The sequence below is a fragment of the Salvelinus namaycush genome, chromosome 35, assembly GCF_016432855.1.
Source record: "Salvelinus namaycush isolate Seneca chromosome 35, SaNama_1.0, whole genome shotgun sequence".
Taxonomy (NCBI): domain Eukaryota; kingdom Metazoa; phylum Chordata; class Actinopteri; order Salmoniformes; family Salmonidae; genus Salvelinus; species Salvelinus namaycush.
This window is the reverse complement of record NC_052341.1, coordinates 29,441,479-29,513,567: the sequence shown is the minus strand read 5'-3', so window position 1 is coordinate 29,513,567 and position 72,089 is coordinate 29,441,479. Positions and strand designations below refer to the sequence as shown.

The 72,089-nt window shown below is 43.2% G+C and overlaps 1 protein-coding gene across 4 annotated transcripts; it reads left to right on the top strand.

The window, feature by feature from the left end:
• Positions 1-12,537: 12,537 nt before the first annotated feature.
• Positions 12,538-59,876, top strand: LOC120029501 (wings apart-like protein homolog). Of its 4 annotated transcripts, XM_038974751.1 has the most exons (21): positions 12,538-12,839; positions 13,682-13,835; positions 13,977-14,166; positions 30,940-31,657; positions 31,760-32,121; positions 34,193-34,326; positions 37,905-37,997; positions 40,792-40,959; positions 43,481-43,617; positions 44,162-44,273; positions 44,502-44,735; positions 46,050-46,161; positions 48,049-48,146; positions 50,570-50,646; positions 53,116-53,294; positions 54,242-54,357; positions 54,886-55,050; positions 55,225-55,444; positions 55,661-55,749; positions 57,252-57,347; positions 57,584-57,649. In XM_038974751.1, exons 2-21 carry the CDS (start codon positions 13,704-13,706, stop codon positions 57,647-57,649), a joined length of 3,498 nt encoding a protein of 1,165 aa, XP_038830679.1. In that variant the 5' UTR covers positions 12,538-12,839; positions 13,682-13,703. The 4 variants fall into 4 exon arrangements, with proteins under 4 accessions (XP_038830679.1, XP_038830677.1, XP_038830678.1 ...); XM_038974749.1 differs by having other exon boundaries at positions 13,682-14,166; positions 57,584-59,876; XM_038974750.1 differs by having other exon boundaries at positions 13,682-14,166; positions 31,760-32,097.
• Positions 59,877-72,089: the final 12,213 nt, after the last annotated feature.

Below are 72,089 nucleotides of genomic sequence, written 5' to 3'. Positions count from 1 at the left end.
CTTAGTCACCAGGTAAAGCTCCAGCCATCGTTCACATGCTCTCTGAAGACTGGTTTCGTTACACTGAACCACACAGAAAAATAAGCAAACACACACTCACACAGATGTGCACAAAAACATATATCAACATGCACACAAACAAAATGTCACAGAAACAACAACAGACAAACATGGATGGACACACAATTCAGACAGCAGTGTACACGGTGAAGAAAAGTAGCAGGAGCTCTTCAGGTATTCCACAACAACCACAAGTGCTCTTGAAGGAGAATCGTATTTGAAAAGCAAAAATGATGACCACAAATGGGTCCTATGCCACTCAGCACCTGTTTATGGTTATAATCTTTCCTTTTTTGCTTTTCAAGCAATGGATATGTGTTGGAGGAGATTTGGCTCCCCCTACTGTATATTTCTGAGAAGCAACTTTTTTACCCACCCACACACAAAGCAGGCGCTATCTACCCCAGCTTACCCTGCAGGTACCCGGCGAAAGTCACAAGCAGTGGAAGAGCTTATCTCCTTTATCATCTCCGTTAGGCACCTGTTAATCACACACGTATTGTCTGTCACCTCTGTTATAGACCATAATACATTTCTGCTCTATTTACGATACAGGCCAGGGTTTTTAAGTGGCCGGGTGCAGTGGTGCCTGGAAAAGTGGGTATACTATAATTTTGCACAAAAAAAATAACATTCAATGAGTAACAGTGACACTCTGAATGACCTGAAATTATAAATCCCATATTGGTCTTTCACAGTCAGGCCAACCCAAGCTGCACTGTGCAAGTAGACTAATAGTAGGCCTACTATTGGAACAGGTAAACGAGGCTGTCAACCGAGTCAGAAATTCCCAGGTTTCAGCTTTTTCTGGGTTTTGCTCTCAAAGTCACACTTTGTTAATAGAACAACAAAACTGGATATTGTAAATCCATAACAATGCTTAAACCACATCAGGAGACCACTTTAAAGTTCTGGGAAAATCAAATATATATATATATTTATATACACTCACGTTCAAAAGTTTGGGGTCACTTAGAAATGTCCTTGTTTTTGAAAGAAAAGCATATTTTTTGGTCCATTAAAATAACATCAAACTGATCAAAAATACAGTGTAGACATTGTTAATGTTGTAAATGACTATTGAAGCTGGAAACGGCAGATGGAATATCTATGGATATTTTATGGAATATCTACATAGGCGTACAGAGGTCCATTATCAGCAACCCTCACTCCTGCGTTCCAATGGCACGTTGTGTTAGCTAATCCAAGTTCATCATTTTAAAAGGCTAATTGATCATTAGAAAACCCTTTTGCAATTATGTTAGCACAGCTGAAAACTGTTGTGCTGATTAAAGAAGTAATAAAACTGGCCTTCTTTAAACTAGTTGAGTATCTGGAGCATCAGCATTTGTGGGTTCGATTAAAGGCGCAAACTGGCCAGAAACAAAGTACTTTCTTCTGATACTCGTCAGTCTATTCTTGTTCTGAGAAGGCTATTCCATGCGAGAAATTGCCAAGAAACTGAAGATCTCATACAACACTGTTTACTACTCCCTTCACAGAACAGCGCAAACTGTCTCTAACCAGAATAGAAAGAGGAGTGGGAGGCCCCGGTGCACAACTGAGCAAGAGGACAAGTACATTAGAGTGTCTAGTTTGAGAAACAGATGTCTCACAAGTCCTCAACTGGCAGCTTCATTAAATAGTACCCGCAAAACACCAGTCTCAACATCAACAGTGAAGAGGTGACTCTGGGATGCTGGCCTTCTAGGCAGAGTTCCTCTGGCCAGTGTCTATCTTCTTTTGTCCATCTTAATCTTTTATTTTTATTGACCAGTCTGAGATATGGCTTTTTCTTTGCAACTCTTCCTAGAAGGCCATCATCCCGGAGTCGCCTCTTCACTGCTGACGTTGAGACTGAGTACGCCTATGTAGATATTCCATAAAAAATCTGCCGTTTCCAGCTACAATAGTCATTTACAATATTAACAATGTCTACACTGTATTTTTGATCAGTTTGATGTTATTTTAATGGACCAAAAAATTGCTTCTCTTTCAAAAACAAGGACATTTCTAAGTGACCCCAAACTTTTGAACAGAATGTGTATATATATATTTGTGTGTGTAGTTACCCTTTAATTCAAGCGCACAAAGCACTGTTGTTTAGTTAGAGGTGTTTCTGTAGCATATGAGGTGAAGCAAAACAAAATGGCCACTGGATTGATGCAAATAATAATGATATAATTCTGCCAAGTAGGCATAGGCTACTTCGTATCTAGTTCAAATGTTATTGAGAAGGGTATCTACCAGAGTACGGTTAGGCCTATCATTAGCATCTCAATATTTTTCCTGTTCCTTAATCGTTTGAAACCTGGGCTTTTTACGTAATATTACAGTGGCGACCTGTCGTTCAGGGCCACCCGTTTAGCTAAAAAAGTCAGATGAGAGCAGATACAAATTCATTGCTTAAACTAATTATGACAAATGTTAAGAAAATGTTGAGCAATGTAATAAAGTCATGACTTTTCAAATAAGTTACATTGGCTGACAATTTTTTAGCTACGTTATCATTATGAACTGCATAGCATTACTACAGTATGTACCAGTAGTTACCTAACGTTAGTTGGCTACTACTACATCAAACTTGCCAGGCAGTATATTAACTACTGTATCTTATATCTAACTAACTACCCATCGTTTATTGACTTGATTATTCAGATCATTCTTAGCTAAATGGTATAGTTGTTGTGCGTTTCAATGGACATTGTTAATTCTGGCTATCTACTCCGATTTCCGAGCACTCTCGTCTGAGTGTGCCAGAGCGCAGAATAACTGATGAATTTCAGAACAGTCAACACCTGTTGAATATGGGTGGTGTCAGTAAATGTTGGCCAAAAAAAGCATAGTTAAATTGTTGCCAGCAGCACAATTACAGTCACCAACTCTCGGGATAACATGAAAACAGCCTAACCTGCTCTGTTAGGGCGAGTAAAATGGTCAGAGTGAGGTGTTCTCTCATTTGTGTCTGGAAGTAGCTAGCCAAAGTTAGCCAGTTAGCTTGACTGCTGTTGAACGCTCGGATCAACCCTACTCCTCAGCCAAGCTTAAAAGGATAAACATTCTTGCTGTCAATCCAGCATGACTTCTGCCGCGTTCAAAACAACTGGAAACTCTGAACTGGTAAATCTCATACATCAGTGAGTTCAAGACAACTGGGGGAAAAAAAACTCAGAAGCTCCGACTGGGAAAATACATTTTAAACAGTCATTCAACTCGGAATTCCAAGTCGGGAACAACGGCCTCTTTCTAGAGCTCCGACATGAAGATCACTGACGTCATGATTCAACCTTGTTTTTTCAGAGTTCCCAGCTGTCTTGAAAGCAGCATAAATCCAGAGAATGCCAGACTTTGATGACAAAGTTTGATTACAAAATTTGCCCACAAGGACCGCCGTGCCACCTTCCTGTTCAAATGAGCACAGCACAACAAGGTGATTCCAAAAAATGTATTGTATGCTGCTGCATAAATTGTAATATACCAGGGAGATATGTATACTGTTTAAGAAAGTAATACTAAGTGCATGTTGTGTAGTAAGCTGTTAGTAGCCCATGTGCCTTACCCTAATAATTTGGTCCCTTTCCCCCTTATAATTTATCCTACTGTTCTGACTTGGTGGTGCACATGTAGCCTATAACCTGTTTTGGAGAAATGCAATCATTGACTATTGTAAGAGCTTTCATTGTCTGCTTATATGCCCCCTTTATTTACTCTAAAGTTCTGACTTGGTGTACAGGGACAACACTGTAAGAACTCCCGTGTTCTGAATTATATGGCTGTACATTTCAAAAGTGCTGAACAAATAGTTATATTGACTATGTCCGTCTTAGCTGGCTCATTAATGTCTTAACCAAAATTGTGGATTATCCGTTCGTCATCCCCTTATGCCATAGTTTGTGCATCTCAATTACCAGTAGAAGCCACATTTGTTCAAGCAAGTCAGCCATATCAGCTATGTTTTTTAAAAAGGCAGTAAATGAGGCTGAATTAACTGTTTCGCTGCCAGACAAGGCTCCGCTGATAACCAGGTGTAGCGGTGGTAAGGATTCACTCCATGGTGCTGAAAAGAAAGCTCTGCTGTTGGGACAGTTTTATGTAGGCCGTAGACAGTTTGTGGGCATCCTTGTCACCGTTATAGTGCAATGTATTGTTTACTCAATGCTAACTGAAGAAACAAGTGGGTATAAGGCGTATACCCTCCGCTACACCACTGACTGGGTGGGACTCTTGTATGGGCGTTTATGAATTCGGCTTGAAATATCTTACAGTACATTCCAGGACAAGCTGAGGAAACATGGGCAAGTTTGACATGGATTGATCCAACTGAGGTCAGTCCCACAAGAGATGGGGTGTATTCTGGAGGCATCATAGTATAAGTTACAAAATGAGTTATCCAATCTGACATCACTTTATACAAGCAGGGGAAAAGTTAATCCCTGTACCTCTTTGACCTTGTTATTGTTGAAAATAGGATGTATTGGTTTTGGCTGAGTGATTGCCTGTGTTTACAAGCCACAGCATTGTTTACAGTGTGGAGTTCCTCCCAACAGTGTTGCTGGACAGTCTAGTATAGTGAAGTTCAAACATGGAACTTGGTGACCCACAGGGGTGCACATATTTGTTCTAACCCAGTGCTAGCTTGTCAGATTCAACTCTCATCAAGCACTTGATTTGTTGAATCAGGTGATTCAGTGCTACAAATATGCACTCCTATGGGTTTCCCAGGAATAGTGTGTTGTGGTAGTCTGGCTCCTCTGGAAGAGGTGTGGCAGGGCCATGGCAGAAAGCACCCCCTCTCCCCAGTGTTCAGGAAATGCCTCTGGGTTATAGGTCCCGACGGCCAAGGAGAGGGCTGGGGGAAACCACAAGCTTAACAGTCTGACCATTCAATTCATTCATCGGTTATCAGTATACTGTTTGAGCGATTATGGGTACATGAACTGAAATTTAACCAAATATACGGGTTGTCAATTGGAGTTAGGATTTAATTTAACCCTCCTGCTGTGTTCCGGTTGAAGTTCTCTCTGAAAAATGTAGTTAATTTAATCTGTCATAAGGTTCCATGACTTTGTCCACATAGGGGATCTGAACACACAAAATATATTTTGATGATTTTCATAAAATTTTGGGTGTTGTATTTAACTTTTGTACACTTGTGGTGTTCCCGGTCAAAAATGACCGGTCATTAGAAATGAATGGGTGAGACTACAATCAGTGTATCAAATTGAGTTCAGACACATGCCCATTCATCAGATGGACACACTTCCTCTCCCAGACCCCCATATGCATGTGTGTTTGAGCACACACCTCACTCCCCTTCTTGGCTTCCGTGGCAACCCCCACAGGAACCTTTCCCCAATAGAATCTGTCCCCCACGGGAACCACACCTGTTGGCATTCTCAAACAATCGCAACAACGTTTCAATAATATATAGAACTTTTCTCGAAGCTCTGGTATATAAAGCTTTTTTGAGGCCTTGCTCACAATCCATTCTGTGGCAGTACAATGACCAAATGATATACTGTATGTGAGGCTCTTGTTTGATCATGACACTGGTGAGGAGAGAGTCCTTGTTAAACTTTGACACAAAGTAGTCTGTGATAAATTAGCACAATGTCTCATCTGAGTATTTGTTATAGTCAAAATAATCAAAATCATTATACTGTACATTATGCTTTTTTTACTCAAAAATTTGTTGCATGAACTCAGGTCAATGAGGCCTACAGGCCATAAATAGCAAATAGAAGTTCAAAACTTGTAATGTTCTCAAGAACTTAAGTTGATAAAAAGATCTAACACAACATTAGGTGATAATATATGTATTATTATGGATTTATAATCAGCTATAATGGGGCGGTCATTTTGGACTGGGAACACAGAAGGAATTAAAAATGAAACGAACACAACAGGAGTGTTGATGTCCCCAACGAAAAATGTATGTTATGGGTGCTGGTGGCATCTTTCACAGAGAGTTGGAGGACCAGGGGGCCTGTGTGTTTCCCCCCCCCCCCATTCTGTTTGTCCCTGTTCGAGTTGCTGCTGCCTGGTCGACTGTGTGATTTGTCACTCCCACTCTTACCACTGTCTGGTCCATGCAAGAACAAACACATGCTACAATTATGGCAGAAGTAATCAGATGACATAGATATGCACACAAACACATACACCTAAAATACAAATATTGAGATAAGGCAGTGATGAAAAATAACCCTTTATATATTTAACAAGACAACACTTATTGGTTGGATTTACTGAATGAGAAAATGAAACCAATATGCCGAGGGAGAACAAAGCCAATAACCTAATCACCTCTGTCCTTGCAGAAGGGACTGACAAAAATTGTCTATCCTCATATAAAATGAATTCCGGATTGTCACTATAACATACATTTCCTCAAAATGTTATCAGAGGATAAGTATTTGGCACTAACTCCTGTGACTAGGGCCATGTCTGTCTCCCACACCAGATAGGCCCAATGATAGGATGCAGAGACATTAGGACTCTAATACTGTTATCTCCAACACTCCAGCGCAGATAGTTTTTCTCGATTGCTTGATTTGTCCAAACAGAATCAACTTTTTTCAAAACAAGTAACACGCAGCCCTGAACTGAAACACGTTGGTCAAAATGACACATTTCATTTGCAAAATGCATTAAGACTCTCAAAACATTCAAAACATGACACAAAATCAACTACCTCCATCAAAATATACAACTTGTTATCTAATGAAAAGTTATTTCAATCAATCGGTACACAATGGCCCAATAAATACTAGCTACAGCTATCAATATACCCTAGCAATGTCTGTGCCATTTGTTGATACTATAATTATAGTGTGCACCATAAAGGGCAAGTAAACATATCACAGCATGGGCTGTATTATTTTTACCTAAAATTATTTGACCAAAGATGACCAATGCAGAAAGAATGCCCCTCAAGAGCATGAATATCTGTCAACAAAAGGCTTTATTTGACCTTTGTAACTGAGAGCTGAACTATTGACAATCTTCCTCTATGGGCCCCTCTCTCCCTCTCCTTTCCCTCTGCCTCTTACTTGGTCCATTCTTGTAAACAGCAATCTCAGAGGTGACCTCTTTTATGCATGAATACGGACTGATTGAACAATTGTGCAAAGAAGTTTAGCACACGTGCGGAAGAGGTTCACATTCATGGGAGTAATTTGTATCAGCTGTGACAATTTTTTTTCTTCCGTTTTTTTTGTGATTTACTCAACTGAATTTGGCATCTTTTGTAGAGCGTTGTGTTTACTGTTTTGCAAAAATGTGCATTGTGTGTGAAACCAATGAGAAATGACTTACAGTTGTGCTCATTGGGTTATGATGGAGATCAAATGGCAAAGTCAGTAAGAGATGGAGAGATACTGTACTCAGATAAACTCTGCAGATATGCTGTACTCGGATAAACTCTGGTAGATGGGGGGGGACATTTAAGCGCCACACCTGCACTGTCCTGAAGGCTCCTTGCCCTCTTCTGCCTGGCTGACATGTAGAGGTCACTCAGGGTGCCTGACTCGGTGAGATGAGGGCAGTGCAGCTCCCACTGGCTCCCCAGGCACTCCAACACCACGTCTGACAACCCATTGACCATAAAAAGACAGACAACACACTGAGCCAGGCGAGTTGTTGTTGTTGTTGTCTACGCTTTCTGACAGCTCCCACTGCTACGGTATCATGACCTTTCATGGCACATTTTTCCACTGGGGGTCGTCAACCTTTCAGTGAGGCAGCACCCTCCAAGCATTTCGTTGCCGTACTTTCAACATTGAAAATATTTCACTTCATTAAAAGGAGCAAAAGGTGAGCATAATAAATGAAAACCACATTCGTGGAGAGGAGACGGGGAGAGAGAGAGAGCCAGAGAGAGTAGAAAAGAGAAAGAGAGAACAGACGGATGGACGGACAAATAAAAACCTGGTTGGTTGTTATGGACAACCCTGCGCGACAGGAGGTGGAACAGGTCCTCTGGAGTAGCCTTGCTGGGATGACCTGGCACACTACACATACAAAGAAAGAAACATCGTAAGCGTACACATGCTAATTGAAAACTCAAAACTGTAGACACTTATTTCATGTAAACACTGTGTGTGAACTCTTGTCTTGCTTGTCTGTGACTTGAAAAAACAAACAAACAAACAAACAAACAAACAAGGTGAGCACTTCAGAACACAACCATCGTAAATCACCCCTCCCGTCCAGCCCAAATGCTCCAAGCGTGACCATCTCATTAACTCTACAGGTGGCTCTGCCCCCTTTATGGTGGCCATTGTACTCCACACAAAAGCAGACCAAATGAAAGGTAATCATGTTCCAATGTGGCAAGCAGCCTGCTCCATACTGGTTGCATGCAGCTGGCAGCAGGCCCGTGGTGGGAGATGTGTCCCAAATGTCTGATCAACTGTCCTCCCTCTGTCTCTGCTTCTCTATGGTTGTCAGTGTGTGCCCCTGTGGGCCTGGCAGCGTACCAGCGTCTGGGGCTGCTGGGCAGGCTGGTGCCCGCTGGGAGGGTAAGCTGTGGTAGGGGGGACTCATCATGCGTGCAGGACTGTGAAGAGTCAGCTGGAAAACAGACAGAAGGAGGAGGAGGTGTGGTGAGGAGGGTGGTGATACACAGTGTGGTTTGGACTCAACAGTAACATTGTTACTGTGACAGTAACAATGGCAAACTTTCATTTTAAGTTCAGAGGTGAAATTATGATAATGTAAAAGCCCCCAAATGACCAGTGTTGAAAAACTTCTCATTTCAACTTGATCTGGTATTCTGTATCCCAATGGAACCTTTGCAAAGTATTCATAATAGTTGCATTTCTCTGTAACTGTTTCCCCTGTGACTATTCTCTGCTCTCACAGATTCGCACAGCGTATCTGGAAGTGGTCAAAGGCCCAATTGTCTCTGGGATGGCACTGCCAGTCTCGTTGGAAAAAGACAGGTGCCAATCTCCACACAACTTTGCCAGTTTCTCAACACCAGGTTGGCGTGGTTGGCACTGATCGTGTCTAGCATCCCTCCTGGTACGCACGGCTCTTGGCTGGGGTACACTGACTTTGGCCCTCCGGACACAGCATGCTACGTACAGATTTCTGCTGGCTAAGAACTCTGTGGTAACATAGGAGGAGTACCTAGAAGAACCCTGGGCCCTCTGCCAACCTGAACTAATCTCCATACTGTACCCTTCAAAACCATCTCAGGATAAAAAATGCCAACACTTCTGCCACACAGTAGACATAGGTGACCGCCACAGACACACACACACACACACACACATCTGTCCTTATGGTCGTGATGGATATGTCGATGTCCACTCTCACGGCTCTCTCAGCTTATCGCGTGCCCCAGCAGGTCACTGCCAAGCGGGTGACCACAGTTGCCAGCGGTTGGTGTGGCCTGCTCGTCTCGGTTGGTGTGGCCTGCTCGTCTCTGTTGACAACCCGTATGTGACCAGGCAGACGGTTGGACACACATAACCAGTCAAAATCGATTAGATAGATAGAAGAAGATGGGGGAAAAAATGAGGTTATGATAGAAATGTTAGGCCGCACATCCATGCTCCTCTCATCCCTATTCACTCCCAGTCCTACAACTAACTACCCCTGTAGTCCTACTTAGGAGTCAAATAAAAACAAAAGACAAAAGTAACTATCAGCACTGGTAAGGATAACGGTGCTTACAACATGTCTCTTACTGTTCCCTCCAGGGACAGACCGCCTCGGAATGCCTTGAGAGGAACCTTCAACACTGACCTTATGAACAACATGATCAGGAATGTGTATTCCGTAACGTTAATAACAGCTAATCACAGAGTCATGTATTTTATCCCCCCTGACTTACATGGACTGAAAGCCATACGTTACACCCTTATGAGAGAAATGGTTTCCGAAGATTTTTCCCACGGAGTTGCGCGAGCTGCATCCACACCCACCCATTGGCAATATATGTGTCGTCGTCGTCGCCCTAAGGATTCCCCTTCACACCAGCGACAGAAAAAAAGGACTGTTTGGAAAGTGTGACTTGGATGACAAAAAACCCCCGGCAAACTCTCTCCGATATGGACAGAGAATCAAGATGTTCTACTAGCGACAGGTGATTATTACGCACGCAAGGATCGGTGCTCTGTTCCATTCCTTGATCATTGAAATGTAATTGATCTGTGCAACCATATTATTATCATAGGGATCATGTCTCGGACTACACATTAGTCACCGTGTCAAAAAGCCTTTCCAGTAGATGGCAGTGAACTTATTTGACTCTCAACTTCATGTCACAAACTATTTGGGCCCAACAACTTCAGTCAGGACAGAAATTAAGTGAGGGATATTATCTCCAAGTAATTCACAACTGGGTATCAATTAATTTGAAAAGAACAGAATTACCACCTATCTAGCTGAAACTTGATCAGGTCAAACAGAAGTGCACACATACCCAAATATATTCACATTTCAAACAACACGAAAAGTGGGTGTGGATAGGCCTACAATACAACGTAGTTACTGTATACAAAATGTACTTCACACATCAAAGATGTAAGAAATAATATAGTGTGCAGGCTACATGTATGAATCACAGAATAGTCAGCCTACAAATCTATCTGGTGAATGGGCACCTACAACAGTAAATATTTATGTTTAAAACGTACTCGGCCGCCCACATGACCATAAACAAACATTTAAAAAAATGACTGACTCTTTTTTCAGAGGAATGATACTCTGACAAGGTAGCTGGGGACGTATGTTCTGGTGGGATGCATAATTTAATGGAACTGGTCCATCAAACTATGCCTCTCCATAAAACCATCACTTATTTGATTGTAGGCCTATAGACTTCTCCAGGACAGGTGGACACATTTTCATGTTATGTCTTTCATGTTATTTCATGTCTTTCATGTCATTTCATGTCTTTCATGTTAGAATGCACTTTATTTGGGGCTAATTTTGGCTATTGATAGGGTCTTCAAGTGTTTTTTCTCTCCTTGTCACTGTAGGCTAATTGTTACTTTGGGATCTAGGCCAGCACCTAGTCAAAAGTGCCATATAAATGTAATTTGATTGATTGATTATTTATTTCAGTACCAAATTTCACTACAGTTACCATACTCATTTCATTCCACTAGCTTCGATGACACCCCCAAAGAGGACACCTCTCACCAACAGTCCAATGGTCCTTGCTATCCAGAATCGTTGGGACATCCCTACCCCATTGAAGTTCAAATTTAAAATGGTTAAGGTAAGGGTTAAAGGTCCAATGCTGTATCAAATCAGTATCAAATCATTTCTGGGTAACAATTAAGTAACTTAATGTGATTGTTTGCAATTAAAATTGTCAAAAATAGCTTCTTAGCAAAGAGCAATTTCTAAAGCAACAATTTTGCTTGGACAGTCTGGGAATAACCTAATGTAGTAGTCAAAAAATACATGTCTGAAACTAGATCCCCTACATACTGGTCTTGACGTTCTCTTCTGCGCTATTCAACCAATCCAGTAAATGTGGAGGAGGAGCTAAGATGGAGTGCTGTCTTTTTCCAAAAGCAGAAGTTGTGTCACAGGCTCTCTTTCCATTTCTCCTGAAAACCAGAACATCCAGTTGTTGGGAACTCCTCTGTGATGTCACCAGGCAGGCCAAAACTACATCCCACCAAAACAGGCTGACATTTAAGGCGGTATTTTCAAACAGCTCTTATAAAGGGCATTATCATTTTCACAGTAGCCTATTATTCCAAACTCATTGTGTGGAAATATAAAACACAGAAAAATCTACTTTTTGACTGCACTGGGCCTTTAAGGTTCAAGTTAGGTAAGGGTTAGGGTAGGAGTTAGGGTTTAGGGTAGGGGCGTCCCAATGATCCCGGAGAGCACTTTCCATAGTCCAATGAAATAAAAAGTTGTTCAGGTGTTCTCGGCTTTCAAACCAATCACAAGGAAGAATAGTGCTTCGCAGCGATAGTTCTCCGTCACATTCAAAGATCTCTCTTCCTGATTGGACCACACTGTACTTGCGGTGATGTGACAGTGAGGGGGTTCGATTAATCTCGTCCGGGCGCGCGTGCTGGCGTGTTTTGCACCGGCTGAAAGTTGATTCATTCGATTTGGAAATGGGCTGCCTCCCGGCCGTGATCCAGGTACCCCGCTCTGTACGACGGGCTCAAAACAAAAGTGACGTAATTAAGGACGTGTAGTAATTAGTAGGATTCTGTTTTCCCATGCAAAAGTGATTTGCTTAGACAAAAACGCGTTGTCTGCTTTCCCAATAAAAAATTGTTTGAAAATGCAAACATTTATTTTATGGAAAGATGCACCATGCTGGCTTGTTGACAACATGACGGAGTGGCGCAGATTACTGTTTGATTTAAGAGGGCGCTACTATTTCCCAGTTTTAGCCCGAACACGTAACGGGCCATTGACCGGTTCAAGCCGAGACAGGGTAAAATAACTCCCTCAATGCCGTTGGAAGCAAAAAGACGAGGGAGGGGGAACTCGAATGGAAGGCGTCGGTGCAACACAGAGGAGACAATCGAGTTTGATAGAGCTTTAAAAAATGACTATATCAGACGTAAAACCAACATTATCAAAATAACATTGTTACCCAGGATACACGGGGCTTTTTACAGTATTTGACTGTCCTATATCTGTCATAACTACAGGCAGTTGAGCCTTGTTTATATTGTTTTGCAAGCGAGCTTTGAACAGGGTCGGGAGGCCCAATCTGGTGCAGGAAGCGACCGCCTTCTTCCGAGTGTGTTGTTGAGTGGTTCGGTCTATTCGCGCACCAAGTAAGTGAGGCAGTTGTATATTCAACGCAATTGTGAAATATACACAGATTTTCAAACTACTTAACCTTAAAATCAATGTGAGCATTGGATGTCATCTATCATGTTGCGTCTGTTAGCTTGAGCCAGCTAGCTAACGTAAGCTAGCTAGCTACTAGCCAAGTAGTTAACGTAAGCTAGCTAGTTACTGTAACTGGCTGCATTATTTTAGAATTTTCGCGAGAATTGTTTACGTTATGTTGCTAGTTAGGTAGCCAGCCTCGACTGTGTCACCTGAAGCTAGCGGCTAGTTAGTTAGTGAACATTAGCTATCTAGCTAATTGATCTAGGTAGCTAACATCGTAACTAGCTAGCCATATGGGTCTGTTTTGGTTGTTGAACACTGAAATACTAGCTAGTAGTATGTAGCTACTATATTATCCCAGCTAACGTTAGTAAACTTCGTTTATGTCCTGCTGCTAACGTTAGACACACTATTGTTTCTTTAATACCGTTAGTTGATTGATTTAGTTGACTAGCTACCTAATGTAAGCTACCTAACCCAGAATAAGCCACTTTGTCTATGTTAATGGGGATGTATTGTACCTAACTGCACATTGCGTTAGCCACTTCCAGAGCAGTCGGAGCCTCAGTTTGCTGAACCTGAAAATGAAGGATCACGCGGTAGAAAAAATTGTGGTGAAATGACAGCTTCCAAATAATATTTGGGTAGAGATGAACTAAAACCCCATTTGTCCAGATTTATTACATAAAAACATTACAGTAAAAGTGAACTTAATTGTTTTGATGAGAAATTGCATATGATGACTGCAAATAATGCATTTCATATTTTGTACCCATCACAGAGAATATGAAACAGGTGTCACGATGACGTCCAGATTTGGTAAAACCTACAGCCGTAAGGGAGGCGACGGCTCATCATCCAAGTTTGACGAGGTCCTGTCCAACAAGAGAGCGACGCTCAGCACCAAATGGGGCGAGACGACATACAAGGCCAAGGTGAGTTCCAAGCGCCCCGGCCATAAGACTGAGGTGGCAGAGCAGCCCAAGAGGCCCAAGCTCTCCAACGAGAGCTCCGAGGACCCCTTTGGGTTTGACAGCGATGAGGAGTCAAAGACGGTCACCTCTCGCGTCCCACAGGCAAAAGCCTCCCCAGTCAAGCCGGCATCCACAGAACTGCCCCTGGCAGGGAGGCCAGGCTTGTCCCTGGAGTCCAGCAGCAGAACCAGCCTTGCTCCCAGTAGAGCAACCTCTAGTCTGGGGATTGACAGAACCCAACTGAGGGTCACCGAGGACACAGCCAGGTTCTTCAACACCACCCCCACAACAGGTAGGAGGACACTCATGTTGCAAAGTAGGACTAATAATACATTGTAGAATGTTAGATGGGACCAGAAGACTTTGGCTTCCAGAGGGTGTAGGGTCAAACACATCTAAATATTGTGCATGCATGGAATTTTCCTCTGCCTTGCAATTTGGCAGTTTTTATTTGTTAGAGATTCTCTGGTACTTTTGTAGACGTTTAGCCAGTACTGAAAGTAGTGTTTACGAGCCAAAAGTGGTCCCTGAAAATTGCGTATAAAGTCTCATATGTGCCCCAAGTCATTGCTGTCTCTCCCTCTGACGTGTGCATCTTGCTAGTTGTCACTCAAATGACAAGGGGCTGATGCTCATTAGCAAGAACCTCAAATTGCTAGGGGCTGGCCCACGAGGGGGAAAATGGAGCAGCACAGCTTCCAGAATAAGCTTCTTTCAAACAAGGGCTAATTGCAGCTAATTGAGAAGACAGTAATTCTGCTCATAGGTTATGCATGTATGAACTACACATTGACACACCGAGCTCAAATACTTAGTTGTCGCCAAAGTTCTGGAGCATGTCTTTAAGATGAAATATTGTGTGCCAAGTCAGCCATCCTTAGTTACAATTATTGAAACAGATTGATTTCCTGTAATTCATTACAAGCGAATGAATACAAGGTAATTATAGGTACTAAATATTTTGATTGTCCTTAGATTTAGTGATCCAATCCTGGGCAGTAAAGAAGACATTTCCTCTAGTGAGGTTACAAAAGAATATGCATAGTTATTCATTTAGGATGCAATTGTGTCTCTTCATTTCAGACCATATGTCATCCACCCATCTGATTTAGTCATCAGATTGGTAGCTGACCTCATGATTCAGACGAGTGGCCATTTTGAATGCAACACCCTGCCTTGTGACAATTTACCACTTTGCAAACACTGTTAGCTTTTGACTTTGGAAAAGTTTCCCAACTCTTGGAACAGACAAACCTCTAATCTGTCTCTGTCTTTGGAGCAGGCTTCAACAGGCTCCCTTTGGACTGGAATATTGGGGACAAACTGTCAGCCTGGCAGCCTCTCGTGGATTACTTCCAAAGCGTGTTCACTGGGGAGATGCAAACCCATCAGAATGTGCAGTCTTTATGTTGACGCGCTTCACTAATATAAAACCAGTCCACCTGACAGGGGTAGCCTCGTTTTTAGGAGGCCGGCTTCTCTGTGGCAGGTGGTTATGATTGTATTCAGCATTGCTAAAGGCGCCCGCATATTAGGTTGTTTGCCCCTAGCAAAACTCGGCTAGGCGACGCAAAAGTCTGTCTCGCATACTCCCTAAAGACCTTTCGCTCGAGAAACAAAAAGGGGCAATATTGCCGTTTGTCCCTCTTGAGCAACCGTAGCAACAACATAGCCAGAAACCCTTCCTCAAAATGAATCCAAGATAAATCAAGAAATCTGTAATTTTTATGTTTTTGCTGAGGTCTTAGTCGTGCAATTTTACATCTACCTAAGATGTTTGGTACAGTATTTCTCAAGTGGAAAAATGTCTCTCGTTGAATGGCAACAACCGCTTCACTGAAGAATCCCGTACATAGTTCCCACTCCTACTAGGTGTCGTAGTACTGTTGACCAATCACAGACGTAGGGGTGCAGACTTCGCCTACCAAACTTTGAAATAAAACCTGCTGAACACCAACGGACGACAACTTCAAATTTCGTCGTAATATATGCGCCAACTGTTTCGACTTGGAAGCATGGAACAGGCTTAAGTAGACACGCTGAATGTAATTTACTGCATCAAGGCAGCAACTTGTTGCTCTAGTTACTGGCCCGTTTCAAAGCAATGCTGCTTGCTGGTGTGTGCCTTGTCCACCACAAAACAGTATTGCATAATTTAAAATCCCTGCATATTGCTGTATGCCCTACAGTTAACTCCCAAAATAATTGAAACACTTGAGTAAACAAGGGATACAATGTATATTGAAAGCGGGTGCTTCCACACAGGTGGGTGATTCTCATGAAACCAGTTTTTAAAATGTCTGTGTCAGATTGAGTTGCAAAACCATGATGCATTTGCAAAAATCAACTGTCATCATTCAGGACTGAGATGTAGGTTTTGGAAGTGTCTAATTTTAAATACATTTTACACCTGACTTTGTACATTTTCACCCCAAATTCTCATTACCGAAATGTGTAAAAATTCTTTAGCAAAACAACTTTTGAATAAAACACAATGTTACTGTAGTTTGTCCATAAATCCTAGAAATGGTATACTAGTTGAAGTTTACATTTAAACTAATATTAATGACATAGTGTTTGTGGACACTTTCTCACGTTCCTGTGAAAACACCAGGCAGTTAAAAAAAAAAAAGTTTTATTCACCCATGATGCATCGTCTAGATCAAGTATTCCAAAACTGGGGTATGCGCAATGCCGTCAGGGGTACGCCAAATAAATAAAAATGTGATTCACATTTTTAAAAATTTAATAAAACGAAATAGTATTTTTTCAAACATTCCATTTATATTTTCCAACGGGGCTATACATTTGGGTGAGGTCCCCCTCCCCCCCCCCGAGTTGCCTCGTTTCACTGCCAAAAATCAAATTAAACCGCCTAGTGTTCAGCGAAATAACAACACAATGTCAATTACAGGTAGCCTAGTCAAATAATTAACATCCAATCACGTTAACCGTTACTCTCTCACGGGAATTCCACTAATGGCCCGTAAGTAGGCAAACGTAGCTGCTGCTGATTCCGTTAGCTTGAAAATGGATAAATGGTTTAAAAAAGTAAGGCCAGCATCCATAGAGACATACCAGTGCTACTGGTAGTACTGCTACTACCAGCAGTAGTGCACCTGTCGGCGACAAGTTCTGCTTCCACGAGTACATCCAATGCTAGCATCAGTAATTCTACATCTGTTGTTAGCCCAGCTAGCATGGACACTGACAGTTGTGAATCTGATGCAGCCCAAAGAGCTACTGCCCCCTTACCTGGGAAAGCACAGAACAACAGACAGGGACGTTGGACCATCGAAGAGGGGCAAATATGATGAACTACATTGATATGGGGTTCACTTATTAGGAGTAGTGCCTTTCCTCAGCCACGGTGTGTTTATATGTGCAAAAGTACTATCTCACAACTCGCCAAAACCTTCACTCTTGCGCAGACATTTTAGAAACAAAACATGCGAGAATTAAGAAGACTTTTGAGTAGTAAGACATGTATAAAAGCAACAGATACTATTTAATGAGAAGGGGCTAGAAGCGTCTTATATGGTGAGCTACCGAGTGGCTAGGACAGGCAAGCCCCATACTACTGTGGAGGACTTAATTCTTCCTGCTGCCGCAGATATGGCTGGGACAATGCTGGTGGAAAAGGCCAAAAAATCTATAAAGACAATGCCTTCATCAAACAACACTGTTCCATGATACATCAGTGACATGGCAGGAGATGTTTTGAAACAATTACTGCTTTGCATACAAGCCAGTGAATTCTATGCGTTACAGCTGAAGAGTCAACAGACGTGGCGGGCCTGGCACACCACCTGGTATATGTCTGTTATGTTTATGGGGGGTCAATTAAGGAAAACCACTGGAAACCAGGACAACAGGAGAGGATATTTTTTAAAGTGCTGGACAGCTTTGTGACATCAAATGGACTTTGGTGGTCAAGATGTGTTGGTATCTGTACTGATGGCGCGAAAGCCATGACAGGGAGACGTAGTGGATTGGTAACACTCGTGCAAGCAGTTGCTTCCGACACCACTTTGGTACACTGCAGCATCCACCCAGAGGCTCTTGCTGCCAAAGGAATGCCTGACAGCTTGAAAGACGTTTTGGACATTACAGTGAAAAAGGTTACATTTGTTAAAGCAAGGCCCCTGAACTCTCGTGTATTTTCTGCACAATGCAATGATATGGGCAGCGACCATGTAACGCTTTTACAACATACAGAAGTGCGCTGGTTATCAAGTTTTTAATTGAGAGATGAGCTTAAAGTTTTACTGACCATGATTTTCACTTGTCTGACCGCTTGCATAATGATGCGTTTCTCACACGACTGGCCTATCTGGGTGATGTTTTTTCTCGCCTGAATGATCTGAATCTAGGATTACAGGGACTTCTTCAGCAACTATATTCAATGCGCGGGACAAAATTGAGGCTATGATTAAGAAGTTGTAGCTCTTCTCTGTCTGCATTAACAAGGACAACACACAGGTCTTTCCATCATTGTATGATTTTTGTGTGCAAATGAACTCAAGCTTACAGACAATGTCACATGTGATATAGGGAAGCACCTGAGTGAGTTGGGTGCACAATTACGCAGGTACTTTCCCGAAACGGATGACACAAACAACTGGATTTGTTATCCCTTTCATGCCCTGCCTCCAGTGACTTACTGATAGCTGAACAAGAAAGCCTCATCAAAATTGCAACAAGCGGTTCTGTGGAAATGTAATTGAATCAGAAGCCAGTGCCAGATTTCTGAATTGGGCTGCGCTCAGAGTATCCTGCCTTGGCAAATCGCTCTGTTAAGACACTGATGCCCTTTGCAACCACGTACCTATGTGAGAGGATTCTCGGCCCTCACTAGCATGAAAACGAAATACAGGCACAGACTGTGTGTGGGAAATGATTTAAGACCGACTCCAATACAACCCAACATTGTGGCGTTATGTGCATCCTTTCAAGCACACCCTTCTCATTGACCTGTGGTGAGTTAGTGGCTTGCGAAAGTATTCACCCCTCTTGGCATTTTTCCTATTTTGTTGCCTTACAACCTGGAATTAAAATATATTTTTTTGGGGGGGGTTGTATCATTTGATTTACAGAACATGCCTACCACTTTGAAGATGCAAAATATTTTTGTGACACAAGAAATAAGACAACTTAACTTGAGCATGCATAACTATTCACCCCCCAAGTCAATACTTTGTAGAGCCACCTTTTGCAGCAATTACAGCTGCAAGTCTCTTGGGGTATGTCTCTATAAGCTTGGCACATCTAGCCACTGGGATTCTTGCCTATTCTTCAAGGCAAAACTGCTCCAGCTCCTTCAAATCGGATGGGTTCCGCTGGTGTACGCAATCTTTAAGTCATACCAAAGATTCTCAATTGGATTGAGGTCTGGGCTTTGACTAGGCCATTCCAAGACATTTAAATGTTTCCCCATAAACATCTCAAGTCTTGCTTTAGCAGTATGCTTAGCGTCATTGTCCTGCTGGAAGGTGAACCTCCGTCCCAGTCTCAAATCTCTGGAAGACTGAAACAGGTTTCCCTCAAGAATTTCCCTGTATTTAGCGCCATCCATCATTCCTTAAATTCTGACCAGTTTCCCAGTCCCTGCCAATGGGAAAACATCCCCACAGCATGATACTGCCACCACCATGCTTCACTGTGTTCTCGGAGTGATGAGAGGTGTTGGGTTTGCACCATACATAGCGTTTTCCTTGATGGCCAAAAAGCTCAATTTTAGTCTCATCTAACCAGAGTACCTTCTTCCATATGTTTGGGGAGTCTCCCACATGCCTTTTGGCGAACGTGTTTGCTTATTTTGTTCTTTAAGCAATGGCTTTTTTCTGGCCACTCTTCCGTAAAGCTCAGCTCTGTGGAGTGTATGGCTTAAAGTGGTCCTATGGACAGATACTCCGATCTCCGCTGTGGAGCTTTGCGGCTCCTTCAGGATTATCTTTGGTCTGATTTAATGCCCTCCTTGCCTGGTCTGTTAGTTTTGGTGGGCGGCCCTCTCTTGGCAGGTTTGTTGTGGTGCCATATTCTTTCCATTTTTGTAATAATGGATTTAACGGTGCTCTGTGGGATGTTCAAAGTTTCAGATTTTTTTTAATAACCCAACCCTGATCTGTACTTCTCCACAATTTTGTCCCTGACCTGTTTGGAGAGCTCCTTGGTCATCATGGTAACGCTTGCTTGCTTGGTGGTGCCCCTGGCTTAGTCGTGTTGCAGACTGGGGCCTTTCAGAACAAGTGTGTATATATATATACTGAGATCATGTGACAGATCATATGACACTTAGAATGCACACAGGTGGACTTTATTTAACTAATTATGTGACTTCTGAAGGCAATTGGTTGCACCAGATCTTATTTAGGGGCTTCATAGCAAAGGGGGCACCACTTGTCTGTTTTTGAATTTTTTTGAATCAAGTTTTTATTTTTTTCACTTCACCAATTTGACTTTTGTGTCCATTATATGAAATCCAAATAAAAAATCTATTTAAATTACAGGTTGTAATGCAACAAAATAGTGAAAATGCCAAGGGGGTGAATACTTTTGCAAGGTGCTGTATTCACTATTTTTGATGAACAAATGAAGTTTCATGTGTAAGATGGCTAAATAAAGAGCAAACTTGTTTATTATTATTCGTGCCCTGGTCCTATAAGAGCTTTTTGTCACAACCTGGCTCGTGGGAAGTGACAAACTCACACTCATGGCAGGCTTACAGTGATGGCAAAACACATCTGAGAGTGCGCTGACCCTGGTGCTAGAGGGGTTACGCAGCTGGAGGTTGAATATTTGAAGGGGTACAGGACTATAAAAAGTTTGGGAACCACTGATCTAGAGGATGATGTTACGTTAATTTATTCGCTTATATGCCTTCAGAATGATGTTCGAAGTTCTCCAACACTCCCTTTATCCCACTTGGCCTTCTCATTACCGACATGGTCAAATTGGGGGAAAAGTCAGATGTTTTTTAGTTTAGAATTATATAATTTCATTTAAAATATGTTTATTTTCAGTGTTATGTTTAACTTTGGCCTATTTCATTGGGAGATCAATGTAAAACAAATACTATGGATTTGTTTACTCTTTTGGACTGCGAAAACTGTTACGGTAATGAGAATTTTGTGAATGTTCTTAATGTATAGTTGTATAGTATCTAATTTAAAAAAAAAAAGTTATTAAATATGAGTATATATTGTAATCTCAGTGAAAAATGACACTTAAAAAAACAGTTGTGAGATTGACCCAGGTGTGGTGTCTGTTAATTAAGTAATTTAGGGGTACATTAAGCAATTAACATCCCGTCATGCTTAGGGTCATGTATAAAAATGCTGGGCAGGCCATTATTTTGGCTACCATATCATCCTATGGCGGCATAGCCAATGTCCTAATCCACAGGGTACGAGTGGTCACTGAAGGGTTTGATGAGCATGAAAACGATGTACAGTGGTTCTTCAATTAAGTTTATACTGCAGCGCATTAAGGTACATGTCTGGCACATTGCGTCACCGCAAGGGGGAGTTAGAAATCTGATAATACTTTGTGCCAGGTGCTAATGTTTCTTTCTTCACTAAATTAATGACGTGAATGGGTAACTGAAACCAGATAACTGATAATTGTGCACTTGTTTGAAGGAACTGGCTGAGGGTGATTGAATTTCGAACAATGGTGTAAGAACTGCTCTTCCTGTCTCGCGCGCACACCACTTTTTAACTGGACTGTAGGCTATCACTTAAAAGAACTGTTAAACTATTTTTATTGTATATAAACTTTTATTTTATATTATTCCTTTATTTTGGCAGTTACCTGTATCATATGAAATTGTCCAGTGTTGGTGATCGTGTGCCCGCCTGTTCTAGTTTTTAGCTGATAGTAGTGGAACCTGGTGTGGTCGTCTGCTGCAATAGCCCGTCCATGACGAGGACTGACGGGTTGTGCATACAGAGATGCTGTTCTGCACACCACTGTTGTACTGCGCCGCTATTTGCCTAATTGTGGCCCGTCTGTTAGCTTGCACGATTCTTGCCATTGTCCTTCGACTTCTCTCACCAACGCGCTGTTTTCGCCCACAGGACTGCCGCTGACACATTTTTATTTGTTGCACCATTCTCGGTAAACCCTAGACACTGTCATATGTGAGAAGCCCAGGAGGCCGTCCGTTTCTGAGATGCGCCTGGCACCGACAAACACAGCACGCTCAAAGTCTCTTAGGTCACTAGTTTTGCCCAATCCAACGTTCAATCAAACAGTAACTGAATGCCTCTGTCTGCCTGCTTTATAAAGCAAGCCACGTGACTGACTCTGTTGGGGCGAACCATTTTTGTGAATGGGGTGTACCTAATAAACTGGCCACTGAGTGTATATTCTTTCAGTCTATGAGAACTGAAAGTATCAATCATTTGCACATTTAGCAACAACACTGCCATGTTCCTACACAAACCCAGGATATCCTCTAAGGCCCAGTGTTCACTTGTCCACCTGTAGAAACTCATTGTTTGGCTGGCGGGGAAATCAATCCGAGCAGACCAGAGATTAAAGGACACTTTTCAGAGCCAGAACTTGGTAATGATGGTAATACTTATTGAGCTCCATTAAGGATTCATCAAGCTTAGTGTTCCGCCCATTTTTAATGTGGCTAATCGTTTATAAGCTTAATTTGACCCCAAAAAACGTTAACTCTTGAGGCGTTCAGTGATGGTGACGAAGGTGTGATCGTCTCTGCGTTGAGTGCCCAGACACAGAGAGAGGGTAGTCTCAATCCCTCCAAAGGACCGACTGCATAATGAACAAGGTCTGTTACAGCTCTGGTTAGATTCTAATCAGGTATTTTCTCAGATGATTTCTCAAGTGCAAAGGATTTGGAAATAATAAAACATTCCCATTTAAAATAATTTACACAGGAGGAAGGGAAATGCCAAACACAGCCCGTTCATTAAATGTCTTGGCATTCTCAGCAAAAACCACAACACCATGAAATAACTAGTTATTTTGAAGTCATAAATGTAAAGGTGTAAAGGCTCGTTGCAAACTGTGTGAAGACCGTAATTAATTTGCCAGAATTTTACATAATTATGACAACATTGAAGGTTGTGCAATGTAACAGCAATATTTAGACTTAGGGTTGCCACCTGTTCGATAAAATACGTAACGGTTCCGTATTTCACTGAAAGAATAAACATTTTGTTTTCGAAATTATAGTTTCCGGAATTGACCATATTAATGACCAACTACTCGTATTTCTGTGTTTATTATAATTAAGTATGATTTGATAGAGCAGTCTGACTGAGCGGTGGTAGGCAGCAGCAGGCTCGTAAGCATTCATTCAAACAGCACTTTACTGAGTTTTCCAGCAGCTCTTCGCAATGCTTGCGGCACAGCGCTGTTTATGACTTCAAGCCCATCAAATCCTGAGATTAGGCTGGCAATACTAAAGGGCCTATTAGAACATCCAATAGTCAAAGGTATATGAAATACAAATGGTAAAGAGAAATACACTGCTCAAAAAAATAAAGGGAACACTTAAACAACACAATGTAACTCCAAGTCAATCACACTTCTGTGAAATCAAACTGTCCACTTAGGAAGCAACACTGATTGACAATACATTTCACATGCTGTTGTGCAAATGGAATAGACAAAAGGTGGAAATTATAGGCAATTAGCAAGACACCCCCAATAAAGGAGTGGTTCTGCAGGTGGTGACCACAGACCACTTCTCAGTTCCTATGCTTCCTGGCTGATGTTTTGGTCACTTTTGAATGCTGGCGGTGCTTTCACTCTAGTGGTAGCATGAGACGGAGTCTACAACCCACACATGTGGCTCAGGTAGTGCAGCTCATCCAGGATGGCACATCAATGCGAGCTGTGGCAAGAAGGTTTGCTGTGTCTGTCAGCGTAGTGTCCAGAGCATGGAGGCGCTACCAGGAGACAGGCCAGTACATCAGGAGACGTGGAGGAGGCCGTAGGAGGGCAACAACCCAGCAGCAGGACCGCTACCTCCGCCTTTGTGCAAGGAGGAGCAGGAGGAGCACTGCCAGAGCCCTGCAAAATGACCTCCAGCAGGCCACAAATGTGCATGTGTCTGCTCAAACGGTCAGAAACAGACTCCATGAGGGTGGTATGAGGGCCCGACGTCCACAGGTGGGGGTTGGGCTTACAGCCCAACACCGTGCAGGACATTTGGCAGAGAACACCAAGATTGGCAAATTCGCCACTGGCGCCCTGTGCTCTTCACAGATGAAAGCAGGTTCACACTGAGCACATGTGACAGACGTGACAGAGTCTGGAGACGCCGTGGAGAACGTTCTGCTGCCTGCAACATCCTCCAGCATGACCGGTTTGGCGGTGGGTCAGTCATGGTGTGGGGTGGCATTTCTTTGGGGGGCCGCACAGCCCTCCATGTGCTCGCCAGAGGTAGCCTGACTGCCATTAGGTACCGAGATGAGATCCTCAGACCCCTTGTGAGACCATATGCTGGTGCGGTTGGCCCTGGGTTCCTCCTAATGCAAGACAATGCTAGACCTCATGTGGCTGGAGTGTGTCAGCAATTCCTGCAAGAGGAAGGCATTGATGCTATGGACTGGCCCGCCCGTTCCCCAGACCTGAATCCAATTGAGCACATCTGGGACATCATGTCTCGCTCCATCCACCAACGCCACGTTGCACCACAGACTGTCCAGGAGTTGGCGGATGCTTTAGTCCAGGTCTGGGAGGAGATCCCTCAGGAGACCATCCGCCACCTCATCAGGAGCATGCCCAGGCGTTGTAGGGAGGTCATACAGGCACGTGGAGGCCACACACACTACTGAGCCTCATTTTGACTTGTTTTAAGGACATTACATCAAAGTTGGATCAGCCTGTAGTGTGGTTTTCCACTTTAATTTTGAGTGTGACTCCAAATCCAGACCTCCATGGGTTGATAAATTTGATTTCCATTGATCATTTTTGTGTGATTTTGTTGTCAGCACATTCAACTATGTAAAGAAAAAGTATTTAATAAGAATATTTCATTCATTCAGATCTAGGATGTGTTATTTTAGTGTTTATTTTTTTGAGCAGTGTAGTTGACTCGTCATAATTCCTATAATGTCTACAACCTAAAACTTCTTAACTGGGAATATTGAAGAACTGGGAATATTGAACTACCAGCTTTCATATGTTCTCATGCTCTGAGCAAGGAACTTAAACATTAGCTTTTTTACATGGCACATATTGCACTTTTACTTCTCCAACACTGTTTTTGCATTATTTAAACCATATTGAACATGACTAAATAGATTTTATTTATGTATTATTTTAAGTTAAAATAAGTGTTCATTCAGTATTGTTGTAATTGTCATTATTACATAATTTATATATATATATATATATATATATATATATATATAAATTGTCCGATTTAATAGGTATCGTTTTTGTTTTGGTCCTCCAATCGGTCGACCTCTACTTGTAACTACATCAACAGGTGTAGACCTTACAGTGAAATGCTTACTTACAAGCCCTTAACCAACAATAGAGTTAAGATTTTTTTTTTTTAAGTGTTTACAATTTATTTATTTATAAAATAACAGTAGTGAGGCTATATACAGGGTGTACCGGTACAGAGTCAATGTGCGAGTGCACAGGTTAGTCAAGGTAATTGGGGTAATATGTACATGTAGGTAGAGGTAAAGTGACTGACTATGCATGAGTAGCAGCTTTCAACCTGCTCCACTACAGCCCCGTCGATGAGAATAGGGGCGTGCTCGGTCCTCCTTTTCCTGTAGTCCACAATCTCCTTTTTGTCTTGTTCACGTTGAGGGAGAGGTTGTTATCCTGGCACCACACTGCCAGGTCTCTGACCTCCTCCCTATAGGCTCTCATCGTTGTCGGCAAACTTAATGATGATGTCGTGATCATGAACGTTGACACTGATATGGAAATGTGAAGTGCACATTTGGACTAACGGGTGTTTGGCTTGCTTGTATGACATCAAAGCAGTATTTATTATAATCCTCAACGTCTCATCTTTCAAAATACATTGAATTCTCTTAATTTACAACATTTGCCTCATTCAGACAACAAAACATTTGCAAAAGTTGCCCAATTAGCGGGAGGGATGGGGGCAACTTGTCGCATGGGGTGCTCAGAATAGCTGTCAGTAAAAATCCAGTCAGCTTTGAAGCGCAGAGCCTGAGCTCTGATGTAATTTATATAATGTTACTGTACAGCCACTGTGTTCCAATTTAGGCGCTTATCGGTTTCCAAATCTGCCATTTTTCAATCTGTAGGGGTTAAAGGGATAGTCCACTCCAGAATGAAACTCCTGTCAATTTGGTGGTGCGTCAGTGGTCACAACCATTTTCTGAGTCAAGATCACTTTGAGTCAAAATGCAAGCTGAGATCTATCGTTTAGATTTGTTTTTAACATGACTTCAAAAATGTAAGCCTATGCAACATGAACCTATTAAAAACAGTACCTTAGCCTACCGCACAAACCTCATTGCTATTGGCCCAATACAATATCACTGCATATTGGCTTTGCTTGAATTGCCCTGCACATGTTGTAAGGACCATACATTTGTTTTTATATAACAATTCAGAAAAAAATTGTATATGAGAATTTTGAGGTAGGCTATATAATCACACCGGTAACAGAGCATCTGTTGTAGTAGTTGTGAGAATACATTTTAAATCATTTGCTTAGTATTTTTTATTTTGCCCTCATCTGATGCTCAGCCTCAACGTCCCTCCGCTCTCCCTTTCCTCTATTTGACACTGACCAAAAAGGGACACCGTCTTCCAGCTCATGATGACAACTTGAGTCGCACCGCATTATTTCTCTCTCATGCGGAAATCCATGTTACTCCTATGAACAGAGAAAGTTACATTTTGCGCGATATTTAAAAAGACCCAAGCCGCTAATAATACCAACACAAGCCTATCGATACACTTTCCTACTCATTCATTACAGCTGCAGTGCTGGTTGTAGCGCGAGTGTAGGAAGACTGCATTTTATGGCTTATAAAATGTTGAATAAAAGTGACAGTGCTGAGTAAGAACTTAAACATGAGCTCACTCATAAAAACAGCAGCTCTTTGCTGTATTCGTTGACAGTTCTCTATCTAGTCTTGTTTTTAAAAGTTTTGAAATCTCACAGTATCAACTTTGCTTTTGCTTGCTACGTTACTGCAGACATGGTAATGTGAGCCATCCGATTGGCCAGGGGTAGGCCCATAGTGCACTTGATTTGCTCTCCGGGCCTGCCGGTAAGGCAGTTTGTACCTTCAGACAAATGAAATGGCAACACTTCGCCTACCTGGCGTGCAGGGCAGCCGAATCGGGTGCACCTACAGGCAATGGCGCGAGACGAATAAATACAAATAGGAACGCTTTATTGTTGGTTTTTACAGAAATGTTTGGAGATCGACTAGGAATGCCTGGGAGAATGAGCAGTCGATCGCAATCAACCGGTTGGTGACGACTGGTCTATGTTCTATGAGTAGGTAAAACATATATTTTCCCCAGGATATAACTTCTAAGTAGTCCGTCTAGAAAATCAGGAAATCGTGTTGTGCCATGTCATCACGGTGGTTATCACTGGAGAGAAGTTTGTTATTCCCTATCACACTCATAACTCTTTTTGAAACATTACCTGCACTCCCTATCGCCATATGGATCAGCTAGGGTTGGGCGGTATCCAGTTTTCCATACCGTGCATGTGCCATCCCGAGATATACTGTATTAAAACTTCTGGTAAGCCCCAAACGTCACTTACCAGAAGTACTAAGGAATCTCCATAGCGGATTTACTACTAAGACTGACAACCCAGCTCATAAAGTTATGCATCAACGCAGTTTGCAGCATTCACAAAGCAAATATTAGACAACATTAATTCAAGAGAGGATTACCTCAGATTCCGATCCCCACACGTGCTTTGAACTTCGCACCGGTAGTAGGCGCGAGCGTTATGGCGAGCAAGGAAACGTGCGCTAGCATAGATGGTAACTGACATTGCAGAGATGTTTCGCTAATACCGTCCTAAACAGAAAGTTGTTAGACTGTTAACTGATTAATTAACATAGGCCTACTAATATTTATTGATATGTCCTCTTGATATAGCTGTAGGCTGCTAATGATGTGATGGTCAGCTCACCATTGACAAGGCATGTTGAATTAATGGTAGCCTAATTGTCAGACCTGCGCCGAGTTGGAGTAGTCAGTTAGCTGAGATAATGGATAATCAAAGTGAATGTATGTTTTTGGTTGCAATCAGCTTTGAAATCAGCATATTTTGCATGGTGGCTATCACAACCAAAGTACTAGGGGTAGCGAATTGATGTCAGCTTTAGCTAGGAAAAAAAAGTTGACCTACTACAAAGCTGAACGCTACCAGTATCATCTTGCATTGTAAAGTGTTCTAGCCTCTATGGACATTGTTTTGCGACTAGGAATTAAGTTAAAATATTTCTACATGCTGTGTCAGATTATTCAAGTGCGTTAACTTCTGTGCAGCATGAGTGGGGAGCTAACATGATGCAGCCCACTCCCAATGCAGGCTAGCAATGAGTAAGTGGAGCATGTACCGTGCGTGCTATGATAAGGGCAGTGTTGCCAACTCATTTTTAGGGGAAGTTGCTAGAGGCAGGTCGATTTGTTGCTAAATGACGTTGTGATATCATTGCGTAATAACGTAGAATACACAATAACGTTACTCAAATTGACTGGCCATGTAATATAAACACAACACATTTTAGAAATGCAGATATTTTTATTTTTGTAAACACATTTAATTATTTAACCATTACACATTATTGAACAATTACATTTTTATTTATTTTCTTTTTATCTAGTAAACCTACACATTCTGAACAATTATAGTTTTAAGCAGTGTATTGGTAGGTATCATGCCTGGCTGCAAAAGTACATTGTGAGTGACGTCGCTCAGCTTGTGCACAGGCAGCTGCAGTCAGCCAACAATGATTTGCAATTTGCGGAAATTGCTGCTGGCCGGGTGCTGCCTGTGCACAAGCTGAGCGCCTGCTGTAGACGTCACTCAATATGCAATTTTGCAGCCAGGCACGTGTGTTGTGACTGAGTGTGTGATAGAGAAAATCGTTTTTGTGTCATTTAGTGGGAAAATGCGTGCATTTTAGCGTTTGAGTCACTTTTCAAAAGTTGCTAATAGTTCCAAATACATTTTTAAAAGTACCTCAATTTGTTGCTAGGTGCTGTTTGGGGGGGAAAACGTTGCCAGGGTAGTCTGAAAAGTTGCTAAATCTAGCAACAAAATTGGTAAATTGGCATCACTGGATAAGGGATAGGCTGTGCTGATACAGGCTTGATCCGTGAGACACATTTTGTGACTACATTTCCCAATTTCAGTTTTATGTACCATTTACAAGATTGGCTTTGTACATTTTATTAAAGTACAGACTCTGCTTCAAAATGGTATATTATAGTCATGGGCTCCCGGGTGTAGGCCGTCATTGTAAATATGAATTTGTTCTTAACTGACTTGCCTAGTTAAATAAAGATTATGTTTAAAAAATATATAAAAATAAATTATACACTGCAGTTGGGGGAAACATGGAAAAGTTGTGCTTATTTCAAATGTGTTTCACACTGGCATCTTTTTTAGTATGTCCATTCATGTTCACACCCTCTTAAGCCTTAGCGCCACCCATCTCTAAGTATTCATGTGAGACCATGTGCTAAATGTTGTGGTTTTAAGGTAGTGTAGTAAACAAGGGGTGAAAGTAGTAGCCTACAATAAGTAATATATCGAGGTAAAAATACGCTATAGAGTCCTTGGCCTATATCTGAACATGTTCTTCACATTCACTATATATCAAACCATCCCCCAGACACATCTAGCTAAGTGGATGGGTTGCTATTGTCTAGACCTGTTCACACGTTCATGAACTAAAATAGATTGCCATATCACCACCAGACACACCTGGCTAAGTTTATGTGTCATGTAATCATCTGGCTAATTGGAGTATTTTGTTTAGACATCTTAACTGGCAAGTCAGTTAAGAACAAATTCTTATTTTCAATGACGGCCTAGAAACAGTGGGATAACTGCCTTGTTCAGGGGCAGAACAACAGATTATTTTATTTACATTTTTTACCTTGTCAGCTTGGGGATTCAATCTTGCAACCTTTCGGTTACTAGTCCAACACAAACATACTTTGTATCCCTCATTTACTCAAAGAGTTATCTTTTATTTTGGCAGTTACCTGTACCAGGTTGAACATGGTGAGATTATACACTCCTAAATTGATACTGCTGTTTTATTTAGGTTATTTTACAGCTAGCTAGTTACAATCACATGCTCATATTGACTTTGGTATTATTGTGTGTAGCTACATTTGCTTTCTAGCTGGCCAGCCAGTCTGCCCAGAGAGAGCATTGCATTGTGAGTTTTGTATTCATCTTGAGCTGCAAAATATTTCCTAAACTATTTTCACATGTTGCTCCCAACCTTATTATACTGACAAAAAAATGTTGTTAGCACATGTTAGTGTTATTTAACACCGTTTAACACTTATTTAACACCGTAAATCATAGAAATGTTTTTTTTGGGGTGTCTTATTCCTTTTGGGGGGGATTCACCAGAATGTGCATGCCTGCATGCAAGTGGTATGTAGCAGCCTATTGGAACTCAACTGCAAGTATAGTTTTTTAGGAAGTCATTGCTGTCCCACATAAATAATTACAGGTGCCCGTGTTTTCAATGTCCACACCCTGTCTTCACATGTAGGCTAACCCGGTCTGCTCCTGTTGTGGTGAATGAGACCAATCAAGTTGGAGATGTTTATCTGACTCAGCATTGAGGTTTTTTCCAGCTTTGCTAAAAGCTTCGAGGGTGTGCTGCTCCTCTCACAGCCCTAGCAGTTAGCACTCCCTAATACATGGTTATCTCCACTTTCTGCTGTGAAAATGGCACCCATGCGGCATTGTGACAGGCATCGACTTTGTTTTTAGAGCACTTCAGCTGCTCTATGCTACATCTCTGTCAGAGACGGTAACTGCCAAGACTTATGTGGTGCTAATGCATTGCTTTTTCTCCTCCAGCCAAGCCAAGCCAACCGAGCTGGTCTAATGAGGGTGCGACTGCAGAGAAACATAGCTACTCATGGTACAGCAACGCCTCGGAGAGCGACAAGAAGCCCATCGCTCAGACCACCACCCTAAAGAGCGAGGCCAAGCACTCGTACGACAACTGGGATGCTGTGATGCTTCTGGGGCCCACCTCGCCCACCCCAGAGCCCACTAGAAACCCCTCAATGTGGGGTGGCGCGGGCAGCTACGGCCTGGGTCTGGCCAGGGAGGACAAGCCATCCCCAGAGCCGACCCCCAGTTACGTAGTGGGCCAGAGGGATTTCGAAGTCCCCATCGAGCCCTCCGAGTCCCAGGACCACTCCCAGTCTCTCCTCAGGGCTAGCACCAACTGCCGGACCTACCACCGGCCCAACAAAGGCAAGCAGGCCGGGGACTCTGACAGCACCAGTAGTACTAGCACCAGTACCAGCACATCCTTCAGTAGTGGGCCCGGATCTAGCCCACTCAAGACCAACAATACGGAGAACAGCAACAAGCCGGCGGGCCGTGGGAGGACGAGAGACTACACAGTGCTGCACCCGTCCTGCCTGTCGATGTTTAACGTCACCATTCAGGACCGGGTCATGGAGGAATACACCCCTGCTTCCGCCGTGGCTGCCCCCCTGACAGACCCGGGAGAGGCTGGCCGACTGAAAAAGAAGAATGAACCAGCACCGGCCAAGCCCATCAGGTGACGACCTGCTACCTACTAGTGATGGGGGGGGATCGATAGTTACATATTGTAATATTATTTTGGACAATATTATATCCTTTTTCTCTCTCTCTCTCCCAGGTTCAGACCTACACAGAGCAAGGCCAAGAAAGACACCAAGCTGGACTTCTTTGGCTTCGAGGAAAACGAGGCAGGCCGTGGTGCCAACCAGGAGGAGGGCAGTTCTGACCCTGCGGCATCCGGCAGCTCCAATTACAAGATTAAGTACTTTGGCTTTGACGATATGAGCGGCAGTGACAGCGACGAAGACGAGGACTCCCACGCCAAAGAGAGGAAGGCTAAGAGGGCTGTAGCCACCGCTGCTGCAGCCACAGCCTCCCTTGCTGCCATGGAGATGAGGGTGGACAGCCCCCTGTCCAGCAGTGAGGAGCTGGACAGTCAGACCAGCAGCAACACAGGTCAGGGACAGGACCTCAGGCGAGGTCAGTACTACCAACCCCCCTTGGGAAACCACAGACCGGCATCATTACAGGGCATACTTAGGCCTCAGGCGAGGTCAATAACACAAACTTCGAGATCTCTACACAGGAGCCTCACTAAATGCTAATGTTATGTTAGTATGGTCCTCCAAAGCTAATTAGGAAAGCGAGTAACGTTTTGTTTCAACCTTCATGGTAGTTCTGTAAGGCCATTAGCGGGGGCAATTTTGGGGGGGCAGTGTTTGGGATGAGCACAAACAAACAAAACAGTCCTAATAAGAAAACTGAGACTCATCCTCACCCACTCACAGCTCTTTCCTATACAAGACAGACATGTCAGAGATAGATGGATATATACAGTTCCTTTCGAAAGTATTCCACATTTTGTTACGGTACAGCCTTGATTAAATTGTTTTTTCCCCCTCAATCTACACACAATACCCCATAATGACAAAGCAAAAACGGGTTTATATAAATGTTTAATTTATAAAAAATGTCACTGAAATATGACATTTACATATGTATTCAGACCCTTTACTCAGCGCTATGTTAAATCACGTTGGAAGCGAATACAGCCTGGAGTCTTGAGTATGACGCTACAAGCTTGGCACACCTGTATTAGGAGAGTTTCTCCCATTCTTCTCTGCAGGTTAAATGGGGAGCGTTGCTGCACAGCTATTTTCAGGTCTCTCCAGAGATGTTCGATCGGGTTTAAGTCCGGGCTCTGGCTGGGCCACTCGAGGACATTCAGAGACTTGTCCCCAGGCCACTCCTGTGTTTTCTTAGTTGTGTGCTTAGGGACGTTGTGCTGTTGGAAGGTGAACCTTCGCCCCAGTCTGAGGTCCTGAGCGCTCTGGAGCAGGTTTTCATGAAGGATCTTTCTGTACTTCTCTCCGTTCATCTTTCCTTCGATCCTGACTAGTCTCCCAGTCCCTGCCGCTGAAAAACATCCCCACAGCATGATGCTGCCACCACCATGCTTCACCATAGGGATGGTGCCAGGTTTCCTCCAGATGTGACGCTTGGCATTCAGGCCAAAGTGTTCCATCTTGGTTTCATCAGACCAGAGAATCCTGTTTCTCATAGTCAGAGTCCTTTAGGTGCCTTTTTGCAAACTCCAAGCGGGCTGGCATGTGGTTTTACTGAGGAGTGGCTTCCATCTGGCCACTCTACCATAAAGGCCTGATTGGTGTAGTGCTGCAGAGATGGTTGTCCTTCTGGAAGGTTCACGCATCTCCACAGAGGAACTCTAGAACTCTGTCAGAGACCATCAGGTTTTTGGTCACCTGGCTGACCAAGGGCCTTCTCCCCAATTTTCTCAGTTTTGGCCGGGCGGCCAGTTCTTGGAGGAGTCTTGGTGGTTCTGAACTTCTTCCATTTAAGAATGATGGAGGCCACTGTGTTCCTGGGGACCTTCAATGTTGCAGAAATGTTTTGGAACCTTTCCTCAGATCTGTGCCTCAACACAATCCTGTCATGGAGCTCTACGAATAATTCCTCTGACCTCATGGCTTGGTTTTTGCTCTGACATGCACTGTCAACTGTGGGACCTTATATAGACAGGTGTGTTCCTTTCCAAATCATGTCCAATCAATTTAATTTGTCGCTGGTGGAGTCCAATGAAGTTGGATGATCAATGGAAACAGGATGCACCTGAGCTCAATTACGAGTCACATAGCAAAGGGTCTGAATACTTTTGTAAATAAGGTATTAATGTTTATTTTCAATGAATTCTCAAATTTCGAAAAAAATGTTTTCGCTTTGTCATTATGGGGTATTGTGTGTAGATTGAGGGATTTCATAAATAAAAAATCTATTTTAGAATATGGCTAATTTAACAAGGGGTCTGAATACTTTCCGAAGGCGCTGTGTCTATCTCGCCGCATGCATGCATACATGCCAGTGTAGATCTGAATATAGATTTTCAATAATCTATTCTAATGAAATACGTTTGGCTATTAATGACTTGGTCACAAAGATTCACAATTCTATATGTAATTATATAGACTTGGTAATGAACTGTGATGTTCTGCCCTAGTCTAACACACGTTTACATTTGGCATGTCCCCTGTAGATGTGATGGACTTCCCAGAGGACAACTCTGCCTCTGTGGGCCTAGAGATGCCCAGGAGACCTCAGGCAAAACAGGTGGAGAAATCCAAGGAGAGCAGGGAGACCAATAGGAAGATCTTCAGTGGCCCCAAAAAGGTAAGAGTGCGGGGTGAGTTCCTATAGAACACTAGTCCAGGGTCGCGTTAACCAGGCCACAACGGCACATCATAGCGAAACACTTTGCAACGGAAAACAAAAAAAGAGCGCTTTTCATTGGACACGGTCAGGTAGTCCCTCCCTGTTTCCATCCGTTCGGTGCCTAATGAACTAGACCCAGAACTTTCAGCAGAGAATGAGTAGACTACACTCTGTATGAGCTGAAGAGATGCCAGGCCAAAACGGCCTGTTGGATTATTTATATGTAGATGAATGAAGGGATGAACGGTCATTGTAGTCTCTGAGATGGTTCTCATTTATCAAGAGAACCAGTAATGCCTGTTCTCCAATCGCTTTGATGGACTTGATCTTGAAGAGCTCCACTATTATTGAATGCGCTGTATATATGGAGATAGTTTAGTTCCCAAAATAAATAGTTTAATACATATAACATTTGTTTCCTGATCTTTCTTATCTCTCAAATGTAGGGCTGACACTTCAGAACAAACGCTAGCTTAGACAGGGCTTAGACTTAAAGTTGAGAGCAAGGCCTTGTTAAGAATGCGATTTGAAATCATATTGTGGGAAAGCCAGACACATTATATGAGTTGGGTTTGTTAGTAGGGGCTGGGATGATACCAGTATTGCGGTACTAATTAGTATCGTGGCAAGGAAACAAAACATTAAGCGGAAAACAGCCCCGATGTTGGAAACATCAAGTTGTTTTCCAAGCTATAGGACACATTATTTGACGTACAGCAGGTTTTTAGTAGACCAAAGAGTGTGATGTGCTTTGTTTTCATTTTTGCCATGATACTAATATCGCAATATTTTTTCCCCGTCACAACCCTAGTTGTTAGGTGCAGGTTATAGTTTATACAATGAACCGTATAATGATAGTTTGTGAAGGCAGCTTGTCATGAATTGTTTTTCTTTGCATTTGGGCTACTACAAACCTGTAGAGTGCCTTCCAAGTCTTCCCGAGAGGCTTTCTCCACAGTCCTCATCTCTTGCCCTGTAATGTCCTTGCCCTGCAGATAACATAATGGGCGAGCTGAACACATAAAATAAACAATAGCCCTCCAAAATGACCTGGGTATTCATGAGTCGTCAAAAGGTAGCGCTTTCGATTACGACTGGGCTAACTGCAGGGGTAGTGAAGTGGCAGTCTGACGCATGCAGCGGTAATGCATAATTGTGCCGGTTTAGGGTAGTTCCATATTGCACCCTATTCCCTATATAGTGCACTACTTTTGAGCAGGTCCTGTAGTGCACTATGTACTGTAGGAAATAGGGTGCCATTTGGGAAGCAGCCTGTAAGAACCCTCCGAAAAACCAATTAAATGTGATGCTTAACAATGAATGTTCTTCTCTTGCAGTTTGTTTACAAATTGCTTTAAAAAAAAGGTGTCTGTTTTGCATGATAATCCAACAATCCCCTGTCTTTTTTTCCCCATTCTACTTTTCATTCTGCATAACCAGTTGTGCTTCATGCATTATTTGTGTATGTACGTTCTGGCCCTCTGTGCGCTCTGGATATGCCTGTCTTTTGATGTCGGCTGTCAGATGTTAGAGGTTGATTTAATGGGCGTCGTTATCATGACCTCTGATTAATTCATGTCGCGCTCTCTCACACGTGCGCTCGCTCGTTTTTCAACTCTGATTGTTTTGTCTCAAATGTTGCGTTATGTAAGTGTGACCACTCTGGTATTGGCACGTGCGTTATAGTCTGTAGAACAGCTTGCAGATGTACTGTGGGTAATTCCTACATAACAAGATTATTATGGACAAAAGAGCAAGACTTTTATTTTTTTGTCAAACGGCAGTCTAGCATCAGTCATCGTCCCCAGAATATAAGTCTATGGGTGTCTGCTAGAATGCTAGTAGATAACACATAGACTTCCAGTCGTTGCTCTAACGCTAGTTAGCATTAGCCTGCATTTGGCCGCGCCAACGTTCTTTTCATCTTTGTCCACTGCAGTATTAAATCCCCCTTGTAGGCTTTTCTCTATATATGTATGCTCTTTTTCCTCTAACTTTTGTTTTACTTCAATGAAAAACGCCTCCATCTTTGCAATCAACAGTAGCCTAGGCCCCTCGCTCTCTCGCAGCGCGCAAGGAGTGAGAGGACAAAAGCCAGCAATTACTGGCTAAAGGAAACCCTGGGTGTGTGTGTGTGTAAGATGGTGTAGACATGCGTCATAAAATGTTTGCCTGTCTAAGGCCAGAGCAGGGCTCCTGTTACTGTCTCGGGTGGTGTTGGACCACAACAGCTGATGGCTGGTTGAGTGGTTTGGTTTCACCAGTGAGTCCCCCCCCCTCTGCAGCTGTAAATGATCCTCAGTCTTTTGCTGCGTGTCTCTCTCTAGCACTCAGCCTCTTTCTCTTTCAGCCTTCTAGTGGTCAGAAGTGTTGTCCAAGACAGTAGTGTGTGTGTACTTGCTTGTACTCGTCTCTAACTTATGTCGAGGGCCTTGGGTAAACATTAACGTGTTGGGGAGGGGGAGCTCAAGTAGTGCACTTAGGGCTAATTGCCATGTATGTGTTACACACACAAACAACCCTCTCGTGTGCGTCAGGGTTTCCGTTTGGGAAATTTGGCGCCGGTGGAATGTGACGGGTAGGATTTCTATTTAGCGCAATCCATATGCATTGGGTGTGTGATGCATTAAGATGTCCACTCACGGTGCACAAAATCACATTTACATTATTCTATTTCATTTTAACAGAATATAAATGAGCCTGTAAAGTGCTAATGAAATGAAGTAGAATGTTCTTATACCAACATGACAGGTTTTTAGTGAAAAGCAAAACATTGCCCTTTGTCTTCATCCCTGCTATAAATCATAAATTAATATCATTAGATTTGTATATTTTTTTTTTTAAACATTTAGCCTAGAAGATCAAGTTGCCTACACAGTAAAGGATCATGGTTGAAAGTTGAGGTACACTCAGTTCATTGTTTCCTGCAGTGCTCTATCCTGTGCCAGCAATGTTTTTTTTCTCTCAATTTTCTTTTCATTATTAATATCCCAGCAACAGATTCAGCCAATGGGATTTTTGTTAAGCATAGCGGAGAGGAGCCAAGGTTTTTCTGTGCACTCCTGTGTCTGTACACGGTGCTGGCAGTTGTCTCCAACCAGTCCTGCTGTTTGAGCTGTCCTGGCTGCCTCGTGGTTTAATAGGCATTCATTTAGACGCGCGCTCTCTCCCCACAGGGCTCGTTTTGTTACGCGAACCAACAAAGACCAATGTTTTCTACCCCATCCGCACTCTATCTCTTTGTTACATCTCCCTCTGACTAATGAAATAAAAGGTGCTCTGTTCCAAGACACTGATCATTCCCAGTGTAAAAATAAATCACCTTGAATTAGGGGAAATTGAATAAACTTTAAATTGGCTGTTGCAGCTGGATGGAGTATGTTTTGATCAATGGTTCTCATTTTTGTTTTAACACGGTTCTAGTAGTAAGGGCTGATGGGTTTTTGTGTGATTACATTTTTTTTAAATGTGAAGTAACTTCATGGACTTACCTGATCACGGTGTAAGTTTAGTTGTTTTTCTGTTTCCCCCTGCAGTCTCCCACTAAAGCTGTGTACAACGCCAGACACTGGAACAGAGAGCCAGAGGAGCTGCCCCCGCCACACGTACCCCGATCAACCACTGCACCCGTAAGTTACCTCCTAGTCAACACCAAGGGGTGTCGCTCACCACAGACGCTACCCCCCCAGCTAGCTAGAGGTATGAGATTTCTGCAGCTCGTGAACACTGCACCCTGCCCATTCTCCCCAGCTTCACTCACACCCACCCTCCACCACCAGTGATGCTCGTCAGTGTTTCCGCTGCAGTCATTTAGCTGGGGCGCTGCGACACAGCAAAATAATTTCCGCCACGGCCCAAAAGATCTGAAACTAATATTTCTGCTGAGGCGCACTTTGAAGATTCTGGAACAGTCCACAGTTTCTTTTCCTCAGAAAACAAAACGACTAATGAATAGAAAAATCTGAAACTATTCTATGGGGTTATCTATTTACCTAGTCTGCTTGTGTGTTCTATGGAGATAAATATTCCAATTACGAATGCCATAGGGAGGGAATTCCCAAAATCTAATATAGGCTGCAAAAACAGGCTACATTTTTATTTAGTAGGCTGCTCAAACTTTCACCAGCCACACTGGTTTACACTTTATATGGCCTGCATGTACGGTCTAATGAACGAAAGCCTGAATTAATGCAATAATTAACTGTGTAGTCCGACCGTTAAATTGGTTGACCGGCTAATATCAGCCAAGTTTCCAAATTACCGCAAGTGAGCAATGTTAATAGTTTCCTGAAGAGGGTGTGCTACAAGCTGCTCGTTGAACACCATTCAGCCCTAGGTTACAACGGGGAGAGAGAGATGGTAAGTGTGGTGGTTTGATGGTGAGTAGCTTGCCACAGCCAGTGTATTTGAATAAGTAAATGATCAAAAGTACACTTCACCAAGCAAGCAGCCCTGTCCTCATCACATTCTAACTTAGTTAACGCATGTTTGTTATTTAGTTTAGTTATCTAGCCAGCAAGGTAGTTAGCTTAGCTAGCTACCTGTGCTACGTATGTGCTAAACCTCGATTGCCGGCAAAGTGAACACTCGTCTTTGATACAAAAGTGACAATATTACTGTCTGGGCCTATTATGTTAGCTAACTTAGTGGGCTTATTTCGTTTGTTTTCCTAAATATGCAATCTGCAAAAAGCAAGACAGTTGGCACATGTCTATCATTCAGGCAATGAGATCCGTAGCTAAGTTAGAACATGGGACTAAAACCAGTGCGGCAAGCATTTGCCTGCATAAACGTTTTTAGTCAGCAGTGCATGCCATTGTCGTTGAAATGTATAGCCAATACATTTTGTATTGAATAACAGTATATTTAAATATGGTACCTGTAAGACGGCACAATGCAAATGGTCGGGTAGCCATTTCATTACCTGTTCAGGAGTCTTATGGCTTCGGGGTAAAAACTGTTGAGAAGCCTTTTTGTCCTAGACTTGGCACTCCGGTACCGCTTGCCATGCGGTAGTAGAGAGAACAGTCTGTGGCTGGGGTCTTTGACAATTTTTAGGGCCTTCCTCTGACACCGCCTGGTGTAGAAGTCCTGGATGGCAGGCAGCTTAGGCCCCAGTGATGTACTGGACCGTACGCACTACCCTCTGTAGTGCCTTGCGGTCGGAGGCTGAGCAATTGCCGTACCAGGCAGTGATGCAACCAGTCAGGATGCTCTCCATGTTGCAGCTATAGAACCTTTTGAGGATCTCAGGACCCATGCCAAATCTTTTTAGTTTCCTGAGGGGGGAATAGGCTTTGTCGTGTCCTCTTCACGACTGTCTTGGTGTGTTTGGACCATTCTAGTTTGTTGGTATGTGGATACCAAGGAACTTGAAGCTTTCAACTTGTGAACAGTGCCGTTTCAGATTGACTATGTTGAACTCATTCAGCCAGCCACCCCTTGTGGTGGTTTAACGCAAACACTTTTGCATACTTCTTATCCACTGCTATAGATGAACACATCTTTAAGTTGTACCTAAGAAGTTAAACAGGTTTACCTTACTGTTGTTTTTATAGTGGGTATCGTTGCTTTTTAGCGGATGTCCCGTAAATCCCAAATAAAATGTTGTTAAATAACAATTTATATTTGATTGCTAATAGCATACCTGATAATATGGACCATGCATAGGCTATATACGTGGTTCGATATGTTAAATTATTATTTGGCTAATTTCTGGAGGTGGAAATTATATTTTAGATGGTGTCAGCATCATTTTATTTTCATTGATTTTGGAGTAGAATGTCCTTTATGTAAAGTCACCAGAACTGAGCCTCCCCCACACACTGCTACACATTTTTCCAGAGTAAACACATGCTCGTATTGGTCTCTTAACCATGGTTTGCCCCCTTAAGGCCACTCTACTCCAATCGGTGTCCCAAATGGCACCCTATTTCCTTTTGTAGTGCACTAGGGTACCATTTGGCATGCACACGATCTGAATAATGCACTAAATGTCATTAGAAGCCATTGTGGCACCTTGCCTTCCCTGGAATTCATTAGCCTGTTAAAAATACACTGCTCTGAATGTTGAATTCTCAGTCTTACAGATAATGTTAGTCATGTTTTACAGGGCCCTATAATGCCCTCCTCCCTCAGACTGCTTGAAGGGACTCGGTTCCTGTGTGGGTGGGGGGTTGGGGGCACGTGTGAGTTTTTACTGCGCCTTATCTCTTATGTAAGGGGCAGGAGGCTGTTGGCTGGCGTTCAACAACATGAATTGCCAGCAGCAGCAGCAGCAGGGCCGTGTGCTGAGCAGGTGTTTGGTTTTGCTTTTCTCCCTCTGACACTCTTTCTGCCCTTTCCCTGTCTTTCCTACTCTGCCTCTCTCTCCCTCCCTTTAACCCCCCCTCCTATATCTTCCTCTCTCTCTCTCTCTACCAGGCCAGCCAGTCGAGCGGGAGCAGCAAGGATGCCAACTCTCACAAAGACGACGGCCTGTTCAAAGCGCCGCCATGCCCGCCGCCCAAAGTCATCAAGTCTGTGTCGTTCCCCACCGAGCCCTACCAGGACATTGTCACTGCACTGAAATGCAGGAAAGAGCACAAGGAGGTGAGCACCAACACAACACTCTCTGTTCTAGCCATCAAGCCATCACTGTGGTCTGTAACTTGGCATCTATAAAGCACAGCCTGTAAGTGACTCCATGCTTAAATGAAGGTTGAATAAAATAAAAACACAAGATATTGCCCTGGAACTGTCGATCAAGCCTCAGAGTAGGAGTGCTGATTTTAGGATGAGTTTTTCCTTCCAGATAATAATTAATATGTTTATGGACAGGTGGACCTGATCCTTGATCACTTTATGAGTATGGGCCCTGGTCTACAATGTTTAAAAATGGATTTGAACAATAGCACCAGTTTAGTCCTGATCATATCTACCTGGTTTGGTCAGGTGTAGATCATCTTATTTAAATATAGACTCTTGAAACAAACCACAGTGAATTCTGAGGCCGTGCATCAATTACTCCACCTTCCTATAAGACCATTTACTGCAGGATCCCTCAATCCCTAAACAATGGTTCATGTAACCATCTGTAGTTGGTTATTTTATGAGTCTGAGGGGTGTCTGTATGCTAAGCAGTATTAGCCCCGCTAGAAACTGCAGTGTGGGCCGTCGCATAATCAGGAACAGCGTAATGGGCATCCCACGTTCTTAAATTCCACCTGCAGTTAACATTTGCTGTTTTTGTGCTTGTACACTTGGCTCGCGACCGAAAAGGCAGGCTGCGGGCGCATAGCTCTCATGCTAAGAATAGCAGGACTGAGCTCTCTAGCTCGATCTAGTATCTACCTCATCCCTGCCTCACATTCACTGCGAATCCACAAACTCTTACCCTACTCCCCCCCACATCAGAATTTGTCATTAGCGTGCTAACAATTGAAGTGTGTTGCGTAACTATTAAGGGAAATGTGTTACGCAATTAATATGTGTGAGAAACTTGGTGATGATGGCATGGTTCCTTATTGTTTGTTACATTGTATCAGGGGGATTTGGGCTCTGTCTGAAATTGCACCCGATTCACTTATACTTTAACTAGGGCACTACTATATGTACATGTAGTGTTCATTCGGAAATTATTCGGACCCCTTGACTTTTTCCACATTTTTTACGTTACAGCTTTATTCTAAAATCAATCTACACAAACTACCCCATAATGACAAAGCAAAAACAGTTTTTTACTTTGTCATTATAGAAGTGTTCAGACCCTTTACTCAGTACTTTGTTAACTCCTTTGGCAGCAATTACAGCCTCGATTCTTCTTGGGTATGACTTGGCACGCCTGTATTTGGGGAGTTTCTCCCATTTTTCTTGGCAGGTCCTCTCAAACTGTCAGGTTGGATAGGGAGCATCGCTGCACAGCTATTTTCAGTTCTCTCCAGAGATTTTCGATCAGGTTCAAGTCCAGGCTATGGCTGGGCCACTCAAGGAAATTCAGAGACTTGTCCCGAAGGCACTCCTGCAATGTCTTGCTTGTGTGCTTAGGGTCGTTGTCCTGTTGGAAGGTGAATGTTTGCCCCAGTCAGGTCCTGAGCGCTCTGGAGCAGGTTTTCATCAAGGATCTCTACTTTGCTCCGTTCATCTTTCCCTCAAACCTGACTAGTCTCCCAGTCCCTGCTGCTGAAAAACATCCACACTGCATGATGCTGCCACCATGCCTCACTGTAGGGATGGTGCCAGGTTTCCTCCAGACGTGACGCTTGGCATTCAGGCCAAAGAGTTCAGTATTGGTTTCATCAGACCAGAGAATCTTGTTTGCATGGTCTGAGAGTCCTTTAGGTGCCTTTTGTCAAACTCCAAGCGGGCTGTCATGTGCCTTTTACTGAAGAATGGCTTTCGTCTGGCCACTCAACCATAAAGGAGTGCTGCAGAGATGTTTGTCCTTCTGGAAGGTTCTCCCATCTCCACAGAGGAACTCTGGAGCTCTGTCAGAGTGACCATTGGGTTCTTGGTCACCTCCCTGACCAAGGCTCTTCTCCCCCAATTGCTCAGTTTGGCAAAGCGGGCAGCTCTAGGAAGAGTCTTGGTGGTTCCAAACTTCTTAGGGTCCTTCAATGCTGCAGAAATGTTTTGGTACCCTTCCCCAGATCTGTACCTCGACACAATCTGGTCTCGTAGGTCTACGACCAATTACTTCGACCTCATTGCTAGCTCTGACATGCACTGTCAACTGTGGGACCTTATATCGACAGGTATGTGCTTTTTGAAATAATGTCCCGTCAATTGAATTTACCACAGGTGGACTCCAATTAAGTTGTAGAAACATCTCAAGGATGATCAATGAAAACAGGATGCACCTGAGCTCAATTTCGACTCTCATAGCAAAGGGTCTGAATACTTACGTAAATAAGTTATTTCAATTTTATTTTTATTACTTTTCTACAATCCAGTTTTCACTGTCTTTATGGAGTGTTGTGTGTGTAGATTGAGGATGTTTTATTTAATCCATTTTAGAATAAGGCTGTAACGCAACAGAATGTGTAGAAAGGGTATGAATACCTTACAAATGCATTGTACCATGTGATTTAATGAGCCCAGCATGCATTGACATGACATCAACACTTTGTTCCAGCTATACACAGTAGTCCAGCATGTCAAGCACTTCAACGACGTGGTGGAGTTTGGCGAGAACCAGGAGTTCACCGATGACTTTGAGTACCTGGCCACTGGCTTGAAGAGTGGCCAGCCCCTCAACACACGCTGCCTTAGGTAAGACTAGCTGCTAGTTAATGCTCTAACTGCTGATACGGGGTCAGATTCTTTGGCATCTCATTGATGGTTAAAGATGGAATCCGCAGTAGGGGAAACGACACCACTGTCCGCCCCATGGCGTCGCATGACTTGAGAATGAAAATTTGAGTGCGTATTCTGCTGTTTTGTCAATGATGTCAGGGGGGAAAGTGTTTGCACTAACTTTGTTGTAATATTGCAAACGGATGTGGCAGTTTCACCATTAGACATCCTTTGACATTGATTGTTGAACTTTTACGGTCATGACATACCTGGACCGCCTATTGAGATGTGCCTTTGTAAGTAAATGAGGTGAAACGAAGGCTAGAGTTCCACTTCAAGGATTCCAGCTTTAAAATAATGATTAAGTGAAGGTTCATCTGATCCTAGGTCTGCGGTTAACGACACGGTTTTCCTCGCAGCGCTGCCTTTCCCATCAGACGATGGCAAACTAGACGATGATCTAGCAGAGTGACCCTCTTCTCTGTTCAATTCAACTTTATTCATCTCTCCTCTCCTGCAGTATCATTAGCCTGGCCACCAGGTGTGCCATGCCCAGCTTCAGAATGCACCTGCGGGCCAGAGGGAAGGTGGCCCAGGTCTTCAAGACTCTCAACGATGCCCCACAGCACCCGGTAAGTTAAGGCTGCTCCTCCATAGATTGTGGCTGACTTGACTTGGTTTCTGTCCGATCAGTATTGAAGCTCAAACATTTAACACGAGCCTGCCAAGTGACAAACGGCATTGGCGCTTAGTAACACAACCTGTGTTAGTGACACAACTTAAAATCCAGATATCATGTTCACGTATCCTTTCTCCTCCTCCCTTTTTCCTCTCTCCATTACCCCCCCCCCCTCTCCCAGAACCTCTCCCTGTGTACGGCCAGTCTGATGTACATCCTGAGCCGAGACCGACTCAACATGGACCTGGACCGGGCCAGTCTAGACCTGATGATACGCCTGCTGGAGCTGGAGGGGGACCACTCTGTGTCCAAGGACAACCAGCTCACTGCCAAGGAGATGTCAAAGGTCAAGGAGAAGATCCGCAAGCTGTGCGACACGGTGCACAACAAGCACCTGGACCTGGAGAACATCACGGTACGGGTTCCCTAGAGAGAGTCTACCTTAGGTCATATTCATTAGGGTATGCAACGGAAAACAAAAATTACTTGTTGGACAAGTTCAGGTAGTCCCTCCCCGTTTCAGGCCAGTTATTTTTTTAGGGGGGGGGGGGGTGCCTAATGAATATAACCCTGGTCTATGCTTACAGGATGGAGACTGGCTGTAGCTCAGAGCCCGAGACTCTCTTTCCTCCTCGTTTTCTCCCCGTCTGTCCTGCGGCAGATGGACTACTAGAGGTTTAAATGGAGGCCTTAAACCAGTATGGATTAGCAGGTGTTGTGTAGATGTAATCTTGGATTTACGTTAATAATCTTCCTGCTTTGGCTCCTCTAATGGCCGTCGCCGCTGTAGGTTTTGAATAATTATTTCAGCATTGTTGGGGGAAAAACACTGCTTGATTGATGCAATGAGAGGTCTCTGTGATGGTCACCAAAAGAACATGACTTTTGTTTGTGAAATGATAACATATCCCCTTGTGGAGAGAGATGAACAGTCGCCCCTGACACACAATGGCTTTGCACGTTAGAGCCAATGGAAATAATGTATTTGAATCGGGACTGGCGATACTGCACAGGATTTAACACCAGGTTTAATCTGACGACGTGATGACGGGGCCCTTGATATCTGGATTTTTAGCCTTTTGGTTTCCTTTCCTTCTATAAATATCCTCTCCACTGATTTTCTAGTCGGTGTCCCAAATGTCACCCATAGGGCTTTGGTCAAAAGTAGTGCACTATGTAGGGAATAGGGTGATATTTGGGATGAAGCCCCTATTCTTCATAGAGAGCAAACTGACCATTTGCATCAAGGCCCCCCCCCCCCCCCCAACTGATTTTGATGAATTAAAGTGGTCTCTCTTCGGAATAATCACAGGGACTCACTCTCTTTTATATTTCTGTAAGCGTCCATGTTGAATTAATCATTAGAGAATCTGATTGAAAGTTGGTGGAAGAACTGAATGTTCGCTTATCGTTTGAGCTCAACAGTTTGTTTTAAAATGTTTAATGTTAGAAGCTAACACTTTCATGATTAATATCTCTATCGACAGTGAAATTCAAGATGTCAGTATTGTTGTGGTTGGACCCGAACTCTACATGCAATCTAGATTTCTCCTGACTCCCATCACTGGGAGGAGGGAAATATGTTTTTTTTCTTCCAATTCCTCACCCTGTTATCGTCCGTCATAGTTAGCATCTTTGATTCACAACACACAGAGTCAGTCATGTCTACTTATACCCTGTGCGTGTGTGTGAAGTAAGTGTATTTTCATTACTCCCTGTGTGTGCGCAGACGGGGCATTTAGCCATGGAGACCTTGTTATCGCTGACCTCCAAGCGGGCTGGGGACTGGTTTAAAGAGGAGCTTAGGCTCCTGGGAGGCCTGGACCACATAGTGGATAAAGGTAAGCTAGACCTAGATATTTACATTTGAGTCATTTAGCAGGCGGTCTTATCCAGAGCGACTTACAGGAGCAGTCATGGTTAACCCCCAAGAGTCTAAGCCGGCGGGGGGGGGGTTCTACTAAACTTATATATATATATAATTATTTTAAGATGGTGATACCAAGGATCGTTTAGTTATTTGATTTTGAAGTTCAGGTGTCAAACTCATTCCACGGAGGGTCGAGTGTCTGTGGGTTTCCACTCCTACCTTGTACGTGATTGATTGAATTAAGGTTATTGATTATTAAGGAACTCCCCACTCCTGGTTGTTCAGGGCTTCATTGAAAGGAGAACTAATACCTGTAGACGCTAGGCCCTCCAAGGAATGAGTTTGCAGGTTTAAAAAAATAAATAATATTTGAATATTTGATTTAACATTGAATTTTCCTTGCCCATAGAAACGCATTGAATAACCGATTCATACATGGAAAAACAGTCAAAAGGCTATGTCCGAGAGCGATAAGACCAGGATTTTTTAATTTATATTTTAACGTATTTAACCCCTCTTTTTTTGGCACTGAGCTAATTCCATATACACTGAGTGTACAAAACATTAGGAACACCTTCCTAATATTGAGTTGCAACCCATTTTGCCCTCAGAACAGCCTGAATTCCTTGGTGCATGGACTCTACAATGTTTTCGAAAGCTTTCCACAGGGATGCTGGCCCATGTTGACTCCAATGCTTCCCACAGAATGGGGGGTGGACCATTCTACATACAGGGGAAACTGTTGAGTGTGAAAAACCCAGCAGCGTTGACGTTAACACACGCAAACCCGTGCACCTACTACCATACCCCGTTCAAAGGCACTATGGGACTCCCAATCACGGCCGGATGTGATACAGCCTGGATTCGAACCATGGACTGTCGTGACGCCTCTTGCACTGAGATGCAGTGCCTTAGACCGCTGTGCCACTCGGGAGCCCTGCAATGATTTGAAGTGGATTTAAAAGGTGACATCAATTAGGGATCATAGCTTTCACCTGGATTCACCTGGTCAATCTCATGGAGAGAGCAGGTGTTCCTAATGTTTTGTGTACTTCCATAAAACATTTTAACTGGTACAGGGCTACTTTCAGACGAGGCTTGTGGGCGTGCAAGACCAAAACAACCGACGTATTCGTGAGAGTCTCCACTTTCCACAGGCGGGTCATATTAGTGTGTATCCCAAACAGTTCTGACGCTACAGACAGATGTTGGCAGATCGGCGGTGCCGACTTTAGACAAGTCCCGTGATGCATGTGGGGGTCGTAGAGCAAAATGGAGAACACCATTGTGTTCGTGAGGGTCGTCTTTCCGTAGTGGTCATATTCGTTTGTAGACCAAACCTTTTGAACACTGGACGTTTTCGTCAGAACAATTTTCTGGATGTCTCATTAATACTGCCGTAGCTCTGCCACCTTTCACCGCAAATGTGGATGGCCGACATCGGCAGATGTGGTGGATTGAGACGCAGCTGGTGCAACAACCAAAAATTATACTTTTGGTCATGCAGTGTATGTGGACGCCTGCTCGTCGAACATCTCATTCCAAAATCATGTACATTAATATGGAGTTGGTCCCCCCCCCCCCGTTTTGCTACTATAACAGCCTCTACTCTTCTGGGAAGGCTTTCCACTAGATGTTGGAAATTGCTGCGGGGAATTCCATTTAGCCGCAAGAGCATTAGTGAGGTCGGGCACTGATGTTGGGCGATTAGGCTTTGCCCAAAGTCGGCGTTCCAATTCATTCAAAAGGTGTTCAATTGGGTTGAGGTCATGGCTCTTCAATGGCATTTCCATTTTTGGGGTTTATATTCTAACCTGATCGATGGGGTTGAGTGGTTGAACCATCTTGTTTCCTGCAGTGAAAGAATGTGTGGAGAACCTGAGCCACGAGGATGACAAGGAGAAGCTGGTGGCATCGCTGTGGGGAGCCGAGAGGTGTCTACGTGTGCTGGAGAGCGTGAGTACACACACACACACAGCTTTGTTTTTGTGAATTTTCTGTACTTTTTGGCGAGTAAAAATATATTCCCATTCAAAAACCTATTTTTCCCTGACCCTTAAGCCTAAGAAAGCCTTTTAACAAATTCAGGACATGAAAAAAGTCCTTTTCTAAAATGTTATTTCTTGTTTTCCTACCTTGTCAGGACATTCTGGTTAGGGCTGGGCGACATGGCCTAAAATCGATTTATTTTTACAAGCTTTTGTTGCACAGTTAAAGGTCAATACACTGCATTTCAAACAGTTAGGAATAATATCATGAATTCAGGGCTTGTAAAATTCTACTTAGGCTAAATATAAGCCTTCAACCATAAGACCCACTAATCATTTACTTATTTTATCATTTGAACCTGCTTTGTGGCAATAATCACTAATCTGGCTTTCAAGTCTGTATATGAAAATGCCCTTTTCATTACAAATGTATCCAGAACTCTGCACATCCACTAGTAATGGCCAACTTCTGGTAACAGGCATTATAGAACATTAACACAGGTCTCATAAACAACCTCTCAAGCACAAGCCCACTACTAGTCAGTAGCCAGCTGATCTTTATATTTAAAGTCTAGCCAAATTGGATCTATTTGCTTGCCAACAAGTTAGAACAGTTGAACTTTTATGAATACACCCTCCTGTCCGTCTCCATCTGTTTGAACAACAGCAGCCTGTTCATTTTGTTTAGATGGGCCACTTGATTTGAACATCTACCTGGATCCGAAGATGCTTTTGCTTCTCAGAATGAGAACGAGTTGCCAAATCCTTATACAAATGCATCTTTCGATGCTCATTTCACATTTCTAAAACACAGACTAGATTGCTTAGCACACAAGTCTGTGGCTAAAATGCTGCTAGCTGTAAGTGGTACTGCAACGCCGCGTACGACAAACCGATCATGCGGTTTCCACAATCATGTTAATTGATACTCCCGTCTTATACTAAAAAAAGTGGTAATCAATCAATCCGCCATCATTAACACAATGGAAAAATCAAATAAGCTATTTAGATATAGAAAGTGCGTGGCCTACGGAGAGAGACAAAATGGTGGCGTTTCAGGCCACGTGGCGGAATGTGATGCGGGCGGTATGTGCTCGTGCGGTCTGGGCAGGTGTGATGTAGTTGACGTTTGTATGACGTTGTCGTTTTGTATGTGTGTGTTTTTATATTGTTTATAAAAGAAAGAAAATCGTTAATAAAAAAATAAAATAAAGATACTCTTGTCTTTGTTGGGTCTGCTCTGTTGTACGTTTTGGGAGTTGAGACTTAAGGGTATCGTTACAAAGGGTAACTTCTCCATTACAGTGAAATGTCTCAACGTGCTTGGGTGTCCATATGACCCATTTTTATGTCGGACAAAGCCTCAAATGGAGGAAGAGGTGATCTTTCGTCTCGTTGTTGTGAGTGGCAGGGGGAGGGGCTTGGTGTCTGTGTGGGAAGGTGCATACAGCACAGAAGGAGTCAAGGAGATTTGAAACATTGTGCTGAAACGTGAATTCAAATGAATTTGATATATCGCCCAGCCCAAATACTGGTGACATGTTAAGACATTATAGTTCTGATGAGGTAGGAAAACGTGTACACACACACACACACACTACTGTGTTGGACAACACTTCTGACTACTAGAAGGCTGAAAATTACATAAATTCATAATCAGGGTCAGTCATAGCCCTTACTATATCTTATGTAAAGATATTCTCTGGTACTTTTTAGCCAGTAGTTCTGAAAGTAGCGCTCATGAGTCAAATGTGATCCTCAAATTGCGTACTACGTCACACGTGCAGATATGTGCACCACTTCATTGCTCTCTTTCAGCTCTGCTGTGTGCATCTTGCTAGCTGTCACTCAAATGACAAGGGACTGATTCTCATTGGCTGGAACTCGAATTGCTAGGGGGCTGGCCCACGAGGGTTAATGTAGGGAAAATGGCGCCGTACAGCTTCCAGTAAACAGTCGCTTTCAAACTAGTGATTTCGTGGCTGATTGAGGTAAAACAGTAAGTCTGCTCATAGATTATGCATGTATGAACTACACATTGACACATCCAGGCCAAACCGAGAGGTAAAAAAAAATACTCACGAGTCGCAAAAATTCCCGAAGCGTGTCTTTAATATCAGTTATAAAGTATTGATGGGAAATGTTGATCTTTGTAACAGCTGCCCATGCCCCTCTAAGCCTGCAGTTGTGCTCTGTTTCACTTTCAGCCAGAGTACAGTGTATATTTAGATAGCAGGTTGCTGGGGTTAGATTACTGATCAAACTCAAGTCTGTGAATCCAATGTGAGTCTCCTATAGGGGGGCTCTGTGTGCTCTTGATTTGAGATGAACTGTTAATGCATTGAATTCCCTGTCTAATTAACTTTCTCTGTGTCTTGTTGATTTGTGCAGGTAACTGTTCACAACCCAGAGAACCAGGGCTACCTGATTGCTTATAAGGACTCTCAGCTTATCTGCTCCTCAGCCAAGTGAGTGTCCTGTATGAGCGCGAAGGAACACACACACACACACACACACACAGTCCTGTATCACCAGACGGCATCATTGAGTTTGATTGGTAGCAGTGCTGATTCAATGCATCAGTTTGGTGAATCTCCCCTCCTTCCACAGTTGACTGCTTCAGGAGCCACTGACTCCTATCTGCCTTTATAGCTGCAGACTTAGAATACTGCTGCCATCAGGGTTTTTTTCAGGATCAAACAGGGTCGTAGGTGGCCATTGTGGCAGGGGGCGCGGTCAGCCTTTTTAGAGAATTTGAGGCCCACGTTAATAGAGCTGAGAGAATTTTGCAGTTTTTAAGTAAATGTCCTGCAATTCTATGCATTTTTCCATGTTTAATGCGTGGTCTTTTGCTCAAACATAATAACAAAATATATATTGCTAAAATCAATGATTTGACCGTCTAGCTTTTATTTTGGTGATTGTTAGTGCTCAAAGATTTTATAAAAAAATTGTTTCGTTATCTTTTCTGCATACTTCAAATGTCTTTAGTCTTAAGTTTACACAGCTTTTTTCCATTCCAAGAATTCACATAGATCTTCTTTGCCTTTTTAGATTTGATTTGAAATGCACTTGACTCCTCACTGACAGGTTATATCGCAAGGATAATTCATGCACAAAAGTTTCTGTGTGGAGCTCTATGAGAAACATGGGGAAATGTCCATTTTCATCAGGGCTCTGTTTTGTAGTTTCCACATTTTTAACACTGTCAATCACAGCATCCGCCCTCGCCCTGTCCGTGTTCCCCTCTGTAAAGCAAACTCTGCCACTTCTATGCCCCCGCTGGACCCATCAGCCCTCCATCAATACCCCCATTTCTCTCCCCTTGTAAGGGTCAGCCACCCTCCAAGCGTCCCAGTCCCCCACCCGCCTCGTTCCACCACAGCCACTTATCTGTTTAAACTCTTCCGTCTTTAACTGAATTAGCCTCGTCCCAGGCAGGGTGCGTTGACTGCAGCCGGGACCCTGACCGCCCTGCTCTGGTTCCTAACCCCTGCCTCACCCTTGGTGAACTGCCCTTGCACCCCCAGCCAGGAGGCCTCTCCGACTGGGTAAAAGAAAGAACCGCTGTCAGATTTTACACAGAGGATTCACTAGCCGCATTGATCGCGGCTGCGCTAATTCAATTACGGGGGGGGGGAGAAATCAGAGGGGTCGAGCCACACAGCAGCTCAGATGCCCTCATTAACAACCGCCCACCCCCCCCACTCTAATGAATGAACTCTTCCTCCGCTCTCCTCTCTGCCTTAATAATAAATGACCCCCATTATCTCTAATCTCATTATTTTGCTATTTTGCATGAAGCTGTTTTGCTTCTGGTTAGCCATGCAGCCGGTGTGCACGGCTGTTGCTAACCTTTTTGTTATAGGTTAAATTTACGCTCTGTTCTCTCCCGCTGCACACTGCCTTTTTCAAAGGTATTGGCGGGGATGCTGTCTGACTAATGGTGTAGGGCATATGTCTATATGCGAAGAGAAACACTAGAGACGTGTGTTATTGCTTTTGTATCTTCTGCAGGTCTGTTTCCCATGTACCATCGCGGTCTCTGAATAATACAACAATCTCATAGGAAGAATTGTTGCCCTTTTTGACTTTTTTTTTAAAGCTTATTTTCCAGACGCACTCTGTTAGTGTTTTAATTCTGTGTGAAAGTCCTTCCAGAACCCGATTCCGTATACTTTCAGTCCAGTCTTTTGTCAATCAAAAGATCCTCCCATCAAATATGAAGACTGTTCTTTCCCAGCACGACATCGGCAGGTTATAAGTTCAATGCCAAAATGAGAAACTATCAAGCTTGAATAGACATTGGCATAAGGGACCATAAATGGAAATTGGCTATATAGCCGAGTACCTCTAGTTCAATACCGATGTTGTGCTTGACTTGATACATAAATTAATTACTTATTGGTGTCGCCATTTTAACCAATTGAGTGTGCTCGCATATACTCCCTTAAAAGACCTTAACTTGAAAAACAAATTTAAAAAGCGGCAATAGTATTTTGTCCCTCTTGAGACACCATAGCTTTAAAATAGTCCGAATTGATCTAAGATAACTCAAGAAAAATGTAATTTGGCTCTTAGTTGTGCACTTTTGCATCTAGGATGTTTGGCGCAGTATTTCTCAAGTGAAATATGTTCATGAAAACAATTAGTCTCTTGCTAAACACCTATTTGAAGAATCCTTACTGTTGTTAACCAATCACCGATAAAGGGGCATGCACTTCGGCTACTGACCTTTTGGCTTGCCTCGAGAGAAAAATGTGTACACGAACAGGCGGGGAAAAAACCTTGCCGAAGACCCAAAACAAACAAACGTCACAATGTCGTCATAACATATGCACAAACTGTTTCGGATGTGAAGCATGCGGGCGTGCTAACCCATTGCTAACCCATTGCTAACCCATTGCTAACCTATTGCCCCTGTGTGTTGTTGACAGGGCCCTGTGGCACTGTGAGGAGATGATCCAGCGCTACAGCCAGGAGACTGGGGTGAACAGTGCCCTGTGCTCGGCGGGCACCGCCCTGCCATACGCCAGCCACAGCAATGTGGGTAAGGCCGTGCAGGACTGCATGAAGGCCATCATCGGCGTGCTGCTCAACCTCACCCACGACAATGGTGAGAGCTACACACACACACGGTCCCCAAAAGGGGTCTCACACAGTATCATCTGGATATAGATTGACCAGACAGGGCCAATGCCACTGCGGTGGTCGTCAATTATGGTTATTGAGTAAATTTGCATACCTACACAATCTTTTTTTAGTTTTATTTTTTTATCCCTTTTCTCAATTTCGTGGTATCCAATTGTCTCATCACTGCAACTTCCGTACGGACTCAGGAGAGGCGAAGGTCGACAGCCGTTCGTCCTCCGAAACGCAACCCAACCAAACCACACTGCTTCTTGACACAATGCCCACTTAACCCGGAAAGCCAGCCGCACCAATGTGTCGGAGGAAACACCTGGCGACTGTGTCAGCGTGCACTGCGCCAGGCCAGCCACAGGAGTCGCTAGTGGGCGATGGGACAAGGACATCCCTCCCGGCCAAACCCTCCCCTAACCTGGATGATGCTGGGCCAATTGTGCGCCGCCCCATGGGTCTCCCGGTCGCGACAGAGCCTGGACTCGAACCCAGAATCTCTAATACACTACGTTGTGCACTCGCCGCTCGTTCATAGAAGTGCTTTCAGATGACACCTAAAGACATTCAGCTTCCCAAAAATGTGTTGTGCACATAACTGTTGAGGTCCCGTCGTAACTTTGTTTTACGAGGGTCGGGGCAATACCAGTATCGCCGCACTTGTTAGCATCATGGCAAGGAGTCATAACACAAAGCAGATTTAACTTCTTTAGGAAAACAGCTCTAATGTTGGAAACAAACATTGTCATTGTGATTCACATCTTTATTTATTTTCCAAGCTATAGCACACAATATTTTACTAACAGCAGGTTTTTAAAGGACCAAAGAGTTTGGTCTACTTCATGTTTTCATTTTTGCCATGGAGAAAATATCGCTGTACTGGTATCGTCACAGCTGTTTGTTCTACCCCTTGTGTGTGTGTAGAGTGGGGAAGCACGAAGACAGGCGAGCAGGAGGACATGATCATGACAGCTTTGAACTGTGTGCTCCGCGTCCCACAGTACCTTCATCAGGAGAGGAGGTTCGACATCCGAGTACTGGTGAGCATCATCATTACCCAAGTATCACATTGCAGCCACGGCTTTGGTTAGATGGGTTTCCAGGGCCCATATTTATAAAGTGTCTCAGAGTAGGATATCTAGGATCAGGTCTCTCCTGTCCATGTAATTGGGATCATTGTGATCTGAAAGGTAACTGATCCTAGATCAGCACTCAAACTCTGAGACGCTTTATGAATACGGGCCCTGACTTCCTAGATTTTTCTTGTTGTTTTTGTCCCCAGTTCTATTACCATCCCTCTGTAAGGAACTTACTTGAATGTGTTTCAACTCGACCTAGTTGATAGATGAGGGTCTAAGTGTAGGGGATGATATTGGAGTGTATGTCCATTTTGAGGTGGGATTGTCTCTGCTTCCCAAATGGCACCCTATTCCCTTTAAAGTGCACTACTTTTGACCTGGACCCATAGAGGGTGTAATTTGGGACGCAACTGGTGTCTGCAGGGTCTGGGTCTTGGTGATGGTACTCTAGGCGTGTGTATGTCTCAAGTGTGATGGTTCTCCATGCAGGGTCTGGGTCTGCTGATCAACCTGGTGGAGTACAGTGCCAGGAACCGCCACTGTCTGATGGAGATGGAGATGGACGGAGGAGCTCCCTTCAACTCTGTCCTGGTGGCTGACAAAGAGGAGCTCAAGACGGAAGGATCGCTCACTGCCATCGCTGCCCTGGTGCAGGTGGGTTAGAGAGCCTGTGTGTGTGTGAGCATGTTCATAGGTCAGGTTGTGTAGAGACCGTGTACATTTTCAGTGAGCGTTATACGATCTCGTAGGCATAGATCTGGAAGGGTGGATGAACTGATTACATGCAAGCGCAAACCTTTCTGACCGTATGCGTTTTTGCGCCCTCAGCTCTTCCTCCAGCGGGAGCAAGCGGCCATAGCGGCAGAGGCGGAGACGGATGACTTCATCAACGACGTGCCCAAACCCAAGCTGGACCAGAGCGGCGAGTGGCAGGAGTCTGGTGGCGAGATCCAGTGGGTGGCCTCGGAGAACAACAACACCAACGCCGTCAGCGAGAAGGAGAAGGCCAAGAAAGAGGAGGAAAACGAGGAGCTAGACCTTACCAAAGGTAATGTCCTACCTGGTTAAATAAAGGCTAAATAAATAAAAACAAAGTTTAACTAACTAACCAAGGCTAATGTAATAGATCCATACTGACATTAGGTAACTCTGAGATTGAGAATGAGAGATTGAGTAGAACCTGTGTTTTGGATTATAAATGAGGCATTGCTGAATCGGATGTTGTAGTAATTTTTGCGACTCTTTCTCCTCTCTCCCCCTGCAGCTCTGCAGCATGCTGGGAAGCACATGGAGGACAGCATCGTGGCCTCCTACACTGCTCTGCTACTGGGCTGTCTCTGCCAGGGGAGTCCGGTAAGGCAACTCTCCTGACGTTCTGAGCACCACAGCTTCTCTACATAATCAAATTAAATGTTTATATAAAGTGCATTTCAAAAGAAGTCATTCAAATGAAGAAGATAAAAAATATATATATAAAAATTAAAAACAGAAGGCAATAAAAGAGATGAATCAAAGATATAACGAAAAAGTTTTCTGTAATAACAGTTCCATCATTACATAATGGCCCTGGTTTGGGATTGTTCACTAGACACACAGATTTAGGCTACGTTTTCCGTACCATTTTGGTAATTTAGCAGACGCTCTTTTCCAGAGGTAGGGAAGGCAAACGAATCCATTGTGTACAGATGCACTTGGCTAGTGCTGAGGTCGCCCGTTACGTATACATTCCTGGATATTCTGTTCTTTTCCAATGTGCCCAACCCACATCATCATTAAGACACAGACTCGTCAGCGACGCCTCGTTCGAACATCGGCAGTGAACATCCGTCATTTTAATGCCTTTCAGGGACCATCAATGTTTTCCTTCAGAATTGCGGTCTTAAAAGTTTCACGGCCGACTGTCGAGAGGAAAATAAAAGCGGAGTTGATTTTTATCCCTGCTTTAATGGCCTTTTTCTCTTTTGAAGATTGTTATTAGCGATTCAATGATGCCTTGAGAGCTTAGTGCATCTCTAGTAATGGACTCTCTCTCACGGTCTCTCCCAATGGGCCGTTAGGTTGTGATTGATTGTGCCACGGTCATTATCTCTCTCTGATAAACCTCTACCGATCCCAGGCTGTAGTTTTAATCTGGACAGGGGCTCTGTGTTTTAACTCGGGAAGGTCACACCTCAGACTTCTGTTTGTCTTGTAAAACAAAATGGTTGTAGCCTGCCTGGTCTAGCGGTCTAAGCAGCTGCCTATGAAAGACATACAGCTTCCAGCATGGATTCGAATCCGGCTCATTGCTCTTGTAGCGCTCTCTCCTACGTTAACTCTCTACCACTGTCCTCCCCAATAAAACACCCCAAAATATGTTGGGAGTAGGGTGTCCCACTTCTTTAAAATAAAACCAAAAACGGTTTAGCTTCACTCTAGGACTGGATATGTTTTCAATTAAATGAATTCAGAAGTTTTAGCCTTAACTTGCCTGAATACTGCTTTCAAGAGGAAACACCAGAGCAATGGACGGCTGAGTGTACTTAAAAGCAGTGGATCGGCCGTCCTAGCGCCTCTGACCACAGAACATTTGGAAATCATTTTATTTTAATTTTCCCCCGACAATTCTACATGCATCACCACCGTTTGTCGACACCCAGCATGTAATCTACTGCACACGGCCAACCTTGGATTGGATGGTTACAGTGACGGCTTGTTTTCCCTCTGAGATGATACGGACATTTGTTTATCACTAGAATTACTGTTATCTGACACAACGTGATGCATCTGCCTGTTGTGGTTTATTTCATCAGAGGTTGGAAATGTGAGTAGAACTAACAAAGGATTCTGTGTCGATTCATTGTCTTCTCTTTCAGATGAATGTGACTACTGTGAGGGAAAACCTGCCCAAAGGAGATTTCTCAATAATGACAGAAATGCTCAAGAAGTTCCTAAATTTCATGAATCTTACAGTAAGTTCTCTCACATTTAAAAAAATAAAATGTCTTCCTACAAGTGTCTGCTTAAAGGTCTTTATTGTGGCCTCTGTGTCAGTGAGCTTGTACAGGCTAATGACTAATATCCCAGTCTGGCCCCTGTAGCCTTATATCTGAATAGGGATTTGTGTGGAGCGAGTGTGTGTGTGTGTGGTAACTGACCTTTGCTCTATCGTTCTTTCCCTCCCTCCCTCTCATCGCTCTCTCCACAGTGTGATGTGGGCACCGCAGGGCAGAAGTCCATCTCTCGGGTCATTGACTATCTGGAGCACTGTTAGGGGCCTGACTCTGTGGGGAGGGACCACACTGGGGGCTGACTGCTCGCCTCACACAGAGACCAGGACAGTTGGGTAGACCCAAGTCCAGACACACACACACACACACACACAGCCTGCTAATAACAACCACCTATCTTCATCATCGTCAACACCACGTTCACTATACATACTGTGATGGCCTCCCTTCAAACACGCGAGGCCTGAAGCACTGTTTCAGCATTCCACCGCTCCTATTATGACGTGTGTTTGGAACAGGAGAACTCTGAGCAGATAACAGAAAATAAGAACAACCTTCCGTTTATATTCTAGACGTTCTGTGTTCCAAACAGTTTTTTTTCTTCTGTTCCCTCACGAAATTGTAATTTATGATTCTCAGAATGATATTCATTAAATGCCGATTTTTTTTTGGGGGGGGGGGTTTGTGACCCTTTTTCTTCATTCGATACCCCCAATTGTGCTATTCAGGTTGTACATTTATATAAAAACTCCTTGTATCCCAAATCGATATGTTGCCTTCTTGCTACATCTGCCACGTCCTCCATTGTTTTTTCTGCCTGCTGTAAAAGATGTCTCTCTCCCTGCCTCCCTCCTCTGTTTACTTCCGATTTGTCATCAAAGTGCCTGTGTGCCTGACCCCCCCCCCCCCCCCCCCCCCACCCACCTCTCTGAATGCAAAGAAAGCATTCAGCAGTGACCCACACAACTGGAATAGGAACACGAAGCAAAAGCTCTCAGCCCGCTTTGAAATGCTGAAAGCCCCCAGAGCCCAACGGCCCCACTTCACTGAAGCGCTTTTATTGCCTTCGCGACTGTCCTTTTTGTGTGTGTGTGTTCTAAAAAAAAAACTGTCCTTGAGGGGAGGGTGTAAAAAGGTTTAGAAATGAACAAATAGATTTTCTTTCCGTTTCGAAGCGAGGATGAGAGAATTGCTAGTTTGGTGAGCACCTCACCTCTGTCCAAGTCGATACTTTCGGAGATTGTAGTTCTTCAAGGACAAACCGGAAATGGTCCTCATCTGTAGTTTTCACTAACGTGAGAGAACTACATCATTTAGTCTGTAACCCCCCCCCCCCTTATCATTATTGGTTATGGCCAACAGGAAAGTACGGATGTTTGTCTTTAATTTGTACTGCAGAGACTATTGGGTCTGAATGACCACCACAGTGCTTCAGCTAGCTGTTAAAGGCTGTAGAACACATAAGTGTTGGTTTTCTGTTGCTGAATAAATACATGCCAGTCTGGCATTAAGTTATATTCTTCCTCCTCTCTTCAATGCTGCAATTTCTTTTTAAGCTTTTCTCAAAAAAATCAACTGGACTAAAAGACTACAGTATTTTCTTTTGCTTTTCAAACTTTTTAATTTAAGCACTTGAATTGATAAGAGTGCTGTTCATGAACTGAGCCTCTCAGTTTAACGGTTGCTGTATCCATGCTCCCTCCGTTCTGAGTTTCATAATGTGATGCCCATTATATAACTAACCTGTTTCATAGCCAGTGTTCTCAGTTTTGTTCAATTCAGGCTTGATTGGGACTGCTATCGGCTGCATAACGTTGTCAGCTAATTCATTGGTTATATGCTGTTTCCCATAGTTTTCTCCGATAAAACTGTAAAATCCTCTTATCCCAGCTTGAATGCGGAGGTTAGTCGGTCGTGGGGCTGTTTGGGGTTAAGATGTACAGAATTGGGGAGATGAAGTTTCCCCCTTTTTATTTCCTAAAGTTGCGTTCATTCCCCTTTGTATATTTACGACATGTTTTTGTTTCTCTTCTAAGACATGCACGCACACCCACAGCCATGCAGACATTAAAGCTTCAGCCATCTCCATGCACACACCCTCATCGATACTTTCTAAGCTGTTAAGCCTCTTGTATTTCAATCTGATGTACGCTGTAGTCGGGAGCCACACCAGTCGTAAAAAAAAAAATAATAATAATAATTGGCTTAATTAACACTTCTGAAGTTTACAAGAGCTTTATTCACAAATCTGGAAATGGATGGAACAATGTAAATACTTTTGTAAATATTGGAAATTTAGAAATGGTAGACTACTTTTCTGAATCCAATCCAATTTATTTTATACAGCATTTTCAGTTGTGTTATTTGAAAGACAGATTTAAAAAGGTGTAAAAAGCCAAATGCAGGAACATGCTCTTTGTACCAATTTCAAGAATGTCTTTGGTTACTTGTATATAATTTTAACTTGAATAAAAATTGCTACTTTCAGTACATCTGTGTCTGATACTTTTGTGTCATGTTTTGGAATAATCTATTGCTCTTTTATGCAGCATAAACTGCCCCTATAACTTTCAGACATGCAAAAGTAGACTGAACTGTGAGGGGGAGAAAAAGTCAGATGCCAAATTGTTAAAATGTGTTTTTACTTGAGCCAGATAATCTACATAAGGTATCAAACACGAATCAACATGTTTTTTATGGAGAAAAAAAACAAAACAATTACGAAGCACAAACAAATAAAACCAGTTATTTTGTGCCACTAGTTCTCTCCCACAGGTTCATAAACCCTCTAAGCTCTGTCTTCTGGTCTTCGCAGGGCGCACGCATCAAGTTCCCACTGTCTCTACATGCGGTATCGTATGTTCCTGGCCCAGGTAGCTCAACAGTTGAGTCTTCTGCTGTATCGTTCACTGTTGGCATGCCAGTTGGGGCCGTGCGCACTTGCTCGGTGCTCTCAAGTTCAGTGGTGCTGAATTCCGTGCCGCAGGGCCTGTCCTGCAACAACTCGCTGAGCGTCGAGATGTAGATCTGCGCCATCTGAAGAGTCTCTGACTTGGACAGCTTCTTGTCGCTCTCCAGGTTGGGGATGACGCTCCTGAGGCGGTCGAATGCGACATTGAGCCCGAGCATCCTCCTCCTCTCGCGGGAGTTTGCAGCCATACGCCGACGCCTTTGCGCTCTATCGATGGTGCTCCGGTCCTGCTCAATGTATCTGAGCCCTGGCAATCTGAGCTCCACAATAGCGCACGGGTCACACTTGCCCCTGCGCTCTGCCCTCTCTTCTATCCAACTGGTCTGCACAAGAGCTCCATGTGGACCGTCTATACGATGCGCTTGCACTTTCAAATCCGCACCAGTGTCTGCGTCTCTGGAGATAAATGGCACAAAGAGACTTTTGCGGCGTGGCATTGTCCTGAATAGGGTATAGATTCAACGGTGCAGACGTGTAACTGAACTTCTAGACCCGTCCCTTAAAGTTTTGGGTGTGAGGGGAGCATTTATTGACGACACGTCAGAGCTTGTGAGGATGGTATGGGCGTGGCGAGGGTCGTGTGCACGTAATGAATAGAGTTGGAACCCTTTGATAATGTCAGCAGGAAGTCTATTAACCAAGTTCATCAAAAGTGGATTAGGTCCATCTGAGTGATTACTGGGTGCATGAGGCTTGGCTCTGGGGAGGAGTGCGATCAGGCCACTTTTAGAGCTCGTTGTCTATTCATTATTTTATTAAGATTTAGGGTAATGGCATAGCATAGGCTATGAATGTCTTGTTATTTCTGCTCAAAATAACTGTCAAAACATACCTTTTTGATAATTGCAACCATGGAAAATATAAATTGTATCAAATAATATTGGCATTTGTGAGATATCCTGCCTACAAATACAATAACTTCATATCTTCACAAAGTGATTTGTAGGCCTTATATTTGAAATCACGGGTCTAGCCTCACGCTCACAGAAGAGAGGAAAACCTTGGGTGAAATAATTATAAATGTGTCTAAAAAGCGACATTAACAGCAGGCTAATTGACTTGCCACAGACGCAGTGCTTAAACTAATCCGTTTAGCGGTGCCCACTAAAGAAATGTGACCCTTTTTCTCCGTGCACATTGTAACTGCGGTAACCCACGCTTTTCATACCACAGCCTCTCCAAAAAACAGTAAATAAACCAATAATAGGCTACACATATATTGAAGACTGGTCTGCGAGTTGGAGAGCTTCAGTAACACGTGGTGAGGTTGGGTATAGGCCTAGGAGGTCCTGACAGTTGTTGGCACACTCCGCATATTAAAATTAATGAAGCGTCTCATTGAACCGAGGACACGGGCCTGCGATCAAACCCTGCCGGATGGGTAGATTAGAGCCCCCCGTCACGAGGGTAAATTGGGGTGCATGCATGCCTGTCAGAGCAAGACAAGAAGAAACGAGACCAAATTTCACTGACGGGATTAAAGGTGGAGGGTAAAACGGGCATTTTTTTTTCTTTTCAGTGTTTGCCATCGACGACATAAGACGCAAACCGGACGCACGAGCCAAATTGAAAGGAGAGGCACACGCTTGTTAGAAATCGTTAACTTGGGCGGCGCATCGAGTAAAGTAGATCTAATAAAACAAGCGCATTCCAATGAACAAATGATTTAACCGTAAATTGTCAAACTCGATTTAATCCCAAAATATGAATTTGAATAGGCCAAGACAAACAATTGATTTGAGGAAATGTATTCATTTCCTATTGGATTAAAACGGATCAAGAGTCTGAAAAATTATTTTGTGATGATGATTTGATTATTCATGATAGAGCAGGCTAATAATCCACTGCTTTTAGCTAAGAATAATTAAAACATCACTATATTCTTAAAACTCATTTGTATCATTTTCACAAATTATCCTAATCTTCAAACAAATTAGTATTTTACTGGGAGAAGAAAAGGGGAGCATTCATCTAGGCCTATTGGACAAATTTTTTGTTCATAATAGCAGAGGAAACAGAACCCATTGTCGTTGCTATCTACAGGAGAGGTTATATGTAATGTTCCCTCAATTTTGGGGGGGAACTGAGCAAATTTGAGATCTTGTGAGCGGAAACTTGAGCATTGTGAGAATTTTGTGCAACTTCCTCCGCTCGTCAGTGAACACTGAGGCTGTACCCATACAGTTTTAGACAGTAGTCAATGGGCTATTGCGGCTATTTGAGCATAATGCAGGCCTACCAACAAAACTAATGGATCAAATCCCATAACATTTTCACATTGACATAGCTTTTGATTTATATGATATAGCCTTTAGTAGCCTATAAGTGGTGTACAATACATTGCATGGGCTTGACATTAATTCATATTTTTTTACTTGGTCTGTAACACCATGGGCCTAGTAGATGACTTTAAATTGTACGGTATTGTGTTGTATGATGCAAGAAACCAGTTACAAAATACATTTAATTATTATTACCATACAGAGAATTAGATAATGTAGGCTACCCCTCTGCATATTGGCTTATTTACACATTCAAGCCTGTCTCAAAACACAACACTGCCCCTTTAATTAAGACAGACGCTGTGTTCGAATATTCATACTAACCACACTAACCGTACTATTTGTGACGATATTTGAGTATATAGTATGCTTATTGGTTATAGTATGGATATAGTTAGTATGCCAAAATTTCGCGGATGTTGTACTAAATTCGCCAAAATACGAAGTGTACATGCAGTGGACACTTTTTCCGTACTTTTAGAGCAACATAATGCAATTCTTCATAAATGGGCGTGGCTTCACAACGTTTTCAGATTTGAAGAAAATGTCTGAAAATATGCAACTGAAGTCCGAAGAGAGCGGATACAAATTCGTTGCTCTAACTAATTATGATACATTTTAACAAAATGTTGAGCAATGTAATAAAGAAATAAGTTACGTTACGAACCGCATAGCGTTAAAGCAGCACCCAGGTAGCAAAAACAGATTTTATAAACGTTTTTTTTTAGGTGTTGGATTGGTTGTCTAAACATTCTGAATGCATTCAGATAAATGTTCGGTTTTGGTTAAAGGCACAGATTACATTTTGTAAACGTTTGTCATAGGTGTCATCAACGTTTGATAAACGTTGGTATTAGTGTAATTTACAACGTTGGCTATTAGTTCCTTTTTAAATGTTAATGAACATCCACCAACGTTTAACAAACGTAGGTGTATAATATAATATATAATAGTTGTATTTTACAACTTTGGTTTGGTTGGGTTTCAAACGTCCATCAACGTTCGCCAATGTTTAACAAACGTTGGTTAACGTTGATAATAGGTGTTATATGCGATGATGGCTTCAACTAATAAAGACAAGAAATTTCAGCTATATAAGTTTAATTTTTTTTAACCAACAAGGAAATACAAAATACAATATAAAACGGATAATTACTAACTCTTGATGAACTATGATTGGATTGATAACTATTTACATGACTGAAAGGGGACTATAATACATAACCTTTTATTTATTTAACCAACAAGGAAATACAAAATACAATATAAAACTGTTAATTACTAACTATTGATTAACTATAATTGGATTAGCAACTAATTACATTACTATTTCCTTGGCCTCCGTGCTTGTACTCCTTCTCTTTCTTGGGCTTCTGTCTCTCTCTATTATTTCAGGTGCTGTGGTCTGGAACAAAGTAACTGAGTGTTAAAACTCATCATTGGACCAGTAACATTTATTTTTATTTCAATGCAAGGTGACTTGAAACACCTGTGTCAGCGAACACACCCAGGGCTTGGTTTGAGAAATCCGAAGCAGCAGTAATTTACTTGGCAAAAGGAGAATTATGATCCGAAGAACACAAAGCACGGGGGTAACGTAATGTTACGGCTGGTCAGCTGGCTGGTTAACTAGCAGAACGGTAAAGTTAGATAGTGTTAATAAGCCTAGTTTACTCTAACGTTAGTCAATTTAGCTAACGTTAACGTTGACTTGATTATTCACATCATTCTTAGCTAAGTGGTATGTAGTCATTGTGTGTTTCAATGGACATTGTTAATCTACTCAGATTTCAGAGCATTTTCGCACAGAATAATTGATGAATTTACAAACGCTCAACACCCGTTGAGTATGGCCGGTGTAAACGTTGGCAAAAAAAGGCGTAATTTAATTATTGCCAGCAGCACAGTTTACAGTCACCAACCCTCTGGATAACATGAAAACAGCCTAACCTGATCTGCTAGGGTGAGTAAAATGGTCAGAGTGAGGATTTCTCTCGTTTGTGTCTGGAAGTTGCTAGCCAACGTTAGCCAGTTAGCTTGGGTGCTTGACTATCGTTGAACGCTCAGATTTTTTATTTATTTTATTTTTATTTCACCTTTATTTAACCAGGTAGGCCAGTTGAGAACACGTTCTCATTTACAACTGCGACCTGGCCAAGATAAAGCAAAGCAGTGCGACACAAACAACACAGAGTTACATATGGGATAAACAAACGTACAGTCAATACACAATAGAAAAGTCTATATACAGTCTGTGCAAATGTAGTAAGATTAGGGACGTAAGGCAATAAATAGGCCATAGTGGCAAAATAATTACAATTTAACAATTAAACACTGGAGTGATAGATGTGCAAGTAGAGATACTGGGGTGCAAAGGAGCAAAAAATAATAATATGAACAACATGGGGATGAGGTAGTTGGGTGGGCTGTTTACAGATGGGCTATGTACAGGTGCATTGATCGGTAAGCTGCTCTGACAGCTGATGCTTAAAATTAGTGAGGGAGATATAAGTCTCCAGCTTCAGTGATTTTTGCAATTCGTTCCAGTCATTGGCAGCAGAGAACTGGAAGGAAAGGTGGCCAAAGGAGGAGTTGGCTTTGGGGGTGACCAGTGAAATATACCTGCTGGAGCACGTGCTGCTATGGTGACCAGTGAGCTGAGATAAGGCGGGGCTTTACCTAGCAAAGACTTATAGATGACCTGGAGCCATTGGGTTTGGCGACGAATATGAAGCGAGTGCCAGCCAACGAGAGCAAACAGGTCGTATATGGGGCTTTGGTGACAAAACGGATGGTACTGTGATAGACTACAGGATCAACCCTACTCCTCGGCCAGAGCATCCAGTGTGTGCTCTGAATTTACGAATGGACAATCTGACAACGTTCTGGATTTACAAACGTCCAGAGCGCACTTTGGCACTCCAGATTGAATTGACGAACACACCCAAAATAGTAAAATGTTTAGCTAGTCATTTGTTATGCTAACAAGCTAGCAAGAGTTTGCATAGCAACAGCATCAACTTCCGGTAGACAGGCACATTTCTAGTACGCTCAACTGAAACGATAGATTTAGTTTACAGTATACTAAAATGAACTGATAGTATGTAGTATATACTCATTAAGTATGTAGTACACAGTATGTTAGTATAGGTATTCGAACACAGCTAGAATCTTTTTACCTGACTGGCTTTTCAAAAACAGCTTGAAATGTAGCCTACAGGTTTTGCGCTCTTGTAGGAAGCAGCAACTCCCCATTGCTGACCTATAATTATCTATAACCGGGCTAATAAACTGCTAAATAGCAAAGAATATCAGCAAATGTGCATATGCAAGGCTCTGATCTGATTTGATCTGAAAAGTGCATTCACTCATGGGTGATTGAAAGACCGCTGGTGCTCTGCCCCGGCCAATAGAATTCTACTCTGTTGAGCTCTGGCTCTACCTACAACAAAATCACAGAGTCAGTCTTGCAAAGTTAGATTTGTTTTGGTTTGTTGCATTGAAAAGGGGCTGATATAATGTTGATTCGATCACTGGAAAACGTTGATAGTGCAAACTAATGGGGCGAACTCAGTGAAGTTCAATATCTTGCCTCTGTGTGGCCTGGCATTTCTTCTGTGGCGCAGTCCTGGAGGAAGTGCACGGCAGCGCACGTGCGCAGTTTAGAATGAACATTGGTTATATGGCACCTTTATAAAATATAAACTAGCCAGGCTATTACCTGATCATTTGTATAGGGTCAAAATGTTGTAAATTGGATTCTGTCTATAATCCGGGGCCCACTTATAGAGATGGATAGAGGAGCCATCTTTGTATCTGTGCCATTATAGCGTCTGTGACCACATCGGCCACGCCATTAAGGCAATCTCTATTTTGAAGTAGTCAATTTTCTTCTTCAAGATTGACTGATCCCTCCTGATGACCCGGTTGGACATGATTTCACCAGGGTCACCAGGCGGGATCACCCAATGAAGTTGGAAGCATTGAGGTATAATACGAACTGGAGACTATGCCGAAGATGTCGACCGTTGTTTTCAAGGTAATCTACTAATCTTCTCATACGCCAATTTATGGACCGTCTATATCTGAGTTGCATTCGGTTTATACGGACCAAAATGACATGTGCACTATCATTCAGGGAGCAGCGTGAGCAGCAACAACGTCACCACGTCATCCAAAAACATGGCAGACATTGGAGGAATATAAAATGTTAATATCTTCGGCTGTGAGTGTCGGGGGAAAAAATTGGCCTCAGCGACAGTTATTATAATAATTCAATGGATGTTTTGTGCACAAAGGTGATGAGTAAAGTGTCTTATAAGGAATTTTCAAATTGGACTTCTCTATGTGGCGGTCTATAGAAATTGTCTTTCTGGGCCGGGCGTCAGTTTAACTGCAGTACCGAAGCAAAACTGTCGGAGCAGTCGAAACTGTGTTTTTAGGCCGGAACCCTGGCCCCTTAGTTGGAAGGCCCACCCAGTTTACTTCATTAAAATGGTGGAAACCCTCAATGGCGCTCCCTACGTTAATACTGTCCTTTGGCCACTAGAAGCCTCTATCATTCTCTATGAGCCCACTTCATTCGTAGCCTAATCTTGTCGGTGCTTGTGGCTACCATGCCTAGAGATGGCGATAGCGAGCCCTTTCCATCATCCTAGGCACAGACAAAAGTAAACCACATAATCGATAAAGATCAGTCACCCTGATACCTCTTCTTGATGTTTCAGAGTTATGTTTCATGATGAGGAAAGTTTGAGAAAACCGTTCAAAGTCGAGCTCCCATAGAATATGAAAACGTAAGGCCTACTAAACTATGGACACGACCTGAAGGCTTACTGTTATTTTGCGACACCCAATCTATAGGCTTCATGAAGGTAATTATGGATTTTACAGTAGATTACTGTAAATTATTATCAGATTAGGCTATGGTCACTGAAGGAGGGGTGGCCCATAGGCTATGTGGGTACAGAACATGTCTAGCTATCACGTAAAATGTTTACCCTTCCAACCCTTCCAATTTGATCATAATCGTGGAATGTGGATATTATGTCTCATTTCCAAATTCTCCACTTACATGAGTAAATAACCACTTTATCCAATCTACACTGAGGTGAGGAGGCTATTTGAATAGCTTTTTACACAATGTCTCACACTTCTGTCACTTGTAACTAATTGACGAACCCTTTCCATGAGAACATACAATGCAACTGCACATAGCAATTGTATATGGATCTCCTTTCTATTGGACCTGTAAATCGCCACCGCTCGTCCTTGGTACCCTGTCAAAAACCAAACCTCAAAGGCCCGTTTAGCATCTGTGGTCATTGTGAACCTAAACAGCCCAAATACTTTGATGTGTTGAAACAGAAGCAGCCTAGTAGGCCTATAGACAGAGAGGATGGGGAGTTCAGTTCTAGGAGCCATTGACGTGAGTGGTCATCCTCAACCAACCAACCCCCCTCTCTGGTGGTGCCATTTGTTTCATTTCACACCAGAGGGCCTTCCTTTCTCCGCCATTGGTCGCCTCAGTGGTCGCCTCCCTACAGGTCCAATTACCAATCATCGATTAGGCCAACCAGGCATGTGGGCTGGGGAACGCTTAATCAGCCGTGCCACTCCGCTAATGAAAGAGCTGCCTCCCCTATCGCCTCCTCAGGGCTCCAGCCGGTCTCACGTAGGAATGTGTGTGTCTGCAGAGAGAGAGAGAGAGAGAGAGAGAGAGAGAGAGAGAGAGAGAGAGAGAGAGAGAGAGAGAGAGAGAGAGAGAGAGAGAGAGAGAGAGAGAGAGAGAGAGAGAGAGAGAGAGAGAGAGAGAGAGAGAGAGAGAGAGAGAGAGAGAGAGAGAGAGAGAGAGAGAGAGAGAGAGAGAGAGAGAGAGAGAGAGAGAGAGAGAGAGAGAGAGAGAGAGAGAGAGAGAGAGAGAGAGAGAGAGAGAGAGAGAGAGAGAGAGAGAGAGAGAGAGAGAGAGAGAGAGAGAGAGAGAGAGAGAGAGAGAAGTCTAGTCTAGTCTAGTCTAGTCTAGTCTAGTCTAGTCTAGTCTAGTCTAGTCTAGTCTAGTCTAGTCTAGTCTAGTCTAGTCTAGTCTAGTGTGTTTGTACATGCGTGTGGACGGCCATCCAGTGCATACCAAACCAGTAGAAGGCACAGCCCATATGAGCAGCTTGCTTAGCGACGCCTGCCATGCAGCGCTATTGTGTTGCTTAGCAGTGCTGCGTTCCTGATTGATCTTTGAGACTGTGCCTGGGTGATCAGGGGAGGACCAACCCTCCTATCCCCTGGTCCTCATGCTGTCCTTCCCAGCCCACAGCAGCCCTGTTCTGGGGAAAGATAATTACTTTTCCATTCATGGTGACATAGGCCCTTTAGGGTTGATGCAGCAAGGCAGGCAGGTTGTTCTTAGCTGTTGTTTCAGCTTTGCCTGTTTTGCTCGAACCCCAGGTAATAACACAGTGGTAATATTTACCCTCTCAACGAGTGGCTGTGTAATGTCTGTATGGATTCTATGGTATGCTATTGTAGTATTTATATGTTGTGTACAGAAAATGAGAAACAGTTTAGCTGGCCGGGCCAAGTCCTCAGCACTGGGGTATTAGATGTGTTTTTATCCACTGTCACCACAGTAAATAAAGCCACATCCGACTGGTAGAGATGGGAGACGATCCAATAACATTTTATGGAAGCCTTTTATTACATCTATCATTTCCCTTTCTGAATTTTGGCACTGTCTCTATCTAGCACTACAGGGTTCAATACAGCCCAGAAACGCTTTGGTGACTGTAGTACACGAGACTGAGCAGATGACACACAGGCACAGCATTCTCTCCTGTTGCTATCTGTGAGCAACAGGTGTTTGATAACGTGTGAGCATGATGTGTGAATCACACCTCTAACAATTAGCAACTACTGAATTATCAGTGTGCCAAAGAAATAGGCATTGGGATTACTTCCAAGTACATTATGAAAAATGTCTTTGTTGCAAATGGCACCCTATTCATAATGGGCCCTGGTAAAAAGTAGTGCACTAAATAGGGAATATACTGCAATTTGGGATGCAGACAATGGCTTGGATACAGGGTTTCGAATCAGAACACTGGAGATTTTTCTCAGTATTGTTGTTTTAGTTCCAAGAGCTGGTAGACTTACATGAAGAAATGTGATTTCTGCACGATTCGAAGGGCATGATTATTTTAACAGTAGTGGCGAGGCAGAGAATACTCCGAAGGTAGATGAACATCTCTGTTCTCTCTCAGAACATCATGAACCTCAACTGTTATTGCACCTTTGGGGAAAGAGGGAGAAAAAGACAGAGAGGGTAGAGAAAGACATGACATGACCTAAAAATGACATGACCAGAAGGTCTTACTTACACAGAAATGAGACTTCATGATGGCTGGATCTCTTGGTTCCGCTTGCGTGCGTTTATCAAATACCATTTATTGTCCCTAAAGTAGATTTTCTTTGAAAACGCAAATAAAGAAGCCCAAGGGGCATTTCACTTTTGAAAACCAGGCTTTCATACTGTTATGTACAAAGACTGTTATTCTAGTACATACTGTTATGTACTGTTATGTATGTGTCAAGGCTACTTTGAAAACACATTTCTGTTGCAGTTTAAAGAAGATACTTGTATTTAAAATGAAAATAACATGATGTATTATAAATGGGGAACACTGCATATTGAGAGCTAGCGGTTGCCAGATTGGAGGGTTTATTTACCAGCCTGTGGGCATAAGGCTGCTGCTCACTGGTGGTGGGGAGCCAATTAAATCTGGGATCAATATTTCCTCTTTCCGCCAGAGCTCTGCTGCTTCTTCCTTTCTGCTGCATGCACTGGTTGGTCTCTCTCTCTCTCTTTTCTCTCTCTCCCCACTGCTCTCTCTCTCTCTCTCCTCTTTTCTTCTGTCTCCCCGCTGCTCTCTCTCTCGCTCTCTCGCTTTCGCTCTCCTCTTTTCTTCTGTCTCCCCACTGCTCTCTTTTCTCTCTCTCTCTCTCTTTTCTTCTGTCTCCCCACTGCTCTCTTTTCTCTCTCTCTCTCTCTTTTCTTCTGTCTCCCCACTGCTCTCTTTTCTCTCTCTGTCTCTCTTTTCTTCTGTCTCACCACTGCTCTCTTTTCTCTCTCTCTCTCTCTCTCTCTCTCTCTTCTCTTTTCTTCTGTCTCACCACTGCTCTCTTTTCTCTCCCCTCTTTCCTCACATCTCCACCTATTTCTCTTTTTTTCATTTTTTACTTTCCCTCTCTCGCGCTGCCTCACGCTGCATCTACTCCTGAGAGACGTACATGACTACTGTATTATATCTGCTTTAGGATGCATCAAGGAGTCGCTAATTTGCAAAGCACTTTTCAAGTCTGTATATCATCCACAGGGATCACATTTCCGCTTGCTTTCCAACTATTATTATGGCAGTGACCATGTATTAGTAACAATGTGGATCGATGGCATTATTAAGCAATTGATACCCGAAGGCGAAACAGTGTGGAGGAGACATGTGAGTGTACGCGTGTTTATTTGTGTGTGGGTGTGTAGCCTTATTTCGGTATGTTTGTGTGGGTGCAGACAGTGTGATCATGGCTGACTGCTTGTGGTTTCTGAGTGCAGTCATCTTAGTAATCATGTGAGGTAGCTCAGTCAGTGAGTGAGCACAAAATGGATAGGGTAACAATACCTTGGGAAGTATTCATATCTTCACAGTATAGCATTTTGCGTGTGTTGTGCTTATGCCTGGCACTGGAACATAAGAATCACATTGCTTTCTCCAAATAGCGTGCTGGGTACTGAGCTGACTCTCGTAGAATTGGTAAACGTTATTCCCGGAAATGTACACTGAGAGTGCAAAACATTATGGTGTTCTCTGTTTTGCTCTACGACCCCCACAAGCGTCACGGGACTCGTCGGAAGTCGGCACCGCCGATCTGCCAACTTCTGTCTGTAGCGTCAGAACTGTTTGGGCTACACACCAATATGACCCGTCTATGGAACGGGGAGACTCTCACAAACACATTTTTCTCTAATACGCCTGACAAGACTCTTGTGAAGGTAGCCCATTACCAGTTAAAGAAATGAATGGAAGTATGCACTGAGTGTACAACACATTAGACTGACCAGGTGAATCCAGTTGAAAACTATGATCCCTTATTGATACCAGTTGTTAAATCCACTTCAATCAGCGTAGATGAAGAAGGTGAGACAATTAAAATAATACTTTTTAAGCCTTGAGACAATTGAGACATGGATTGCGTTGCACGGGATATGGTGGTTGGTGCCAGGCGCACCGGTTTGTGTCAAGAACTGCAATGCTGCAGAGTTTTTCACACTCAACTGTTTCCCGTGTGTCAAGAATGGTCCACCACCCAAAGACATCCAGCCAACTTGACACAACTGTAGGAAGCAGTGGAGTCAACATGGGCCAGCATCCCTGTGGAACGCTTTTGACACCTTGTAGAGTCTATGCC

What these genes read in the sequence shown, in the direction of transcription:
- LOC120029501 (XM_038974749.1), top strand. Translation starts at nt 13,704, where the DNA reads ATGACGTCCAGATTTGGTAAAACCTACAGCCGTAAGGGAGGCGACGGC. An exon ending in CTCAACACACGCTGCCTTAG is followed by an intron (nt 43,618 to 44,161) that starts GTAAGACTAGCT and finishes CCTCTCCTGCAG; the next exon opens with TATCATTAGCCTGGCCACCA. An exon ending in GTCTACGTGTGCTGGAGAGC is followed by an intron (nt 48,147 to 50,569) that starts GTGAGTACACAC and finishes TGATTTGTGCAG; the next exon opens with GTAACTGTTCACAACCCAGA.